Source organism: Rhinoraja longicauda, chromosome 34, assembly GCF_053455715.1.
Source record: "Rhinoraja longicauda isolate Sanriku21f chromosome 34, sRhiLon1.1, whole genome shotgun sequence".
NCBI lineage: Eukaryota > Metazoa > Chordata > Chondrichthyes > Rajiformes > Arhynchobatidae > Rhinoraja > Rhinoraja longicauda.
The window spans coordinates 9,307,733-9,378,597 of record NC_135986.1 but is presented as its reverse complement, the minus strand read 5'-3'; the positions used below and the strand labels follow the sequence as shown (position 1 = coordinate 9,378,597).

The window sequence follows — 70,865 nt, the reverse complement described above, 5'->3', positions numbered from 1 at the left end:
CCTGTTTCCGCGCTGTATCTCTAAACTAAAGCACTGTGAAGGTCCAACGGGTCTCAGAGAACAGCAATGGAAAGAGGTGCGGGCATGAGGTGAGGGGGGGTAAGGAGAGGAAGGGTAGAACATAGGACAGGACAATGAACTCAAGGAACTGCAGATGCTGGCTTACAAAACACAACACACAAAGCCTGTGAGTTACTACAACACGTTGTGTCTTTTAAAATAAGTAATAGAAGCAGAATTGGGCCATTCGGCCCATCGAGTCTACTCCGCCATTCAATCATGGCTGGTCTATCTCTCTCCCTCCCAACCCCATTCTCCTGCCTTCTCCCCATAACCCCTGACACCCGCACTAATCAAGAATGTATCTCAGCCTCAAAAATCGGCCTCCACAGCAGTCTGTGGCAATGAATCCCACAGATTCACCACCCTCTGACTAAAGACGTTCCTTCTCGTGTACTTCCTAAAAGGCACGTCCTTTAATTCTGAGGCTGTGCCCTCTGGTCCTAGACTCTCCCTCTAGTGGAACCATCCTCTCCATATCCACTCTACCTATGTCTGAACATGATAAACTTTCACGGTGGCGCAGCGGTAGATTCAGTGCCTCACTGCGCCAGAGACCCGGGTTCGATCCCGACTACGGGCGCTGTCTGTGTGGAGTTTGTATGTTCTCCTCGTGACCTGCGTGGGTTTTCTCCGGGTGCTCCGGTTTCCTCCCACACTCCAGAGATGTGCGGGTTTGTGGGTTAAATAGGTTCGGTAAAATTGTCCCTAGTGTGTGTAGGATAGTGTTAGTGTGTGGGGATCGCTGGTCGGCATGGTCTTGGTGGGGTATTGGGCCTGTTTCTGCACTGTATCTCTAAATGCTAAAGCCTCTGCTTCCTATTGCTTGCATTCTCGGTAGCTGAATTTGGGCAGCGGCGATGGGGAGTGGAAATGGTCACCTCCTTGTGTTTCTGTTGTGCTTGCAGGTGAAGACTCACCTTCAGGCCCAGTCTAAGTCAACGATAGCAGTGGGATATCAGTACCGGCATCAGGTAGGTGGGGGCACAGGTCTGGTTCAAGTGTGCATGCTCATGTACACACAAACACACAGACACACACACGCAGACACACACACATACACACACACACACGCAGACACACACACATACACACACACAAACACACACACGCAGACACACAGATTTACACATACATACACAGGCACACACACACAGATTCACAGACAGACACACACAAACAACTCCTGCCTCTAACATGTCCAACCCCTTAATAATCTTATACGTTTTGATAAGATCCCCTCTCATTCTTCTAAATTCCAGCGTATACAAACCTAGTCGCTCCAGTCTTTCAACATACGACAGTCCCGCCATTCCGGGAATTAACCTAGTAAACCTACGCTGCACGCCCTCAATAGCAAGAATATTAGCAGATGGGACTAGTGTAGCTGGGACATGTTGGCAGGTGGGACCAGTGTAGCTAGGACATGTTGGCCGGTTGGACTAGTGTAGCTGGGACATGTTGGCAGGTGGGACTAGTGTAGCTGGGACATGTTGGCAGGTGGGACCAGTGTAGCTGGGACATGTTGGCAGGTGGGACTAGTGTAGCTGGGACATGTTGGCCAGTGGGACTAGTGTAGCTGGGACATGTTGGCAGGTGGGACAGGTGTAGATGGGACATGTTGGCAGGTGGGACCAGTGTAGCTGGGACATGTTGGCCGGTTGGACTAGTGTAGCTGGGACATGTTGGCAGGTGGGACTAGTGTAGCTGGGACATGTTGGCAGGTGGGACTAGTGTAGCTGGGACATGTTGGCAGGTGGGATTAGTGTAGCTGGGACATGTCGGCAGGTGAGACAGGTGTAGCTGGGACATGTTGGCCAGTGGGACTAGTGTAGCTGGGACATGTTGGCAGGTGGGACTAGTGTAGCTGGGACATGTTGGCCAGTTGGACTAGTGTAGCTGGGACATGTTGGCAGGTGGGACTAGTGTAGCTGGGACATGTTGGCAGGTGGGACGAGTGTAGCTGGGACATGTTGGCAGGTGGGACTAGTGTAGCTGGGACATGTTGGCAGGTGGGACAGGTGTAGATGGGACATGTTGGCTGGTGTGGGCAAGTTGGGCCGACGGGCCTGTTTCCATGCTGTATCACTCTATGGCCCTCTACTCTGTATTTGTGTTTATTTGGAATAAAAGCTCTTTGTATTTTTAAAAAGTGCAGGGGCAGGACGTGTTGGACACAGTCTGAGTGAAACTCCCTCTACACCGTCCCATCACACACACTCTCTGGGTAGATGAACATCACACACACACAGCAGATTTCAGTTCCCGACTCAGTCTCAGATGATGAAGGTTCTCTGCTGCCAACTTCCTCCTTGTAAGCACATTCCGATACTGAACAAACTAGGCTCTGAGTCAGAGGTCACGGGTTAGGGTCGCCAACTTCCTCACTCCCAAATAAGGGTGGCCGCCATTGGTGGAGCGGGAGCACGCGGCCGCTGGCTGGGTGAGGTCGCGTGGGGCGCGGGGCGGTGACGTCACCCTTTGTCCCTTATTTGGGAGCGAGGAAGTTGGCAACCTTAATAATACGGGACAAGGGCAGGAAACATGTTCCCAATGTTGGGGGAGTCCAGAACCAGGGGCCACAGTTTAAGAATAAGGGTTAGGCCATTTAGAACTGAGATGAGGAAAAACTTTTTCAGTCAGAGAGTTGTAAATCTGTGGAATTCTCTGCCTCAGAAGGCAGTGGAGGCCAAGTCTCTGAATGCATTCAAGAGAGAGCTAGATAGAGCTCTTAAGGATAGCGGAGTCAGGGGGTATGGGGAGAAGGCAGGAACGGGGTACTGATTGAGAATGATCAGCCATGATCACATTGAATGGTGGTGCTAGCTCGAAGGGCCGAATGGCCTACTCCTGCATCTATTGTCCATTGTCTGACATGTCCCAGCTACACTAGTCCAACCTGCCAACATGTCCCAGCTACACTAGTCCCATCTTTCAACATGTCCCAGCTACACTAGTCCCATCTTTCAACATGTCCCAGCTACACTAGTCCCATCTGTCAACATGTCCCATCTACACTAGTCCACCCTGCCTACGTTTGGCCCATATCCCTCCAAACCCGTCCTATCCATGTATCTGTCTAACTGTTTCTTAAACGTTGGGATAGTCCCAGCCTCAACTACCTCCTCTGGCAGCTCGTTCCATACACCCACCGCCCTCTGTGTGGAAAAGTTACCCCTCAGATTCCTATTAAATCGTTTCCCCTTCGCTGTAAACCCGTGTCCTCTGGTCCTCAATTCCCCTACTCTGGGCGGGAGACACTGTGCGTCTACCCGATCTAGTCCTCTCATGATTTTTATCACAGAGTAGTAGTAACAAAATCAAGATTGCCATTGGCAGTTTTGCAAACAACAATCAAACAGTTATCAGATTAAAATGCCGTCAACTTTATCTGCAATACACTCGACTCCTCGCGGCAACTGGCGTTCACGGAAGGCGTCCAGAGTCCCCGTGGACTCCACGTTCTCCACTTAGTAGTGGCACTGTGGCGCAGCGGTAGAGTTGCTGCCTTACAGCGAATGCATCGCGCGAGACTCAGGTTCGATCCTGACTATGGGCGCCGTCTGTACGGAGTTTGTACGTTCTCCCCGTGATCTGCGTGGGTTTTCTCCGAGATCTTCGGTTTCCTCCCACACTCCAAAGGCGTACAGGTTTGTAGGTTAATTGGCTGGGCAAATGTAAAACTTGTCCCTAGTGTGTGTAGGATAGTGTTAGTGTACGGGGATCGCTGGGCGGCGCGGACTCGGTGGGCCGAAGGGCCTGTTTCCGCGCTGTATCTCTAAATCTAAAAAATCTAAATCTTACTGCTCGGAAAACAATCGTATCTCCGGCAAGGTAAGAGATTGAAAAAAAGTTTCCCCCTCTTCCCTCCCCCCCACATAAAACAAACCAGAGAACATTAACACAAACTTTTAAAACACACTAAAAATAACAAAATGTCCATTGACTTGGCCTCCAAGTATGGTAATGAATTCCACAGATTCACCGGCCTCTGGCTTAAGAAATTCCTTCTCTTATCCTTTGCAAAAGTACTGTACGCCCTTTAATTCTGAGGCTGTGCCCTCTGGTCCTAGACTCTCCCACTAGTGGAAACATCCTCTCCACATCCACTGGTCATTGCCACATTGTCTGAGTGGTGGCTTTATCACGAGTATTCCTTGCCCAACTCCCCACACGCCTTACGAAACCAAGAGGAATCGTTTTGTAAAAGAGAAAGCTAACAAAAGAGGAACTCTCTCCGTGTTCCTGGGGAAGTAATTGGGGCAGTAGTTTAAATAAAGACAAACTCCCTGGGAACCCATGTAGATTTACATTTTAGATTTAGAGATACAGCGCGGAAACAGGCCCTTCGGCCCACCGGGTCCGCGCCGCCCAGCGATCCCCGCACACTAACACTATCCCACACACACTAGGGACAATTTTTTTAAACATTTACCCAGTCAATTAACCTACACACCTGTACGTCTTTGGAGTGTGGGAGGAAACCGAAGATCTCGGAGAAAACCCACGCAGGTCATGGGGAGAACGTACAAACTCCGTACAGACGGCGCCCGTAGTCAGGATCGAACCCGAGTCTCCGGCGCTGCATTCGCTGTAAGGCAGCAACTCTACCGCTGCGCCACCGTGCCGCCCTAAATACGTTACGATACGATTGGGCTTTATTTATCCCAGGAGGGATATTGTTCTGCCAACTGTCATAAAACACCAAATGCATGAAACATGAAATTGAAGGTAGACACAAAATGCTGGAGTAACTCAGCAGGTCAGGCAGCATCTCGGGAGAGAAGGAATGGGTGACGTTTCGGGTCGAGACCCTTCTTCAGACTGATGTCAGGGGAGGGGGAGGGGGGGACAAAGATAGAATGTAGTAGGAGACGGGAAGACAGTGGGAGAACTGGGAAGGGGGAGGGGAAAGGGAAGGACAGAGGAACTATCTGAAGTTGGAGAAGTCAATGTTCACACCGCTGGGGTGTAAGCTGCCCAAGCTAAATATGAGATGCTGTTCCTCCAATTTGTCGAGTGGAAAGGATTATAGACAATAGACAACAGGTGCAGGAGGAGGCCATTCGGCCCTTCGAGGCAGCACCGCCATTCAATGTGATCATGTGATTGGGGGATGTGCAAAGATTGGGGGGTGGGGGGGGGGGTCAGTCTCGGTCTACCCCACGACAGAAGGGGGAGGGGTTGTACGGTTTGATAGCCACAGGGAAGAAGGATCTCCTGTGGCGTTGTGTGCTGCATGTTGGTGGCACCAGTCTGTTGCTGAAGGTGCTCCTCAGGTTGGCCAGTGTGTCACGGGGGGGAGGGGGTGAGCTGTATTGTCCCAGCATGCTCCGCAGTTTGAGGAGCGCCCTCCCTTCCGAGACCCCCTCCCGCGAATCCAACTCCAACTCTCCCCCCCCCCAGGACGGGGCCGGCCTTCCCGACGAGTTTGTTGATCCTGTTGGCGTCCGCGGCCTTCGCCCTGCTGCCCCCGGCGCCCGGCAGCGAAGAAGATGGCCGCTGGTCACCACCGATGGGTGGAACATCTGCAGCATCTCACTGCAGATGTTGAAGGAGCGGAACCTTCAGATACTGAAACACACTACCCGGGACCCCCGCTGTAAATACGACACATCCTTAGAAGGATGAGAGGGGATCTTATCGAAACGTATAAGATTATTAAGGGGTTGGACACGTTAGAGGCAGGAAACATGTTCCCAATGTTGGGGGAGTCCAGAACCAGGGGCCACACAGTTTAAGAATAAGGGGTCGGCCATTTAGAACTGAGATGAGAAAAAAAAAATTCAGTCAGAGAGTTGTGAATCTGTGGAATTCTCTGCCTCAGAAGGCAGTGGAGGCCTATTCTCTGAAGGCATTCAAGAGAGAGCTAGATAGAGCTCTTAAGGATAGCGGAGTCAGGGGGTATGGGGAGAAGGCAGGAACGGGGTACTGATTGAGAATGATCAGCCATGATCACATTGAATGGCGGTGCGTACAGGCTCGAAGGGCCGAATGGCCTCCTCCTGCACCTATTGTCTGTTGTCTGTTGACACGATACGATACGGTAGAACGTTACTACCGCTAACAGTCATAACACACGACAAGTTCCACGAAAACCTGAAATTAAAATTAAATTAAACGTGAAAAGAAAAAGACAAAAGCAATTGTTGGCTGGCTGCCGTGTGCACAGCGCCTTCACCGGAACAAACAAACGAACAAACGAACGGATGAACGCAGGCTTATCCCTGGCCAGAGGATTCTAAACTAGAGTGCCCCTCCCCCCACACTGGGCCCCTCCACGCTGGGCCCCCATCGTCTTCCCCTCACGCACATCGACCGGTGGATCGCGAGGCCCTACCACCACCAAGGCCCCTGTAGCAGACACACACTCACCTGGAACCCCCTGTAAACATTGACACACCCCTTCGGACATCACAGTAAGGGGAGGGGGGGGGGGGGGAGAAAGCTGGGAAACAGAGGGGGCTGGAAAAAAGCCCAAGTGACAGGCCTCAGTTTTCAGGCTCCTGTACCTTCTCCCCGACGGCAGGAGTGGCCAGGGTGTTGTGGGACTCTGGTGGCCATTTTGAGGCAGCGACTCCTGTAGATCCCATCGGTGGTGGGGAGGTCAGAACCCGCGATGGACCGGGCAGTGTTCACCACTCTCTGTAATCTCCTTCGTTCCCGGCCGTTCGAGTTGCCGAACCAGGCCTTGATGCAACCAGTCAGTATGTTCTCTACCATTTTCGAATGCCTTTCCAGCAGAGGAGTTGAAAGAAATTGGAAAGGTTTAATTTGCCTTATTTGGTTTAGGTTTATTATTGCCACCTGTGCTGGGATAGAGTGAAAATCTTTGTTTTAGCATAGTTTAGTTTAGAGATACAGCGCGGAAACAGGCCCTTCGGCCCACCGAGTCTGCACCGACCAGCGATCCCTGCACATCAACACTACCACACAATGCTGCCTCACAGCGCCAGAGATCCTGACCACGGGTGTTGTTTAGAAAGGGAGTTTGCACCTTCTATCTGTGACCCGCATGGGTTTTGTCCGGGTGCTCTGGACTGGCAGCATCTCTGGAGAGAAGGAATGGGTGACGTTTCGGGCCGAGACCCTTCTTCAGACTGAAACGTGTGAAACGACCCGCAACTGTATCTTTAACCTCTAAACTAAACTAGGGGAACCCCTGCTTCCTCCCTCAGGGAATGCTGCACGCGTTGATGACCATTTATCGGCAGCATGGGGTCATGGGTCTGTGGCGCGGCTCGAGCTCGGCCTTGCCGAGGGTCATGGTGGGATCCGCCGTGCAACTCTCCACCTTCTCCGAAACCAAACAGCTCACCAGAGACATGCAGGTGAGAGGGGCCTGCGCGACGGGGTGGGTCATAAGTAGGGTTGCCAACTGTCCCGTATTAGCTGGGACAACCCCTGTATTGGGCTAAAGTAGTTTGTCACGTTTTAGGCCTGGGGGCCGCTGTAGGCCTGGGGGCCGCTGTAGGCCCGGACACGGTAGGCCCAGATGCTTTAGGCCTGGACGCCGTAGGCCCGGACGCCGTAGGCCCGGATGCTGTAGGCCCGGACGCTGTTGGCCCGGACGCTGTAGGCCCGGACGCTGTAGGCCCGGACGCTGTAGGCCCGGCGCTGTAGGCCCGGACGCTGTAGGCCCGGACTCTGTAGGCCCGGACGCTGTAGGCCCGAACACTGTATGCTCGGACACTGTAGGCCCAGACGCTGTAGGCCCGGGCGCCGCCTAACGGAGGTTGTGTAGCATCCCGGCCCGTGCGGCCACCATTGGTGGAACGGGAGCACGTGGCCGCTGGCTGGGTGAAGTCACGTGGGGTCGCGGAGCGGTGACGTCACCCTTTGTCCCTTATTTGGGAGTGAGGAAGTTGGCAACCCTACTAATACGGGACAAGGGCTGTCCCGTACGGGACAAACCGACTGTCCCGTATTAGCTGGGACAACCCCTGTATTGGGCTAAAGTAGTTTGTCACGTTTTAGGCCTGGGGGCCGCTGTAGGCCTGGGGGCCGCTGTAGGCCTGGGGGCCACTGTAGACCCGGACACTGTAGGCCAGGACACTGTAGGCCCAGACGCTGTATGCTCGGACGCTGTTGGCCCGGACGCCGTAGGCCCGGACGCCGTAGGCCCGGACGCCGTAGGCCCGGACGCCGTAGGCCCGGACGCTGTATGCTCGGACGCTGTTGGCCCGGACGCTGTAGGCCCGGACGCTGTAGGCCCGGCGCTGTAGGCCCGGACGCTGTAGGCCCGGACGCTGTAGGCCCGGACGCTGTAGGCCCGGACACTGTAGACCCGAACACTGTATGCTCGGACACTGTAGGCCCGGACGCTGTAGGCCCGGACGCTGTAGGCCCGGACGCTGTAGGCCCGGACACTGTAGACCCAGACGCTGTAGGCCCGGGCGCCGCCTAACGGAGGTTGTGTAGCATCCCGGCCCGTGCGGCCACCATTGGCGGAACGGGAGCACGTGGCCGCTGGCTGGGTGAAGTCACGTGGGGTCGCGGAGCGGTGACGTCACCCTTTGTCCCTTATTTGGGAGTGACGAAGTTGGCAACCCTACTAATACGGGACAAGGGCGGTCCCGTACGGGACATACCGATTTAGCCCAAAATACGGGATGTCCCGGCTAATACGGGCAATTGGCGACCCTACCCACCACTAATCACCCCACCCCCTCACCCCAGGTCATCCCGGCCGGCAGCCCGCTGGAGCCCCTAGTGGCAGGCATGGTCAGCAGCCTGTTCACCGTCTTGGCCATCGCCCCCTTTGATGTGGTCAGCACCCGCCTCTACAACCAACCAGTGGACCAGCGAGGAAAGGTAACTATGGTGGGGAATATCCAACATTATAAGCAACATGAGGTTTGTAGGTTAATTGGCTGGGCAAATGTCTGTACGGAGTTTGTACGTTCTCCCCGTGACCTGCGTGGGTTTCCTCCGAGATCTTCGGTTTCCTCCCACACTCCAAAGACGTACAGGTATGTAGGTTAATTGGCTCAGTAAATGTAAAAAAAAATTGTCCTTAGTGCGTGTGGGATATTGTTAATGTGCGGGGATCGCTGGGCGGCGCGGACCCGGTGGGCCGAAGGGCCTGTTTCCGCGCTGTATTTCTAAATCTAAAAAAATGAGTAGGTTATAACATGGTCAACTTTAGAGCTCACACACTGGGGAACCATGATAGAACACAGAACATAGTTAAAATAGCTACAACGGAAACATTCTGCTGAAAAGGCCACGGCCTCAGAATTAAAGGACGTTCCTTTAGGAAGGAGATAAGGAGGAATATCTTTAGTCAGAATCTGTGGGATTCTTTGCCACAGAAGGCTGTGGAGGCCAAGTCAGAGGATATTTTTACGGCAGAGGTAGGTAGATTCTTTAAGGATAAGGGGGAAGTCTTTTAGAACCGAGATGAGAAAGTGTTTTTTCACACAGAGAGTGGTGAATCTGTGGAATTCTCTGCCACAGAAGGTAGTTGAGGCCAGTTCATTGGCTATATTTAAGAGGGAGTTAGATGTGGCCCTTGTGGCTAAAGGGATCAGGGGGTATGGAGAGAAGGCAGGTACAGGATACTGAGTTGGATGATCAGCCATGATCATATTGAATGGCGGTGTGTACAGGCTCGAAGGGCCGAATGGCCTACTCCCGCACCTATTTTTTTTTTCTATGATTAGTGCGAGTGTCAGGGGTTATGGGGAGAAGGCAGGAGAATGGGGTTAGGAGGGAGAGATAGATCAGCCACGATTGAATGGTAAAGTAGACATGATGGGCCGAATGGCCTCACTCTGCTCCTATCACTTATGAACTGATGTAAAAAAGACACAACGTGCTGGAGTTGCTCAAACGATTTGTGTGTTGTGTTTTGTGAGCCAGCATCTGCAGTTGCTTGTGGGGGAATGGGGGTTAGGAGATCAGTAGGAAGAGATAGATCGGCCATCATTGAATGGTAGAGCAGGCTTGATGGGCCGCATTCAGCTCCTATCACTTATGACCTTATGAAAAGCAGGCTCCCTGTTGAGGGGGAGGGGGACGGGTGGGTTTACATAGAAACATAGAAAATAGGTGCAGGAGTAGGCCATTCGGCCCTTCGAGCCTGCACTGCCATTCAATGTGATCATGGCTGATCATCTAGCTCAGTAGCCTGTACCTGCCTTCTCTCCATACCCCCTGATCCCTTTAGCAAAAAGGGCCACATCTAACTCCCTCTTAAATATAACCAATGAACTGGCCTCAACTACCTTCTGTGGCAGAGAATTCCACAGACTCACCACTCTCTGTGTGAAGAAATGTTTTCTCATCTCGGTCCTAAAAGACTTCCCCCTTATCCTTAAGCTGTGACCCCTAGTTCTGGACTCCCCCAACATCGGGAACAATCTTCACATTTATACCAAGCCAATTAGTGCCAATTAGTGCACGTCTTTGGAGTGTGGGAGGAAACTGAAGATCTCGGAGAAAACCCATGCAGGTCACGGGGAGAACGTACAAACTCCGTACAGACAGCGCCCATAGTCGGGATGGAACCCGGGTCATTCGCTGTGAGGCAGCAACTCTACCGCTGCGCCACCACCAAATAAACTTATTTGTCTGGACATAGTTTGTACGTTCACCGTGACTGCGTGGGCTTTCTCCGGTTTCCTCTCACACTCCAAAGATGAACGGGCTTGTACGTTAATTGGTTTTGGTAAAGATTGTAAATCGCCCCAAGAGTGTCGGGTGGTGTTAATGTGCGGGGATCGCTGGTCGGTGCGGACTCGGTGGGCCGAAGGGCCTGTTTGTGCGCTGTTAGGAGCAAAGAGGTCCTTCTACAGTTGTACCGGGCCCTGGTGAGACCGCACCTGGAGTACTGTGTGCAGTTTTGGTCTCCAAATTTGAGGAAGGATATTCTTGCTATGGAGGGCGTGCAGCGTAGGTTCACTAGGTTAATTCCCGGAATGGCGGGACTGTCGTATGTTGAAAGGCTGGAGCGATTGGGCTTGTATACACTGGAATTTAGAAGGATGAGGGGGGATCTTATTGAAACATATAAGATAATTAGGGGATTGGACACATTAGAGGCAGGAAACATGTTCCCAATGTTGGGGGAGTCCAGAACAAGGGGCCACAGTTTAAAAATAAGGGGTAGGCCATTTAGAACGGAGATGAGGAAGAACTTTTTCAGTCAGAGAGTGGTGAAGGTGTGGAATTCTCTGCCTCAGAAGGCAGTGGAGGCCAGTTCGTTGGATGCTTTCAAGAGAGAGCTGGATAGAGCTCTTAAGGATAACGGAGTGAGGGGGTATGGGGAGAAGGCAGGAACGGGGTACTGATTGAGAGTGATCAGCCATGATCGCATTGAATGGCGGTGCTGGCTCGAAGGGCTGAATGGCCTCCTCCTGCACCTATTGTCTATTGTCTATTGTCTATTATCTCTCTCCAAACTCCGCTGATGTTTCTCCCTCGTTGTTCTTCTACCTCAGGGCCTGTTCTACCGGGGCAACCTGGACTGCTTCGCTAAGACGGTGAGGAAGGAAGGCCTGTCGGGCCTGTACAAGGGAACGGGAGCCTCCTATTTCAGGCTGGGCCCGCACACCGTCCTCAGCCTCTTTTTCTGGGACGAGCTGCGCAAGTTTTACTGGGAGTGAGGAAGGGGCACCCCTCTCCAATAGCCCGCCCCCCCCCCCCCCCCCCCTGCCCCAACCCCACCCCGCGGAAGGATAACGTACGAGGAGCGTTTGACGTCTCTGGGTTTAGAAGACACTCGCTTAGGTTTAGAAGGACAGAGAGAGGGGGTGGGGTGGGAGAGAGAGAGAGGACCCTCATTGAAACCTACCTGATAATGAAAGGCCTGGACAGAGTAGATGTGGAGAGGATGTTTCCACTAGTGGGGGAGAGTCTAGGACCAGAGGGCACAGCCTCAGAATTAAAGGTCGTACCTTTGGAAAGGAGATGAGGAGGAATTTCTTTAGCCAGTGGGTGGTGAATCTGTGGAATTCATTGCCACAGACGGCTGTGGAGGCCAAGTTAGTGGATATTTTTAAAGCGTAGATGGATAACCTCTTGATTAGTTTCTGGGGCTAATGGGGAGGCAGCAGGAGAGTGGGGTTGAGAGGGAAAGAGAGATCAGGCATGATCGAATGGTGCAGCAAACTCGTATGTCCATGATTTACTCCAGCATTTTGTGTCTACCTTCGATTTAAACCAGCATCTGCAGTTCTTTCCTGCTCAGATGTTCATGAAGTCCATGAGCAGAATTAGGCCCATCAAATCTACTCCGCCATTCAATCATGGCTGATCTATCCTTCCCCCTCAACCCCATAGTCTGAAGGGTCTCGACCTGAAATGTTGTCTGTCAATTTGCCCTCCACAGATTCTGCCTGACCCACTGAGTTCCTCCAGCACTTTGTTTCTGACTTATCTGACATAGAATCCATGCCCTTCACAGACACAAAATGCTGGAGTAACTCAGCGGGTCAGGCAGCATCTCTGGAGAAAAGGAATAGGCATCGTCTCAGGTTGAGATTCTTCATCAGACTGGGGGAACGGTCTCGCCCAGAAACGTCACCTATTCCTTCTCTCCAGAGATGCTGCCTGTCCCGCTGAGTTACTCCAGCACTTTGTGTCTATCTTCGGTGTAAACCAGCGTCTGCTGTTCCTTCCAGCACATTTTATCCACACCATCCACCCAAGTGTGTTCAATTAAGTGTCACGCTCCCCCCAACACCTTGTTCCAGTCCTTGCACACAGAGGAGGAGGTAGTTGAGGGCAGAGACTAATAACATGATTTAAAAGTAGGGTTGCCAACTGTCCCGTATTAGCCGGGACATCCCATACATTGTGCTAAATTTATTTGTCCCGGATTAGGCCCGGGGGGGGCGCTGTAGGCCTGGACAATGTAGGCCCAGACAATGTAGGTCCGGACACTGTAGGCCCGGACACTGTAGGCCCGGACACTGTAGGCCCGGGGGCCGCTGTAGGCCTGGACACTGTAGGCCCATACAATGTAGGCCCGGACGCTGTAGGACCGGACACTGTAGGCCCGGACACTGTAGGCCCGGACGCTGTAGACCCGGATGCTGTCGGCTCGGACAATGTAGGTTAACGGAGTGTGTTCGGGGAGCGGGGCCGAGTGTGTTTGCCTAACGGAGGCTGCATAGCAACCCGCTTCCCGGCCCGGGGGGGGCGCCATTGGTGGAGCGGGAGCACATGGCTGCTGGCTGGGTGCAAGCAGCGACGTCACCTTTTGTCCCTTCTTTGGGAGTGAGATAGTTGGCAACCGTACTTAAAAGACATTTGGACAGGTACATGGATAGGAAAGGTTTAAAGGGATATGGGGCAAATGCGGGCCTACAGCGCCCCCCCTGGGCCTAATACGGGACAAGGGCGGTCCCGTACGGGACAAATAAATTTAGCCCAATGTACGGGATGTCCCGGCTAATACGGGACAGTTAGCAACCCTACTAGTGTAGATGGGGCATCCAGCTATTGTGGACAAGTTGGGCCAAAGGGCCTGTTTCCCATTGACTCTGTGAAACATCTAGAGTAGAATAAGGTTGAGGTCACCCAGTGTGCGGGTCATTTAAACTGAATGTAACGGGCAGAAAACTGACCTCTTCTGCCAAAATTCTGATCATCCGGTTACTTCATCCTCTTGAATGTAGAGCCCAAGTGTTCATGAATGTATTTCAGAAATTTAATATATAAAATGAGGTTTAGCTTCAAAATAAACATTTATCTTTTTAAGAACTTGTGGTATGGATTTTTTTAAAAGAGTATTCATTTTTCCAGTTACATAGAACAAGGAACAGTACAGAATAGGAACAGGCCCTTCGGCCCACAACGTCCTTGCTGGACTTGATGCCAAGACCATCGTATATCCACCAGTGCAATAATCGTCATCCCTGCATATCCATGTGCCCATCCAAACGTCTCTCAAAGGCCACTATGGTATTTGCCTCTTCCACCACCCCTGGCAGCGCGTTCCAGGCACCCCCCACAAAGAAAACTTGCCCCGCACATATTTATTAGTTTAGTTTAGAGATACAGCGTGGAAACAGGCCCTTTCGGCCCACCGGGTCCGCGCCGACCAGCGATCCCCGCACATCCTATAGGATATACCCACCAGTGACAATTTTTACATTTCCCAAGCAATTAACCTACAAACCTGCACGTCTTTGGAGTGTGGGAGGAAACCGAAGATCATAACGAGAGGATTTGCCTTCTATATATACCAACTCCAAAGTCGTACAGGTATGTAGGTTAATTGACTGGGTAAATGTAAAAATTGTCCCTCGTGTGTGTAGGATAGCGTTAGTGTGAGGGGATCGCTGGGCGGCGCGGACTCGGTGGGCCGAAGGGCCTGTTTCCGCGCTGTATCTCTAAATCTAAATCTAATAAGCCTACAAACCTTTGGAGTGTGGGAGGAAACCGAAGATCTCGGAGAAAACCCACGCAGGTCACGGGGAGAACGTACAAACTCCGTACAGGCAGCACCCGTAGTCGGGATGGAACCCGGGTCTCCGGCGCTGCATTCGCTGTAAGGCGGCAACTCTACCGCTGTGCCACCGCGACCGCCCGCAGTGTATCTGCCCCATATCTTTGCCCCTCTCACCTTAAAGTTGTGCCATTTAGTCTTTGACATTTCCACCTTGGAAACAAGTTGTGCCTATCCATGCCTCTCATAGTTGTATATACTTCTATTCGGTTTCCTCACAACCTCTGGCGTTCTCGCGAAAACGTTCTAAGTTTGTCCAACCTCTTCTTACAACAAATACCATTTAATCCAGGCATTGTTCTGGTGAACCTCCTCTCCAAAGCCCCCACATCCTCCCTGTAATGGGGGGCGACCAGAACTGCACGCGATACTCCAAATGTGGCCTGACCAAAGCCTTGTCTGAAGAAGGGTCTCGCCCCGAAACGTCACCCAATCCTTCTCTCCAGAGATGCTGCCCGTCCCGCTGAGTTACTCCAGCATTTTGTGTCTAGCCGCATCATGAATTCCTGACTCATAGTTTAGTTTAGACACAGCCCCGAAACAGGCCCTTCGGCCCACCGAGTCGACACCGACCAGCGATCACCCCGTACACTAGCCCTATCCTACACACACCAGGGACAATTTACAATCTTTACCAAAGCCAATTAACCTACAAACCTGCACGCAGGTCACGGGGTGAACGTACAAACTCCATGCAGACACCACCCATAGTCAGGATCGAACCCGGGGCTCTGACGCTGTTGGGCAGCAATTCTACCGCTGCACCACCTACATACTCCAATCTATGGTGTTAAGCACACCAGACACCTTCTTTACCACTCTATCTACTTGTGTTGCCACTATGGACTTGGACCCAAGATCCCTCTGCACATCAGTGCTGCTAAGGGTCTTGCCATCATCTGTATACAGGTTAAAACTAGCTTGCAATCCCTTCCTACACAGGCGAGATTCTAGTTGGCTCTGAATGGCATACGTCACCCATCCATGTTCTCCAGAGATGGGTCAAGGGTTCTTTATTGGCATGGATGCACAGTACGGTGAGATTCTTTTGCACAACCCACAAATGCACAGTCGCCATATTTTTACGCTGTTTACAAGGGAAGAAAAACTCAGAACACAGAGTCCGGTCCATGCGCTGGTCGTACAGGAGCGGTTCCCGATCCAGGCGAGCCCCAGGCTGCTGCACGGCCTCCTCCGTCACCCGCGACAGGCATCCCTCTCTCTCCTCGCCCGCCCGACCCACTCTGTGTCCCGGAGAGGGGGGTGGCTGGGGGTGGGCCTCCTGCAGCCAGCCTTGAAGGCACAGGAGGCAACACCCCTCAAACAGTGGTCTGCTGGGCAGCGTGGCGGGTGGAATGGATCCTTCCCCCCCCCCGATACACGTCCCACCTCGCGCCACACGGTTTTTATCTTTTAGGAAAAGGGGACGAACAACGAGATCTGGGTGTCCTAGTGCATCAGTCACTGAAAGGAAGCATGCAGGTACAGCAGGCAGTGAAGAAAGCCAATGCAATGTTGGCCTTCATAACAAGAAGAGTTGAGTATAGGAGCAAAGAGGTCCTTCTGCAGTTGTACCGGGCCCTGGTGAGACCGCACCTGGAGTACTGTGTGCAGTTTTGGTCTCCAAATTTGAGGAAGAATATTCTTGCTATTGAGGTCGTGCAGCGTAGGTTTACTAGGTTAATTCCCGGAATGGCGGGACTGTCGTATGTTGAAAGACTGGAGTGGCTAGGCTTGTATACACTGGAATTTAGAAGGATGAGAGGGGATCTTATCGAAACATATAGGATTATTAAGGGGTTGGACACGTTAGAGGCAGGAAACATGTTCCCAATGTTGGGGGAGTACAGAACCAAGGGCCACAGTTTAAGAATAAGGGGTAGGCCATTTAGAACAGAGATGAGGAAAAACCTTTTCAGTCAGAGAGTTGTAAATCTGTGGAATTCACTGCGTCAGAAGGCAGTGGAGGCCAAGTCTCTGAATGCATTCAAGGATAGCGGAGTCAGGGGGTATGGGGAGAGGGCAGGAACGGGGTACTGATTGAGAATGATCAGCCATGATCACATTGAATGGCGGTGCTGGCTCGAAGGGCCGAATGGCCTACTCCTGCACCTATTGTCTATTAACCAAAAATAATAGAATCAATTGTTAAAATAATATTTACAGTACAAAATAAATCAAAAACTCGTCACCATAGTACAAGTAGGATTGCCGTCTGTCCCGTATTAGCCGAGACATCTCGCATTTTGGGCTAAGTTGGTTTGTCCCGTACGGGACCGCCCTTGTCCCGTAATAAGCCTGCTTATAAGGCTTAGTAATAAGCCGTCGTAAATAACGGAGTGTGTTCGGGGAACGGGGCTAAGTGTGTCTGTCTAACGGAGGTTGCATAACGGGCGGCCGCCATTGGTGGAGCGGGAGCACGTGGCCGCTGGCTGGGTGAGGTCACGTGGTGCGCGGGGCGAGTTAAAAAAAAGATTTAGAGATACAGCGCGGAAACAGGCCCTTCGGCCCACTGGGTCCGCGCCGCCCAGCGATCCCCGCACATTAACACTATCCTACACACACTAGGGACAGTTTTTACATTTGCTCAGCCAATTAACCTACAAACCTGCACGTCTTTGGAGCGTGGGAGGAAACCGAAGATCTCGGAGAAAACCCACGCGGGTCACGGGGAGAACGTACAAGCTCCGTACAGACGGCGCCCGTAGTCAGGATCGAACCTGAGTCTCCGGCGCTGCATTCGCTGCAAGGCAGCAACTCTACCGCTGCACCACCGTGCCGCCCTGTCCTATCACCTTGTCCCTTATTTGGGAGTGAGATAGTTGGCAACCCTAAGTATCACCGTCTATATTGAGGATACATTCCACCCCCCCCCCCCACCCCCGCTGTGCCCAGCGGTCACAGAAATCCCTCAGGGTGCCCGTGGACAGCGAGTAGTCCCTCTCTAACACCACCCGGGCGCGGACATAACCCTGAAAAAGGGGCAGAAATGTACCCTTGAAAAATGTTCCCATTGTTGGGGGAGTCCAGAACCAGCGGCCACACACACAGTCCAAGAATAAAGGGGGGGCCATTTAAAACTGAGGTGAGAAAAATATTTTTTTCACCCAGAGAGTTGTGAATTTGTGGAATTCTCTGCCACAGAGGGCAGTGGAGACCGATTCACCGGATGGATTTAAGAGATAGTTAAATGGAGCTCTAGGGGCTAGTGGAATCAAGGGATATGGGGAGAAGGCAGGCACGGGTTACTGATTGTGGACGATCAGCCATGATCACAATGAATGGCGGTGCTGGCTCGAAGGGCCGAACGGCCTCCTCCTGCACGTATTTTCTATGCTTTTAAGGCTTGCAATATATTTAATTTTCCTTGTTCAAGAGTATTTTGTGTACAATGGTGGTGGGTTTGTTTTGTTCAGTACATAGTGACCGGGATTGACCGGTAGCTCTGTGCTGGGGCATGACACCCAACTGGTTTTCTACGCAGTGGCGCGATGGGTAGAGATGCCGCCTCACAGAGTCGGAGACCCGGGTTCCAATCCCGACCTCGGGCGCTGTCTGCATATAACCATATAACTACAGCACGGAAACAGGCCCGTTCGGCCCTACCAGTCCACGCCGACCACTCCCTCTGACCTAGTCTCATCTACCTGCTCTCAGACCATAACCCTCTAATCCCCTCTTATCCATATACCTATCCAATTTACTCTTAAATAATAAAAGCGAGCCTGTCTCCACTACTTCCACCGGAAGCCCATTCCACACAGCCACCACCCTCTGAGTAAAGAAGTTACCCCTAAACTTTTGTCCCTCAATTCTAAAGTTATGTCCCCTTGTTGGAATCTTCCCCACTCTCAAGGGGAAAAGCCTACCCACGTCAACTCTGTCTGTCCCTCTTAAAATTTAAAAAACCTCTATCAAGTCCCCCCTCAACCTTCTACGCTCCAAAGAATAGACCCAATCTGTTCAACCTCACTCACTCTGTAGCTTAAGTGCTGAAACCCAGGCAACATTCTTGTAAATCTCCTCTGTACCCTCTCCATTTTGTCGACATCCTTCCTATAATTTGGCGACCAGAACTGCACACCATACTCCAGATTCGGCCTCACCAATGCCCTGTACAATTTTAACATTACATCCCAACTTCTATACTCGATGCTCTGATTTATAAAGGCAAGCATACCAAACGCCTTCTTCACCACCCTATCCACATGAGATTCCACCTTCAGGGAACAATGCAGTTATTCCCAGATCCCTCTGTTCCACTGCATTCCTCAATTCCCTACCATTTACCCTGTACGTCCTATTTTGATTTGTCCTACCAAAATGCAGCACCTCACACTTATCAGCATTAAACTCCATCTGCCATCTTTCAGCCCACCCTTCCAAAAGGCCCAAGTCTCTCTGTAGACTTTGAAACTCTACTTCATTATTAACTACTTGCATGTACGGAGTTTGTACGTTCTCCCCGTGACCCACGTGGCTTTTCTCCGGGTGCTCCAGTTTCCACCCACACTCCAAAGACGTGCGTGTTTGTAGGTTAATCGGCCCGCTAAAATCCCCCAGTGAGTTACTTTGCGTCCTTAATTTTTGTCCGCAGAGAGAATGGTGGTATTGGTGGAGTGGGAGCACGTGGACGCCGGCTGGGTGAGGTCACGTGGGGCGCGGGGCGGTGACCTCGCCCTGTCCCGTATTTGGGAGTGAGGAAGTTGGCAACCCTGGCTGTGTCTGTGCGTGTGGAGTCTGTACGTTCTCTCTGTGACCTGTGTGGGTTTTCTCCGGGTGCTCCGGTTTCCTCCCACGCTCGAAAGCGGCACATGTTGTACGTTAATTGGCTTCGGTAAAGATTATAAATTGTCCCTGGTGTGTAGGATAGCACCAGTGTGCGGGGATCGCTGGTCAATAGACAATAGGTGCAGGAGGAGGCCATTCGGCCCTTCGTGCCAGCACCACCATTCAATGTGATCATGGCTGATCATTCTCAATCAGTACCCTGTTCTCCCCATACCCCCTGACTCCGCTATCCTTAAGAGCTCTATCTCGGCGCAGACTCGGTGGGCCCTAGGGCCTGTTGCTGCGCTGTATCTCTGAGCTAAACCAAATATTCAGAGAGGTACGTGGTTGGACAGGTTTAGAGAGACATGACCAAACGCAGGCAGGTGGGACTAGTGTAGATGGGGCACTTTGGCTGGTGTGGGCAAGTTGGGCCGATGGGCCTGTTTCCACGCTGTAAGACACTACGAGTGGAGTTGTCAAACTTCACAAGGGAGGCAGATGGAGAGGTAATTGTTCATTTTATATTTGAGATTGGCTGATTTTACCGTTTGGAGAATGCGGAGGGTGTGTGGAGTTGAATTCAGGATCAGCTGCGATCACACCGAACAGCAGCGGCCTTGATGGGCCGAAGGTCCCCCTTCCAGTCTCTTACGTCCGTAGAATCAGGTCAGCTCAGGAAACGAACGAACGGGTTCCTGGATGGAGAGGGTGGATAGATCCCGCCAGGCCTCTCACGGAGATTCGGTGTAGACACAAAAATGCTGGAGTAACTCAGCGGGTCGGGCAGCATCTCCCGGAGAGCAGGAAAGGGTGACGTTTCGGGTCGGGACTCTTCTTCAGTCCGAGTCAGGGGAGAGGGAACCGGGAGATGTGGAAGAGCAAGGTGTGGAAATGACAGATCAAAGCAGACGTTTATCAAGGAAATGAAGAAAGGTTGATTGTTGGCTGAGGGGGGAGGCCAACAAAGAGTAACATTAATCAGGAGGACAGTGAAACTAGTCGGAGAACTAGGGTGGGGGAGGGACGGAGAGAGAGGGAAAGCCAGGGTTACTTGAAGTTGGAGAAATCAATATAAAATACTGCTGGAGTCTCGACCCGAAACGTCACCCATTCCTTCTCTCCAGAGATGCTGCCTGCCCCGCTGAGTTACCCCAGCATTTTGTGAGGCTAGATGCGGGAAGATTGTTCCCGATGTTGGGGAAGTCCAGAACCAGGGGTCACAGCTTAAGGATAAGGGGGAAATCTTTTAGGACCGAGATGAGAAAACATTTCTTCACACAGAGAGTGGCGAGTCTGTGGAATTCTCTGCCACAGAAGGTAGTTGAGGCCAGTTCATTGTCTATATTTAAGAGGGAGTTAGATGTGGCCCTTGTGGCTAAAGGGATCAGGGGGTATGGAGAGAAGGCAGGTACGGGATATTGAGTTGGATGATCAGCCATGATCACATTGAATGGCGGTGCGTACAGGCTCGAAGGGCCGAATGGCCTACTCCTGCACCTTGTGTCTATGTGTCTATGTGTCTATTAGTGGATGCACACAGGAGTGCAACTCCATGGCCACTGACTGTCAGTGGTACAATCCTGCAGTGCTGAGTTCTACAGGCACTGGGAAATAGTTCCACTTGTCACCCGTTCCTTCTCTCCGGAGACGCTGCCTGACCCGCTGAGTTACTCCAGCATTTTAGTGTCTCGTTATCTTCGGTGTAAACCAGCGCCTGCAGTTCCTCCCGACGCACGCACTTCGGTTTCGCCGTTCTGGCATCGGGAGCGGGAGAGGGTTCAGGAGAAGATGGCGGGGTCGAGGAGGCGGAGGGAGCGGGCGGTGGCGTGGAACTGCTCCGGGGTCCAGCACTGGCCCGCTCCTGTCGACAAGCCCCCCGACCGGGAGGGGTCCAATCCCACGCTGCTGCTGTGTGGGCTGGTGGAGAATGAATGATACTTTATTATATATCATATATACTTGTCTATATTATTGTCAATGATACTTTATTATATATCATATATACTTGTATATATCACCATCAATGATACTTTATTATATATCACATATACTTGTATATATTATTGTCAATGATACTTTATTATATATAGACAATAGACAATAGGTGCAGGAGGAGGCCATTCGGCCCTTCGAGCCTGTACGCACCGCCATTCAATGTGATCATCGCTGATCATTCTCAATCAGTACCCCGTTCCTGCCTTCTCTCCATACCCCCTGACTCCGCTATCCTTAAGAGCTCTATCTAGCTCTCTCTTGAATGCATTCAGAGAATTGGCCTCCGCTGCCTTCTGAGGCAGAGAATTCCACAGATTCACAACTCTCTGACTGAAAAAGTTTTTCCTCGTCTCAGTTCTAAATGGCCTACCCCTTATTCTTAAACTGTGGCCCCTTATCCTGGACTCCCCCAACATTGGGAACATATTTCCTGCCTCTAACGTGTCCAACCCCTTAATAATCTTATACGTTTCGATAAGATCTCCTCTCATCCTTCTAAATTCCAGTGTATACAAGCCTAGTCGCTTCAGTCTTTCAACATATGACAGTTTCGCCATTCCGGGAATTAACCTAGTAAACCTTCGCTGCACGCCCTCAATAGCAAGAATATCCTTCCTCAAATTTGGAGACCAAAACTGTACACTGTACTCCAGGTGCGGTCTCACTAGGGCCCTGTACAACTGCAGAAGGACCTCTTTGCTCCTATACTCAACTCCTCTTGTTATGAAGGCCAACATTCCATTAGCTATCTTCACTGCCTGCTGTACCTGCATGCTTCCTTTCAGTGACTGATGCACTAGGACACCCAGATCTCGTTGTATGTCCCCTGTTCCTAACTTGACACCATTCAGATAATACTCTGCCTTCCTATTCTTACCACCAAAGTGGATAACCTCACACTTATCCACATTAAACTGCATCTGCCAGGCATCCGCCCACTCACACAACCTGTCCAAGTCACCCTGCAACCTCATAGCATCTTCCTCACAGTTCACACTGCCACCCAGCTTTGTATCATCTGCAAATTTGCTAATGGTACTTTTAATCCCTTCATCCAAGTCATTAATGTATATTGTAAATAGCTGCGGTCCCATTTATCCCCACTCTTTGCTTTCTGTCTGTCAACCAATTTTCTATCCATGTCAGTACCCTACCTCCAATACCATGTGCTCTAATTTTGCCCACTAATCTCCTATGTGGAACCTTGTCGAAGGCTTTCTGAAAGTCAAGGTACACCACATCCACCGGCTCTCCCCTGTCAATTTTCCTAGTTACATCCTCAAAGAATTCCAGAAGATCAGTCAAGCATGATTTCCCCTTCGTAAATCCATGCTGACTCGGAACAATCCTGTTACTACTATCCAAATGCTCCGCAATTTCGTCTTTTATAATTGACTCCAGCATCTTCCCCACCACTGACTAACTGGTCTATAATTTCCCGTTTTCTCTCTCCCTCCTTTCTTAAAAAGTGGGACAACATTAGCTACCCTCCAATCCACAGGAACTGATCCTGAATCTAAAGAACATTGGAAAATGATCACCAATGCGTCCACAATTTCTAGTGCCACCTCCTTAAGTACTCTGGGATGCAGACCATCAGGCCCTGGGGATTTATCAGCCTTCAGTCCCATCAGTCTAACCAACACCATTTCCTGCCTAATGTGGATTTCCTTCAGTTCCTCCGTCACCCTAGGATCTCTGGCCACTAGAACATCTGGGAGATTGCTTGTATCTTCCTTAGTGAAGACAGATCCAAAGTACCGGTTCAACTCGTCTTCCATTTCCTTGTTCCCCATAATAAATTCCCCCGCTTCTGTCTTCAAGTGACCCACATTCGCCGTGACTAGTTTTTTCCTCTTTATATATCATATATACTTGTATATATTATCATCAATCAATGAATGATACTTTATTACATATCATATATACTTGTATATATTATCATCAATCAATGAATGATGCTTTATTATATATCATATATACTTGTATTTATTCTCGTCAATTAATGAATGATGCTTAATTATATACTGGACTAAGTGGACCCTCTCCTCCTCCCCCCTCCCCCCTCCCCTCCCCTCCCCCCTCGGCCCAACCACTCCAAAGATGTACAGGTATGTAGGTTAATTGGCTGGGTAAATGTAAAAATTGTCCCTAGTGGGTGTAGGATAGTGTTAATGTACGGGGATCACTGGGCGGCACGGACTTGGAGGGCCGAAAAGGCCTGTTTCCGGCTGTAGATATATGATGATGAACCAGTATATTATATATACTTGTATATATTATAAGAAAATAACTGCAGGTGCTGGTACAAATCGAAGGTATTTATTCACAAAATGCTGGAGTAACTCAGCAGGTCAGGCAGCATCAAACCTGACCTGCTGAGATACTCTTGTATATATTATAGTCAATGAATGACACTTTATTATTTTTTTATATAGATGCTCCTCGACTTACGATATTCCGGCTTCACGGTGGTGCAAATGCGATACACATTCAGTAGAAACCGCACTTCCAATTTTGATTTTTTTTTCTCCCCGCGCGAACGATAAGCGTTTTCGACTTACGACATTTCCGATTTACGCTGGGCTTATCGGAACGCAAGTCGAGGGGCATCTGTGTATTATTGAAGTGAGTACTTTATTGCCACAGGTGACAAGTCACAGTGGAATTCTTTGCTGGCATTTACAAGGTATACAAATAGTCGCCACGTAAAGGGCGTTGACAAAGTTACAAAATGCCCCCAGCCCGGTCCCCCCTTTGACCCCCCCCCCCTCCTCATGGCAACACTCCCAGACCGGCCTCCCCTTTTATTCCTTCCCCCTGTTTCAGTAAATGAATGAATGATACTTTATTATACTGAATATATTAATTTTGTATATACTATAGCAAATGAATGAATGACACTTTATTATATGTACTTGTATATATTATTGTAGATGAATGAATGATGAGGGGGGGTAGAGGATGAGGGGGACAAAGAGGGAGGGGGAGAGAGGGAAGGGGAAGAGGGGAGGGGGAAGAGGGGAGGGGGAGAGAGGGAGGGGGAAGAGGGAAGGGGGAAAGAGTGAAGGGGGAAGAGGGAGGGGGGGAAGAGAGAGAGGAGAGAGGGCGGCACGGTAGCGCAGCGGTAGAGTTGCTGCTTTACAGCGAATGCAGCGCCAGAGACTCAGGTTCGATCCTGACTACGGGTGCTGCACTGTAAGGAGTTTGTACGTTCTCCCCGTGACCTGCGTGGGTTTACTCCGAGATCTTCGGTTTCCTCCCACACTCCAAAGACGTACAGGTATGTAGGTTTAATTGGCTGGGTAAATGTAAAAATTGTCCCTAGTGGGTGTAGGATAGTGTTAATGTACGGGGATCGCTGGCGGCACGGACTTGGAGGGCCGAAAAGGCCTGTTTCCGGCTGTATGTATATGATATGATATGATAGGGAGGGGGAAAGAAGAGGAGGGGGAAGAGGGAGGGGGAGAAAAGGAGGGGGAAGAGAGGGAGGGGGGAGAGAGGAAGGGGAGAGAGAGGGAGGGGAAGAGGGAAGGGGGAGAAAGAGGGAGGGGGGAGAAAGAGGGAGGAAGAGAGGGCAGGCAAGAGGGAGAGAGGAGAGGGCGGATGCGAGTGGGTGGGGAGGGGAGAGAGTGCACGGAACAATGATGAACACTGGCTTTACAGCGGGACAAGACGTTAGCAAGACCACACCTGGAGTACAGTGTGCAGTTCCGATCGCCACGCAGTCGGATGGACGAGATGAAACTGGACAAGAATCAAGAACCAGGGGGCAGAGTTTTATGGTGAGAGTGGGACATAAGTTTAAGCTGAAGGGGAAAAGATTACTTTGGAAATCTGAGAGTCAACCTTTTCCACACAGAGCTTTCCACCCCTCTCTTTCCCCCTCCCTCTCTTTTCCCCCTCCCCCTCCTCCCCCTTTCCCCCCTCCCTCTCTTTCCCCCCTCCCCCTCTTTCCGCCCTCCCCCTTTCCCTCCTCCCCCTCTTCCCCCTCCCCCTCTTTCCCCCTCCCCCTCTTTCCCCCCTCCCCCTCTTCCGCCCTCTTCCCCTCCTCCCCCTCTTTCCCCCCCTCCCCTCCCCTCTTTCCCTCCTCCCCCTCTTTCCCTCCTCCCCCTCTTTCCCTCCTCCCCCTCTTTCCCCCTCCCTCTCTTCCCTCCTCCCCCTCTTCCCCCCCTCCCTCTCTGTGGTGGGTGTATGGAACGAGCTGCCAGAGGAGGTACAGTAGTTGTGGCAGGTATTATAAAAACACTTCAAAGATATTTGTGCAGGCATGTGGACTGGAGAGGTTTGGAGGGACGTGGGCCAAATGCGGGCGGGTGGACGAGTGTAGGTGGGGTCATGGCGAGCTGGGCCTGTTTCCCTGCTGTTTGTCGCACTGTGACTCCATCCTCGGTCTCTTCCTGTCGACAAACGTACCTGATCATTGTCGGGTTGTTAAAGGTGACCAGTATGTCCGTGCTGTATTGAGGGACTCTGAAGAGGGCCAGGTGTATATTCACTGTGTTTTTTAGCCTGCACGAGAGAAAGCAAATGACAGTCATAGAGTGATACCTCGCGGAACCAGGCCCTTCGGCCCGACCTGCCCACACTGGCCAACGTACGCGTCTCACCTGCCCATATCCCTCAAAATAAAGGGGAGGCCATTTAAAAAGCAAAAAGCAAACAGAGATAAAATGTAATCAGGAACCGACAGACGAGTCAGAGAACTGGGAAGGGGGAGGGGATGGAGAGAGAGGGAAAGCAAGGTATGTCCACTTTGAAGACGTTCTCCTCCTCTCTTCGACGAGAGTTTAGCGACATGCTCTCTCGCTGTTCCCCCTCTGTGATTTCTCCTGCCGTCCTCCTCTAGCAGCCCAGCGGTATGAACATTGACTTCTCCACAACTTTAGATAGTTCCTCTGTCCCTCTCTTCCCCTCCCCCTTCCCAGATCTCCCTCTATCTTCCTGTCTCCACCTATATCCTTCCTTTGTCCCGCCCCCCCTGACATCAGTCTGAAGAAGGGTCTCGACCCGAAACGTCACCCATTCCTTCTCTCCCGAGACGCTGCCCGACCCGCTGGGTTACTCCAGCATTTTGCGAATAAATACCCTTCTTCACAGACTGGTCCTTTGCTGTCTTCCTGAAGCGTTGCCATTTATTACTGACCTGCTCATTGAACTTGGCCACTTGCTGCCTCCCGGAGAGGAACCAGGCGCTGCTGAACTCCCGCAGTGCCATCTGATCCCTGGCGACGGCCTCCACGCACAACACCTCCGTTCCTGCCTCTCCCAGGGCCCCATTAATGGAGGTGACGTCCTCAAAATGGTACCTGTCGATGAAAAGAGGCCCTGAGTCCAAGACTCACCTACTTGTGACTCTGTCAATAGGTGCAGGAGGAGGCCATTCGGCCCTTCGAGCCAGCGCCGCCATTCAATGTGATCATGGCTGATCATTCTCAATCAGTACCCCGTTCCTGCCTTCTCCCCGTACCCCCTGACTCCGCTATCCTTAAGAGCTCTATCTAGCTCTCTCTTGAATGCATTCAGAGAATTGGCCTCCGCTGCCTTCTGAGGCAGAGAATTCCACAGATTCACAACTCTCTGACTGAAAAAGTTTTTCCTCATCTCCGTTCTAAATGGCCAACCCCTTATTCTTAAACTGTGTGGCCCCTGGTTCTGGACTCCCTCAACATTGGGAACATGTTTCCAACCCCTTAATAATCTTATACGTTTCGATAAGATCTCCTCTCATCCTTCTAAATTCCAGAGAGTCATAGAGTGATACAGCGTGGAAACAAGCCCTTCGGCCCAACTTGCCCACACCGGCCAACAATGTCCCAGCTACACTAGTCCCACCTGCCCGCGTTTGGTCCATATCCAACATCAGTGGTGGGGAAGATGCTGGAGACAATTATAAAAGACGAAATTGCTGAGCATTTGGATAGTAGTAACAGGATCATTCTGAGTCAGCATGGATTTACGAAGGGGAAATCATGCTTGACAAATCTACTGGAAAATTTTGAGGAGGTAACTAGGAAAATTGACAGGGGAGAGTCGGTGGATGTGGTGTACCTCGACTTTCAGAAAGCCTTCGACAAGGTCCCACATAGGAGATTAGTGGGCAAAATTAGAGCACATGGTATTGGGGGTAGGGTACTGACATGGATAGAAAATTGGTTGACAGACAGAAAGCAAAGAGTGGGGATAAATGGGTCCCTTTCGGAATGGCAGGCAGTGACCAGTGGGGTACCGCAAGGTTCGGTGCTGAGACCCCAGCTATTTACGATATACGTTAATGACTTGGATGAAGGGATTAAAAGTACCATTAGCAAATTTGCAGATGATACTAAGCTGGGGGGTAGTGTGAATTGTGAGGAAGATGCAATCAGGCTGCAGGGTGACTTGGACAGGTTGTGTGAGTGGGCGGATACATGGCAGATGCAGTTTAATGTAGATAAGTGTGAGGTTATTCACTTTGGAAGTAAGAATAGAAAGGCAGATTATTATCTGAATGGTGTCAAGTTAGGAAGAGGGGATGTTCAACGAGATCTGGGTGTCCTAGTGCATCAGTCACTGAAAGGAAGCATGCAGGTACAGCAGGCAGTGAAGAAAGCCAATGGAATGTTGGCCTTCATAACAAGAGGAGTTGAGTATAGGAGCAAAGAGGTCCTTCTACAGTTGTACCGGGCCCTGGTGAGACCGCACCTGGAGTACTGTGTGCAGTTTTGGTCTCCAAATTTGAGGAAGGATATTCTTGCTATTGAGGGCGTGCAGCGTAGGTTCACTAGGTTAATTCCCGGAATGGCGGGACTGTCGTATGTTGAAAGGCTGGAGCAATTAGGCTTGTATACACTGGAATTTAGAAGGATGAGGGGGGATCTTATTGAAACATATAAGATAATTAGGGGATTGGACACATTAGAGGCAGGAAACATGTTCCCAATGTTGGGGGAGTCCAGAACAAGGGGCCACAGTTTAAGAATAAGGGGTAGGCCATTTAGAACGGAGATGAGGAAGAACTTTTTCAGTCAGAGAGTGGTGAAGGTGTGGAATTCTCTGCCTCAGAAGGCAGTGGAGGCCAGTTCGTTGGATGCTTTCAAGAGAGAGCTGGATAGAGCTCTTAAGGATAGCGGAGTGAGGGGGTATGGGGAGAAGGCAGGAACGGGGTACTGATTGAGAGTGATCAGCCATGATCGCATTGAATGGCGGTGCTGGCTCGAAGGGCTGATTTGCCTACTCCTGCACCTATTGTCTATTGTCTATTGTTTCTTTAACATTGGGATAGTCCCTGCCTTCTGTGGAAGAGAATCCCACAAATTCACAGCGCAGCGGTAGAGTTGCTGCCTTACAACGCTTACAGCGTCGGAGACGCGGGTTCGATCCTGACTACGGGCGCTGTCTGTACGGCACCTTGTACTCTGCTTGGGTAGCTCACAACCCAACGGTGTGAACGCTGAATTCTCCAATTTTAGGTAACTCACCTACAAACGGCCCCTTTCCCCCTCCCCATTTTCTCCAAAGACACCCCGCTTTCTTTCACCCCCCCACTTCCCTCCTCTGTACCCAGGCTGACCCCTCCCATCGGTTTCTCCCCTCTCCCCCACCACCCGCATCGCTTCCTCACAGTGCCAGAGACGCAGGTTCGATCCTGATCACGGGCGTCGTCTATGTGTGTGTGTGTATGTGTGTGAGTGTGTGTGTGTGTGTGTGTGTGTGTGTGTGGAGTTTGCACGTTCTCCCCGTGGGTTTTCTCCGAGTGCTCCGGTTTCCTCCCACACTCCAAAGACGACAAAGCGAATTTAGATTTAGATTTACATTTTTAGATTTAGAGATACAGCGCGGAAACAGGCCCTTCGGCCCACCGGGTCCGCGCCGCCCAGCGATCCCCGCACACTAACACTATCCCACACACACTAGGGAGAATTTTTACATTTGCCCAGCCAATTAACCTACAAACCTGCACGCCTTTGGAGTGTGGGAGGAAACCGAAGTTCTCGGAGAAAACCCACGCAGGTCACGGGGAGAACATACAAACTCCGTACAGACGGCGCCCGTAGTCAGGATCGAACCTGAGTCTCCGGCGCTGCATTCGCTGTAAGGCAGGAACTCTACCGCTGCGCCACCGTGCGCAGAAAACTCTGCTTTAAGTGTCGAATAGGTCAGGAGGACACATTATTGGCAACAATGCTGAATACAAGATTCAACTGTCAGCTCCTCACGCCAGTTTACCCACTAACCAAAAATCAGATTCATTTCTGGTTTCTGGAGGGAGAGACAGATTGCATTTTGCAATAATCTTTGGCAAAGAATCTCATCGAGCATCACCCCTACGTCGAGAGAATCAATCTTCAAGTGCAGAGCATATTGTACATTTGCAGGTTAATTGGCTTCTGTGTGTAGGATAGTGCTAGTGTGCAGGGATTTCTGGTCGGCTCGGGCTCGGACTCGGTAGGCCGACGGGCCTGTTTTTGCACTGCACGGTGGCGCAGCGGTAGAGTTGCTGCCTTACAGCGAATGCAGCGCCGGAGACTCAGGTTCCATCCCGACTACGGGCGCCGTCTGTACGGAGTTTGTACGTTCTCCCCGTGACCTGCGTGGGTTTTCTCCGAGATCTTCGGTTTCCTCCCACACTCCAAAGCCGTACAGGTTTGTAGGTTAATTGGCTGGGTAAATGTAAAAAATTGTCCCTAGTGTGTGTGGGATAGTGTTAGTGTGCGGGGATCGCTGGGCGGTGCGGACTCGGTGGGCCGAAGGGCCTGTTTTTGCGCTGCATCTCTTCAGACGCTCGGACCGAGTTCGATCCTGACCACGGGGGTTGTTTATGTGTGGAGTTTGCGCGTTCTCCCCGTGTGTGAGTGTGCGTGGGTTTCGTCCGGGTGCTCTTTAGAGGTCACGGTACCTGGCTGCTTCCTCGTCGGGCACCTGCCACTGGTACTCCAGCAGATCCACGATGATGCTCTGGTCCGTACCACTGTGTACAAACACCTCCTGGTTGTCTGGAATCTCCCGGATATCACTGCAGGGCGACAGGGGACATAGAAACCATGACCCTGTCAGTGTGGAGACAAAACAAACTGCGGGCGATGGAATCTTGAGCAAAACACAAAGTACAAAATGCCAGAAGTACAAAAGTCAAAAGATTGACTTATCATGCCAATCGTTTTGTCCAGCCACACTAATTGAATTTGCAGTATTAGGGCCACAACATGCTGGAGTAACTCAGCGGGTCAGGCAGCATCTCAGGAGAGAAGGAATGGGGTGACCTGAAACGTTGTCACCCGTTCATTCTCTCCAGAGATGCTGCCTGACCCGCTGAGTTACTCCAGCATTTTGTGTCCACCTTCGATTTTAGCCAGCATCTGCAGTTTTTTTTCCTATGCAGTATTAGGCCGTGCTGTTTATTAGAGCCATTTGCAGCCATATTTTAGCAATTATAAATGATCTATTTTAGCAATTATGGGAATATATTTTAGCAATCATAGCATTAAATCGAAATTGCAGCAATATTTCTTGGAGGTCTGTATCTGTTCACAGGTGCATAAGTGGTAGGAGCAGAACTAAGCCATTCGGCCCATCAAGTCTACTCTGCCATTCAATCATGGCTGATCTATCTTTCCCTCTCAACCCCATTCCCCTGATGCCTGTACTAATCAAGAATCTTCTGCAGTTGTACAGGGCCCTAGTGAGACCGCACCTGGAGTACTGTGTGCAGTTTTGGTCTCCAAATTTGAGGAAGGATATTCTTGCTATTGAGGGCGTGCAGCGTAGGTTTACTGGGTTAATTCCCGGAATGGCGGGACTGTCATATGTTGAAAGACTGGAGCGACTAGGCTTGTATACACTGGAATTTAGACGGATGAGAGGGGATCTTATCGAAACGTATAAGATTATTAAGGGGTTTGACACGTTAGAGGCAGGAAACATGTTCCCAATGTTGGGGGAGTCCAGAACCAGGGGCCACAGTTTAAGAATAAGGGGTCAGCCATTTAGAACGGAGACGAGGAAAAACCTTTTTCAGTCAGAGAGTTGTGAATCTGTGGAATTCTCTGCCTCAGAAGGCAGTGGAGGCCAGTTCTCTGAATGCATTCACGAGAGAGCTAGATAGATCTCTTAAGGATAGCGGAGTCAGGGGGTATGGGGAGAAGGCAGGAACGGGGTACTGATTGAGAATGATCAGCCATGATCACATTGAATGGCGGTGCGTACAGGCTCGAAGCGCCGAATGGCCTCCTCCTGCACCTATTGTCTATACATAAACTGTATCCTGTATCTGTACACCATGGACAGCTCGATTGTAATCGTGTACAGTCTTTCCGCTGACTGGATAGCACGCAACAAAAAAGGCTTTCACTGTACCTCGGTACACGTGACAATAAACTAAACTAAAACAGTAGAAACTTGAAATTGCAGATGCTGGTTAATATACAAAAAAACATAAAGAGGTGGAGTAACTCAACAGATCTCTGGAGAACATGGATAGGTGAATTTTTGAGTTGAGACTTTGTGTCTGAAGAAGGGGCTCAATCTGAAACATCACCTATCCATGTTCTCTTATGCTGCTTGAAGTTGAGTTTGGAGATACAGTATGGATACAGGCCCTTCGGCCCACCGGGTCCGTGCCGACCAGCGATCCCTGCACATTAACACTATCCTACACACACTAGGGACAATTAACCTACATACCTGCACGTCTTTGGAGTGTGGGAGGAAACCGAAGATCTCTGAGAAAACCCATGCGGTCACGGGGAGAACGTACAAACTCCGTACAGACAGCGCCCGTGGTCGGGATTGAACCCGGGTCCCCGGCGCTGTGATTCGGCAACTCGACCGCTGCACCACCGTGCCACCTGAATATGTCCTCAGCAGTTTCCCGGCAGTCACGCAAAGCAAAATCAAATTGGCTGAGGTTGTGGTCCTTGGTGACCTGAAACGTCAGCTATCCACAATCTCCAGGGATGCTGCCTGACCCGCTGAGTTACTCCAGCACGTTGTGTCTTTTAGTGGGTGGACCAGTGTTTTACCTGCCCCTCCCCCAACAGGCTGGCGTTCCACTTACCTGACATCGATGGAATGCGGGGGGAGAGTGACGGAGAAGGCACCCCCAAACAGTGCGCGAGTGTGGGTCCCAACGGCCGCCATCTTCTGGAACACGGAACATAGAACGGCACAGTGTAGGAAGGAACTACAGATGCTGACTTAAACAGAAGATAAGACACAAAAAGCTGGAGCAACTCAACGGGACAGGCAGCATCACTGGAGAGGAGGAATGAGTGACGTTTCGGGTCTCGACCCAAATCGTTGCACCATTCCTTCTCTCCAGAGATGCTGCCTGAGATGCTGCCTGTCCCGCTGAGTTACTCCAGCACTTTGTGTCAATAGAGCAGTGCAGCACAGGAACAGGTCCTCTGGCCCACAATGGCTGCACACTGTGGCGCAGCTGGTAGAGCTCCTACCTCGCAGTGCCAATGATCCGGGTTCGATCCTGACCTCGGCTGCTGTACCGAGCTACTTGCAACAAACGCTTTTCACTGTACCTCGGTACACGTGACAATAAACTAAACTGAACAGCACTGGCACCGCCCCTCACTGGGGAACAGCACCGGCACCGCCCCTCACTGGGGAACAACACTGGCACGGCCCATCTCTGGGGAACAGCACTGGCACCGCCCCTCACTGGGGAACAGCACTGGCACCGCCTCTCACTGGGGAACAGCACTGGCACTGCCACTCACTGGGGAATGGCACTGGCACTGCCACTCACTGGGGAACAGCACTGGCACCGCCCCTCACTGGGGATCATGCACCACTAGCACAGTCTCCACAGGCACTGCCCCTCACTGGGGAACAGTACTGGCATTGCCCCTCACTCGGGAACGTGCATCACTGGCACTGTTCACTGGGGTAGCTACCACTGGCACTGCCCCTCATTGGGCAAAAGCACTGGCGTTGCATTTTACTGGCACTGCTCCTCACCAGGACAGTTTCCATTAGCATTGCCCCACACTGGGGAACATGCACCACTGGTACTGCCCCACACCCTGCCCCTCCCAGCGGCCGAGTTGACCAGAGTGGATGTGGAGAGGATGTTTCCACTAGTGGGAGAGTCTAGGACCAGAGGGCACAGCCTCAGAATTAAAGGACGTCCCTTTAGGAAGGAGATGAGGAGGAATTTCTTTAGTGGGAGGGTGGTGAATCTGCGGGATTCTTTGCCACAGACGGCTGTGGAGGCCACAAGTCAGTGGATATTGTTAAGGCAGAGATAGATAGATTCTTGGTTAGTGCGGGTGTCAGGGGCTACGGGGAGAAGGCAGGAGAATGGGGTTGGGAGGGAGAGATAGATCAGCCATGATTGAATGGCGGAGTGGACTTGATGGGCCAAATGGCCTAATTCTGCTCCTATCACTTCATTCTTCCCTCGCACAATTAAAGCATGGAATAGTCTTCACCCTACTATAGTTACTCAACCCAGACGCAACTAAATTTAAGGCAGTTCTTCTTGCTTAAGTCCATACTCCGTCACTTCCAGTTTAAATTTCATTTGCCATATCTTGGAGGACCGAGAACCACAGCGTCTCTCACCTGCGGGTGTGGGCCACACCGCGGCCATGGTACTGGCCTCAAGCGGCGGGGAACGAGGGAGGGAAGGGAGGGGAGGGAGGGGGGAGGAGAGGGAGGGAAGGAAGGGGACGTGGGAAGGGGAGGAAGGGGAGGGAGGGAGGAAGGAAGGAAGGAGAGGAGAGAAGGGAGGAAATAAGGAAAGGAGGGAGGGAGGGGAGGGAGGGGACGAGTGAAGGAAGGAAGGAGGGAGGAGGAAGGAAGGAAGGAGGGAGGGAAGGAGGGGAGGGAGGGGACGAGGGAAGGGACGAGGGAAGGAAGGGGAGGGAAGGAAGGAGGGAGGGAGTGGAAGGAAGGGGAGGGAGGGAGGGAAGGAAGGAGGGAGGGAGGGAGGGAAGGAGGGATGGAAGAAGGAAGGAAGGAAAGAAGGAGGGAGGGAAGGAAGGAAGGGGGAGGGGGAGGGAAGGAAGGAGGGAAGGAAGGAAGGAGGGAAGGAGGGAAGGAAGGAGGGAGGGAAGGGGGAAGGAAGGAGGGAAGGAGGGAGGGAGGGAAGGAAGGAGGGAGGGAGGGAAGGGGGAAGGAAGGAGGGAGGGGGGAGGGAGGGAAGGAGGGAAGGGGGGAGGGGAGGAAGGAAGAGAAGAGGGAGGGAGAGAAGAAAGGAAGGGAAGGGAGGGAGGGAGAAGGGGGGAGAGAGAGGGGGAGGGAGCGCTCCGTTACCTGACACGGGTTTTCGCGCCCTGTCGTCGCCGGCAATGGCCGTTCCCCTCCGGAAATGGCCGAGTGTCGCCGGAAAAGGCCGAGTGTTGCCGGAAATGACCGAGTTGCCGGAAATGGCCGAGTGTTGCCGCAAATGGCCGATTTGCCAATGCCGGAAATACACGAAGCTCGGACGGGCGATTTATATTTGCAGACATAGCCGGCGCTGCGCCCGCGGTGCACGCCGGTAGATGTAGTCCACCAGCAGAGTGTCCATGGCGGCCGCGGTGCACGCCGGTAGTCGTAGTCCGGTAGCAGGGTGTCCATGGCTGCCGCGGTGCACGCCGGTAGATGTAGGGTGTTTCCCCCGGCAATGCCGGTCGTTGAGGTCCATCACCAAACCAGGGGATCCGTTGAGGTCGCGGTGCACGCCGGTAGTTGTAGGCGATTGCTGGTGCACGCCGGTAGTTGTTGGCGACTTCTGGCGCGTGTCGGTGGTTGTAGCCCGTTACGTCGTGTCCATGGCGGACGCGGTGCACGCTGGTAGCTGTAGTCCATCGGCGCAGTCTCCATGGCCATGGTCGTTGCGGCCGGGAGCTGGATGAGGTTATGGCGGCGGCGGCGCTTGCATTACACGCCGGCAGTTGCAGTCGTTAGCCGCAGTTTCCAAGACGGAGACCGGCAGGTATAGGCAGGGACGCAGTGTCAATGGCGATGGCTGGGTGCATGCCGGTAGTTGTAGTCCAACGCCAGAGCGTTCATGGCGGCGAAGGAGGTGACGTAGTGAAGGCCTGTGGTTGCAGTCTCCATGCCGACAGGGTAGGGGGCGCAGTGCGGTCCTGTAGTTGTAGTGTCCTTGAAGGAACCACTTATGAGATGTTTGCGCATTAATCAACCAGAACCAGAAGTAGGTTTATCACATTCGGATCTACACAGGAGTGTTCATGGCGATAAGGTGGAGACACTGGGTGTTGTTGGCGATACCGCAGGGGCACGACGGTCGTTGTAGTCGGGTGGCGGTGTCCATGTATATATGGCGCCGTGCATGCCGGTAGTTGTAGGCAGTGTCACAGGGCATGCCGGTAGTTGTAGTCGGATTTCGCGGTGTCTAGGCGCCATGTTTTATATATATATATATGGCGCCGTATATGCCGGTATTGCTTCGCACACCAAGAGTTGTAGTGAAAGATGGCGGTGCCCATGGAGACGGTATATATGGCGGTGTCTATAGCGACGGTACATATGGCGCCGTGCATGCCGGTAGGTGTAGGGTATATTGCAGGGCACGCCGGGAGTTGTAGTCGGGGGTCGCGGTGTCTATGGCGACGGTACATTTGGAGCCGTGCATGCCGGTAGTTGTAGGCGATGTTGCAGGGCACGCCGGGAGTTGTAGTCGGAAGTCGCAGTGTCTATGGCGACGATATATGGCGGTGTCTATGGCACCGTGCATGCCGGTAGTTGTAGGCAATGTTGCAGGGCCACCGGGAGTTGTAGTCGGCATCGCGGTGTCTTGGCGACGGTATATATGATGGTGTCTGTGGCGACGTTGCATATGGCGCCATGCATGCCGGTAGTTGTAGGCTCTATTACAGGGCACGCCGGGAGTTGTAGTCTGCAGTCGCTGTGTCTATGGTGACGGTACATATGGCGCAGTGCATGCCGGTAGTTGTAGGCGTACTTGCAGGGCACGCCGGGAGTTGCAGTCAGAATTCGCGGTGTCTATGGCACCGGTACATATGGCGCCGTGCATGCCGGTAGTTGTAGGCGATGTTGCAGGGCACGCCGGGAGTTGTAGTCGGAATCGCGGGGTCAATGGCACCGTGCATGCCGGTAGTTGTAGGCGATATTGCAGGGCACGCCGGGAGTTGTAGTCGCGGTATCTATGGCGGCGGTATCTATGGCGACGGTACATATGGCGCCATGCAAGCCGGTAGTTGTAGGCGATATTGACGGGCACGGCAAGTTGTAGTTGGAAGTCGCGGTATCCATGGCGACGGTACATATGGCGCTGTGCATGCCGGTAGTTGTAGGCGTATTGCAGGACACGCGGGAGTTGTAGTCGGAAGTCGTGGTGTCCATGGAGACGGTATATATGGCGGTGTCTATGGCGACGGTACATATGGCGCCGTGCATGCCGGTAGTTGTAAGCTATATCGCAGGGCCCGCCGGGAGTTGTAGTCAAATATGGCGGTGTCCATGGAGACGGCGGGCGCGGGGTTGGCCGGCGGTTGCGGGCTCCATGGCGTCGGAGGAGGAGGACGGCGGACCGCGGGCTGCGGACGGAGAGGCGGTGCCGTCCATGACCATAACAACCGAGGAGGACGGCGGCGGAGCGCGGGCTGCGGCCGGAGAAGCGGCGCCGTCCATGGCGTTGGAGGAGGAGGATGATGGCGGACCGCGGGCTGAGGCCGGAGGGGAGTCCGCTGCGTCCTTCACCATAACGACCGGGGAGGACGACGGCGGGTCGCGGATTGGGGTCGGAGTGGAGTCCGCGGCGTCCATGGCGACGGAAGAGGACGGCGGCCCGTGGGTCGCGGCCGGAGACGAGTCCGCGGCGTCCATAGGGATAACGACCGAAGATGAGGGCGGATCGCGGGCTTGGGTCGGAGACGAGTCCGCGGTGTCCATGACCATAACCACCGAGGATGAGGGCGGCGGCGGGCCGCAGGCTGGGGCCGGAGAGACAGCGACGTCCATGACCATGACGACCGGGGAGGAGGAGGAGGAGGAGGAGGGCGGCGGCGGGCCGCAGGCTGGGGCCGGAGAGACAGCGACGTCCATGACCATGACGACCGGGGAGGAGGAGGAGGAGAAGGAGGGCGGCGGGCAGCGGGCCCCGTCCATAATGGCGGATGGCGGGACGGCGGATACGGGCTCTGCTCTGCACTCGCGCTACTACACGCCCAGCGAGGTGGCGGCTCACAACACCATGACCGACCTGTGGGTGTCATACCTGGGCAGGGTGCGCGACCTCAGCCCGCTCGTCCAGGAGCACCAAGGTGGGGAGGAGGGAGGGAGGGAGCGTCTCGGTGGGAGGGAGGGAGGAGGCTGGGGTGTAGGGTGCCCCTCGGTGTGAGGGAGGGAGGAGGCTGGGGTGTAGGGTGCCCCTGGGTGTGAGGGAGGGAGCACTGGGGGAGGAGGGAGGGGTGGAGAGTGCCCCTCGGTGTGGGAGGGAGGGAGGGAGCGCCGCGGGAGGAGTGTAGGGTGCCCCTGGGTGTGAGGGAGGGAGGGAGGGAGGGAACGCCGCGGGAGGAGGGGGGGGGGGTGGAGGGTGCCCCTCAGTATGAGGGAGGGAGGGAGCGCCGTGGGAGGAGGGGGGGGCTGTGGTGTAGATTCTTCTTGCGTTTGAGGCAGCAGAGGTGATGTGACGCTCTCCAGGCGCTGTAGCCAGTGCAATGTGCTGTTGTCGAGGGCCGTGAGGTCTACCTCTCCACCAGGGAGACTTTAGATTTTTTTTAGATTTAGGGATACAGCGCAGAAACAGGCCCTTCGGCCCACCGAGTCCTCGCCGCCCAGCGATCCCCGCACACTAACACTATCCTACACCCACTAGGGACAATTTTTACATTTGCCCAGCCAGTTAACCTACAACCTGTATGTCTTTGGAGTGTGGGAGGAAACCGAAGATCTCGGAGAAACCCCACGCAGGTCACGGGGAGAACGTACAAACTCCATACAGTACAGCACCCGTAGTCAGGATCGAACCTGAGTTTCTGGCGCTGCATTCGCTGTAAGGCAGCAACTCTACCGCTGCACCACCATGACCGCCATACGGAGGACAGTGCAGTCGAGAATGCCACACTGCGCCGTTTGCTGGTCTGCTCCACACATACACACGCAGGCTGCTGACGGACGCAACCCCCAACGATGCATGTTGGCGTTGAACCGGCCGACCCCTGTGCGGAGCCAGTTCAGGGCAACCCGCTCTTTGCGGTCACGTCCGAGCCGGGTGGGGCCGTGGTGTTCGGTGCGACAGTGAATTGAGGAGGTGGCGGCGTCTGTTCCCAGCTGGTTGTCCATGCTCCTAGTGTGTTGAAACCGGCCGACCCCTGTGCAGAGCCGGTTCAGGGCGACCCGCTCTTTGGAGTATTGCGTACAGTTTTGGTCTCCTAATCTGAGGAAAGACATTCTTGCCATAGAGGGAGTACAGAGAAGGTTCACCAGATTGATTCCTGGGATGGCAGGACTTTCATATGAAGAAAGACTGGATAGACTCGGCTTCTACTCGCTGGAATTTAGAAGATTGAGGGGGGATCTTATAGAAACCTACAAAATTCTTAAGGGGTTGGACAGGCTAGATGCAGAACAAGGGGTCACAGTTTAAGGATAAGGGGGAAGTCTTTTAGGACCGAGATGAGAAAGTGTTTTTTCACACAGAGAGTGGTGAGTCTGTGGAATTCTCTGCCACAGAAGGTAGTTGAGGCCAGTTCATTGGCTATATTTAAGAGGGAGTTAGATGTGGCCCTTGTGGCTAAAGGGATCAGGGGGTATGGAGAGAAGGCAGGTACAGGATACTGAGTTGGATGATCAGCCATGATCATATTGAATGGCTCGAAGGGCCGAATGGCATACTCCGGCACCTATTTTCTATGTTTGCCGAACACGTCCGAGCCGGGTGGGGCTGTGGTGTTCAGTGCAACAGTGAATTGAGGCCGTGATGTCTGTTCCCAGCTGGCTCTCCATACTCCTAGTGTTGAAACCGGAACCACAGAGGGTCGCTGCATGACGGGAGAAAGGGGTGACGAGACGACAGGCGTGTAGTATAAGAAAATAACTGCAGATGCTGGTACAAATCGAAGGTATTTATTCACAAAATGCTGGAGTAACTCAGCAGGTCAGGCAGCATCTCAGGAGAGAAGGAATGGGTCGAGACCCTTCTTCAGACTGATTCAGGCGTGTAGATCGGTCGCTATTGCTGACCTGATCCATACCTGGTTTTCCCTGTTGCCGATCTGATCTCTGGCTGCTCCATGCCGGGTTTTCCACCAGGCTATCCAGTGGTCTTGAGTGGTTGTGCGGCAGGTGACGTCCCGGCCTCTGACCCGCGATGTTGCCACGCAACGCCACCTGGAGGGCATGCCGTGTACTGCAGACAAGCACTCACTGGGGTTGGGGCTCCCTTGTGTACTGCAGACCAGCACTCACTGGGGCAGGGGCTCCCATGTGTACTGCAGACAAGCACTCACTGGGGCAGGGGCTCCCATGTGTACTGCAGACCAGTGCTCACTCGGGCGGGGATCCCATGGAGGGCATGCCGTGTACTGCAGACAAGCACTCACTGGGGCAGGGGCTCCCATGTGTACTGCAGACAAGCACTCACTGGGGCAGGGGCTCCCATATGTACTGCAGACAATATCATATCATATCATATATATACAGCGCGGAAACAGGCCTTTTCGGCCCACCAAGTCCGCGCCGCCCAGCGATCCCCGTACATTAACACTATCCTACACCCACTAGGGACAATTTTTTACATTTACCCAGCCAATTAACTTACAAACTCACTAGGGCAGGGGTTCCCTTGGAGGACGTGTACTGCAGACAAGCACTCACTGGGGCAGGGGCTCCCATGTGTACTGCAGACCAGCACGCACTGGGGCAGGGGCTCCCATGGAGGACGTGTACTGCAGACAAGCACTCACTAGGCCAGGGGCTCCCATGGAGGATGTGTACTGCAGACAAGCACTCACTAGGGCAGGGGCTCCCATGTGTACTGCAGACCAGTGCTCACTAGGGCGGGGATCCCATGGAGGGCATGCCGTGTACTGCAGACAAGCACTCACTGGGTTAGGGGCTCCCATGTGTACTGCAGACAAGCGCTCACTGGGGTAGGGGCTCCCATGTGTACTGCAGACAAGCGCTCACTAGGGCAGGGGCTCCCATGTGCACTGCAGACAAGCACTCACTGGGATAGGGGCCAAAGATAGACAAAGTGCTGGAGTAACCACATGGTCTGAAGAAGGGTCTCGACCCGAAACGTCACCCATTCCTTCTCTCCTGAGATGCTGCCTGACCTGCTGAGGTACTCCAGCATTTTGTGAATAAATACCTTCGATTTGTACCAGCATTTGCAGTTATTTTCTTACACTAATAGTCTATGTAGTTCAGAGCTTAATGGATGTTGCAGTATTTAACAGCCCGATGGCTGCAGGGAAGAAGCTGTTCCTGAACCTGGACGTTACAGTTTTAAGGCTCTTGTACCTTCTTCCTGATGGCAGGGGTGAAATGAGAGCGTGGCCAGGGTGGTGTGGGTCTCTGATGATGCTGGCTGTCTTTTTGATGCAGTGACTCCAGTAAATCCCTTTGATGGTGGGGAGGTCAGAACCCGTGATGGACCGGGCAGTGCTCACAACTTTTTGCAGTCTTCTTGGCTCTTTGGATTCAAGTTGCCGTACCAGGACGTGATGCAACCAGTCAATACGCTCTCTACTGTACGTACACCTGTAGAAGTTCAATCTGGCATACCGAATCTCTGAAATCTTCTCAGGAGGTAGAGCCATTGATGGGCAGGAGGTAGAGCCATTGATGGGCTTTCTTTATAATTGCATCAGCGTGCTGGGTCCAGGAGAGATCTTCAGACATATGCACGCCAGGGAATTTGAAGCCTTTGACTCTCCACCATCGTCCAGTCCATATAGACAGGTTTGTGGGTCCTCATCCTTCCTCTTCCAAAGTCCACAACCAGTTCCTTGGTCTTACTGACACTCAGAGCCAGGATGTTATGCTGCCACCATTTGGTCAGTCGATCGATCTAACTCCGATACTCTACCCCATTGCGGACATTGGACTTTGTCTATGGTCCTTCCATAAGCTAGGAACTCGATTCTAGTGCTCGATTCACCTCTAAACCTTTGCAGACATTGGACTTTGTCGATGGTCCTTCCATAAGCTAGGGTACTGCTCGATTCACCTCTAAACCTTTGCAGACATTGGACTTTGTCTCTGGAACTGGTAGGCTACAATGCTGAGAACTACACTCTCCACTCTGTTTCTTTTCCTTCGTTCTACCCATTGTACATGAGTTTGGTTTGATTGCTCTCATGCATTGTATTATCTGATCTGTTTGGAAGCCACGCTAACCAGAGATTTCACTGAACCTCGGAACGCGTGACAATAATAACGGGGCTGCACAATGGCGCAGCGGTAGAACTGCTGCCTCACAGCGCCAGAGACCCGGGTCCCATCCTGACTACAAGTGCTGTCCGTAAGGAGTTTGCACGTTCTCCCCGTGACCTGCCTGGGTTTTCTCCGGCTGCTCCGGTTTCCCCCCAGGACATAGAAACATAGAAAATAGGTGCAGGAGGAGGCCATTTGGCCCTTCGAGCCAGCACCGCCATTCATTGTGATCATGGCTGATCGTCCACAATCAGTAACCTGTGCCTGCCTTCTCCCCATATCCCTTGATTCCACTAGCCCCTAGAGCTCTATTTAACTCTCTTTTAAATTCATCCGGTAAATTGGACCTACAGGTTTGTAGGTTAATTGGCTTGGTATAATTGTAAATTGTCCCCAGTGTGTGTAGGATGGTGTTAGTGTGCGGGGATCGCTGGGCGGCACGGTCTCAGTGGGCTGAATGGCCCGTTTCCGCGCTGTATCTCAAAATTAATCTAAAACTGAACTGATAAACCTAAAACTAATATCCTTCTGCTGCCAGTGGCCTTGAGTTGGGACAATACAATACAATACAATATATCTTTATTGTCATTGTACAGGGGTACAACGAGATTGGGAATCCCATACGATTCAATAAATTAATTAGCTAGTCAGTATTAATTTAAACAACCCAATGAAATAAATTGGAACAGTTTTAAAACAGAATAAAGTGCAAGTAGGTCTGTGCCTGTTCACTGTGCGATGTGACCATCCGGCTCAGCAGGACCGGTTCATAGCAGCTATGGCCCTGGGGATGAAGCTGTTCCTGAGTCTGGAGGTGCAGGCGTAGAAGGCCTTGTATCGTCTGCCCGATGGTAGAAGTTCGAACAGACTGTTGCAGGGGTGTGAGGAGTCTTTGTGGATGCTGGAGGCTTTTTTGAGGCATCGTGTGTTGTCGATGCCCTCCAAGGATGGTAGCTGTGTTCCGATGGTCCTCTTGCTCTATGGACTACCCGCTGAAGAGCTTTCCTCTCTGCCTCCGTGCAGCTGAGATACCACACAGGGAGGGTTAGCTTGCTTCTCTCCAAGGAGCCTCTGTGGAAGGTGCAGTTGTGTGAGGTTTGCAAGGCCCAACCATTCTCCTGCTGCCACTGACAGCTCTGTGCTCTTTCCTTCAGGCGATGTGCTGCTCAAACCCATCCTAGAAGCAGCCGGACAGGACATCAGCCACTGGTTTGACGAGGAACGAGAAGATGTAAGTAGCCTGTCATGAAATACAAGGCCACGCACCAAGTGCTAGTACCGGCAGATGCGGCATGGTGGCACAGCGCAGTAGAGTTGCTGCCTCACAGCGCCAGAGACCCGGGTTCGATCATGACCTCGGGCGCTGTCTGTACGGAGTCTGCACGTTCTCCCCGTGACCTGCGTGGGTTTTCTTCGGGTGCTCTGGTTTCCTCCCACACTCCAAAGGCGTGCGGGCTTGTCGGTTAATTGGCTTTGGTTGTAGATTGTCCTTGGAGTGCCACCAGGGGGCGCCGCATGATGGCTGTCTCGCCCACAGTCTGCCTGTCCTTTTCAAACTCTTTTTGTTATTTTTGGTAAGTTTTAAAAGTTTGTGTAAATGTCCTCTGGTTTGTTTTATGTGGGGGGCAGGAGAGGGGGTCGGGGGAAACGTTTTTTCAATCCCTTACCTTGCCGGAGATGCGATTGTTTTCCGGATGGTATCTCTGGTCGCCCTGCGGCCTAACATCGCGGAGCTGGAGGTCTTGCCTGGGACTGACCTTGAGTCCCCGCGGGGGCGTGGACTTATCATCTGAGCCTGCGATCCCTTGCCTGGGATCGACGCTCCAATGCAGCCTGCAGACTTTAACATCAGGAACTCGGGTTGAGACCGGTCGGGAGCTCCAAAAGCTGCACGAGGTTCGACTGGTCCCGACCTGGGGTAGATCGCCGGCGCGGGGGAAGCTGAGATTCCCCCCCCCCCCGATGAAGGAGCTTGATCGCCCCGACGAGGAAGGCTCGCCGCCGGCCACGGACGTCAAGATCATCCCGTCATCGGAAGGTTAGAGGCCCCCGACCGCTGGAGGACAAAGAAGGGAGAGATTGAACTTTTTTTTCGCCTTCCATCACAGTGAGGAATGTGGAGGAGTCACTGTGGTGGATGTTCATGTTAAAATGTATTTTGTGTGTCCTGTTGCTTTTTATTGTTATGACTGTACGGCAAATGGTAGTTCCTCGTATGTTGCAAAACATACTTGGGTAATAAAGTTTTATTGTGATTGTGATTGTGCAGGATAAAATTATTATTGGGTGATCGCTGGTTGGCGCGGACTCGGTTGGCCAAAGGGGTTGTTTCCGCACTGCATCTCTAAACTAAAGTAAAAGCATGATGGTCAACATGGGTGTGGTGGGTCGAAGGGCCTGCCTCTGCGCACTATGATTCCATGGCTGCATAGTTTGACAATGGACAATAGGTGCAGGAGGAGGCCATTCGGCCCTTCGAGCCAGCACCGCCATGGCTGATCATTCTCAATCAGTGCCCCGTTCCTGCCTTCTCCCCATACCCCCTGACTCCGCTATCCTTAAGAGCTCTATCTAGCTCTCTCTTGAATGCCTTTAGAGAATTGGCCTCCACTCTCCACTGCCTTCTGAGGCAGAGAATTCCACAGATTCACAACTCTCTGACTGAAAAAGTTTTTCCTCATCTCCGTTCTAAATGGCCTACCCCTTATTCTTAAACTGTGGCCCCTGGTTCTGGACTCCCCCAACATTGGGAACATGTTTCCTGCCTCTAACGTGTCCAACCCCTTAATAATCTTATATGTTTCGATAAGATCCCCTCTCATCCTTCTAAATTCCAGTGTATACAAGCCTAGCCTGTCCAGTCTTCCAACATACAACAGTCCCGCCATTCCGGGAATTAATCTAGTAGACCTACGCTGCACGCCCTCAATAGCAAGAATATCCTTCCTCAAATTTGGAGACCAAAACTGCACACATTTCTCCAGGTGCGGTCTCACTGGGGCCCTGTACAAGGACCTCTTTGCTCCTACAACTGCAGAAGGACCTCTTTGCAGAATAATCAAGGACCAGTCTCACCCCTGCCACTCCCTCTTCTCCCCTCTCCCATCGGGGCAAGAGGTACAGAAGTGTGAAAACGCACACCTCCAGATTCAGGGACAGTTTCTTCCCAGCTGTTATCAGGCAACTGAACCGTCCTACCACAACCAGAGAGCAGTGCTGAACTACTATCTACCGCATTGGTGACCCTCAGACTATCCTTGGTTGGACTTTGCTGGCTTTACCTTGCACTAAACGTTATTCCCTTATCCTGTACCTGTACACTGTGGACGGCTCGATTGTAATCGTGTGTTGTCTTTCCGCTGACTGGGTAGCACGCAGCAAAAAGCTTTTCAATGTACCTCGGTACACGTGACAATAAACTGAACTGAACGTGAGGGTGGGACCTTCTGTACACTGATAGAATCAGGGGTGGAGGGGGGCGAAAATTGAGAGAGAGAGAAGTGGGAGGTGGGGGGGTGGGGGTGGACATCAGTCTGAAAAAGGGTACCGACCAGAAGTACCATCTGTGTGTTTGCCAACGTGGAACAGGGGGACTGAAGCAGGATGGGAAGACCAGGCTTGGGGGGGGTAGGGGTGAACAACTCCTGGCAAGTGGATAGGTGGATACAGGTGAGGGTGTGTGACGGGGATGTTGATTAGCGGATGGGTGGAGCAAGTGTCAGAGGCTGGAGGCTCAGTGCGCACAGGGAGATAGACTATCGACTGCCACATGTTCCACACCTACTGACTCCCACAACTATCGAGACGACACTTCTTCCCACCCTGCTTCCTGTAAAGACTATCCCCTACTCCCAATTCCTCCGTCTGCGCCCATACCAAGACATCAAGTCAAGTTTATTTGTCACATACACATACACGATGTGCAGTGAAATGAAAGTGGCAATGCCTGCAGATTGTGCTAAAACTACAAAACAGAATAGAATTTTTTTTTAGAGAGACACAACACAAAAAAAATAATTAATACAGTGAATGAGTCCCTGGTGATATGAGAGTTAACAGTCCTGATGGCCTGTGGGAAGAAACTCCGTCTCATCCTCTCTGTTTTCACAGCGTGACAGCGGAGGCGCTTGCCTGACCGTAGCAGCTGGAACAGTCCGTTGCTGGGGTGGTAGGGGTCCCCCATAATGTTGCTGCCTCTGGATCTGCACCTCCTGGTGTATAGGTCCTGCAGGGGGACGAGTGTAGTTCCCATGGTGCGTTCAGCCGAACACACTACTCTCCGCAGGGCCTTCCTGTCCTGGGCAGAGCTGTTCCCAAACCAGATTGAGATGTTGCCGGACAGGATGCTCTCTACAGCCCCAGAGTAGAAGCACTGAAAGATCCTCAGAGAGACACTGAATTTCCTCAGCTGTCTGAGGTGGTAAAGGCGCTGCCTTGCCTTACTCACCAGTGCGGCAATGTGTGTTGTCCATGTCAGATCCTCTGTGATGTGGACTCCCTATTTAAAGCTGCTCACCCTATCCACAATAGACCCATTTATCTCCAGTGGCATGTACGTCCTCAGATGTTGAGCCCTTCTAAAGTCCACAATCAGCTCCTTAGTTTTTGTGACATTCAAGAGGAGGCCGTTGTCCCGACACCAGAGTGCCAGATCAGCCACCTCCTCCCGGTAGGCCTTCTCATCGATATCGGAGATCAGGCTCACCACCACAGTGTCATCAGCAAACTTGATGATGGAGTTGGATCCAGGATGTCCTCATTCTTTAGGGAACGGGGGTTCCCCTCTCCCATCACAGATGTGGCCCTTCACACATGTCTCCTCGGTGCTCTGCCCTTGCTCCCCCTCCCATTTAACAATGTCCTTCATCGCCTTACTGATGATGAAGAACAGAATCATTGGGCAAACTTTACTTTTCAAAATTAAACTTCATTCAGAATAAAAAATACACGATCAGCCAAAACATGATGACCTGATGAGCCAAAACATGATGACCACCTGCCTAATATGCTGTTGGTCCTCCGTGTGCAGCCCCATACGCAGCAGGGTGCGATGCACTGTGTATTGTGACACATTCCTCCCGTGACCACCATTAACATTTTCTGTGACGTGCCACAGTCGACCTTCAGACCAGACGGGATAGCCTTCGTTGCCCTAGCGCATCGATGAGCCTTGGGCGCCCAACACCCTGCCTGTCACCGGTTTGTGGTTTGTCCCTCCTCGGACCACTGTCGGTTGGTACTCACCACTGCTGACCGGGTGCACCCCACAAGCCTTGCCGTTTCAGAGATGCTCTGACCCAGTCGTCTGGCCATAACAATTTGGCCCGTGTCAGGTCTTTACTCCTGCCCATTTCTCCTGCATCCAACACGTCAACTTCAAGAACTGACTGTTCACTTGCTGCCTAATATATCCCACCCCTTGACAGGTGCCATGGTAACAAGATAACCAATGTTAATCACTTCACCTGTCAATGGCCAGTAGCTGATCAGTGTGGACGCAAGACAAAATCTGTTGATATAAAAACTTCCACACAATCTCAACACTTACACATTCAGTGGGGATTGGCTCAGTACGATACGATATGATAGAACTTTATTTATCACATGAGGAGAATTGATCTGCCAACAGTCATACAAAATACATGAAACATGAAGGCTTGGGAGATGTGCAAAGATTGAGGAGGGGAGTCAGTCTCGGTCTCAGTCTACCCCACGACAGAAGGGGGAGGTGTTGTACTGTTTGATAGCCGCAGGGAAGAAGGATCTCCTGTGGCGTTGTGTGCTGCATGTTGGTGGGACCAGTCTGTTGCTGAAGGTGCTTCTCAGGTTGACCAGTGTGTCACGGGGAGGGGGTGAGCTGTATTGTCCCAGGATGCTCCGCAGTTTGAGGCGCGCCCTCCCCTCCGAGACCCCCCCTCCCATGAAAAGTAGTGTGTGCACTGATCTTCACACAAAACAACTATGCCACTCTGAATGACTCAAAATGCTGGAGTAACTCGTGGGTCAGGCAGCATCTCTGGAGAAGATGGATACAGTAGGTGATGTTTTAGGTCGGGATGACTACTATCAGTCTGAAGAAGGGTCCCGACCCGAAACATCACCGATCCATGTTCTCCAGAGATGCTGCCCGAACCACTGAGTTACTCCAGCATTTTGCGTCTACCTTCGATTTCAACCAGCATCTGCAGTTCTTTCGTACACAACCTACAAACCTGCACGTCTTTGGAGTGTGGGAGGAAACCGGAGCACCCGGAGAAAACTCGCCGGGTCACAGGGAAAACCTACAAACTCCGTACAGACAAACAAACCCGGTTCTCTGGCACTATTCAGCAGTAACTCTACCTCTGCGCTACTGTTCTGCCCAACACAAGTTGGTTTTCAACTCTGTTACTTGGACAGGTTGGTTTTCTCTTTTGGAAAGGAGGATGTTTTGTTTAGTTTAGTTTAGCTTAGAGATACAGCGCGGAAACAGGCCCTTCGGCCCACCGAGTCTGCGCCAACCAGCAAAACAGCTAGCACTGTTTTAACAGGGACAGTTTCGTACAGTTTTGGTCTCCTAATCTGAGGAAAGACATTCTTGCCATAGAGGGAGTACAGAGAAGGTTCACCAGATTGATTCCTGGGATGGCAGGACTTTCATATGAAGAAAGACTGGGTAGACTCGGCTTGTACTCGCTGGAATTTAGAAGACTGAGGGGGGATCTTATAGAAACTTACAAAATTCTTAAGGGGTTGGACAGGCTAGATGCGGGAAGATTGTTCCCGATGTTGGAGAGGTCCAGAACAAGGGGTCACAGTTTAAGGATAAGGGGGAAGTCTTTTAGGACCGAGATGAGAACTTTTTTTTTCACACAGAGAGTGGTGAATCTGTGGAATTCTCTGCCACAGAAGGTAGTTGAGGCCAGTTTATTGGCTATATTTAAGAGGGAGTTAGATGTGGCCCTTGTGGCTAAAGGGATCAGGGGGTATGGAGAGAAGGCAGGTACGGGATACTGAGTTGGATGATCAGCCATGATCATATTGAATGGCGGTGCAGGCTTGAAGGGACGAATGGCCTACTCCTGCACCTATTTGCTATGTTTACAATCTTTCCAAGAAGACAATTAACCTACAAACCCGCACGTCTGTAGAATGTGGGAGGAAACCGGATCACCCGGAGAAAACCCACGCAGGTCACGGGGAGAACGTACAAATTCGGTACAGACAGCGCCAATTGTCAGAATCGAACCTGGGTCTCTGGCGCTGCGAGGCAGCAACTCTACCCACTGCGCCACCCTAACTGACCCCAAATGTGTTGGAATGCCCTTCTTGAGTGTCTGCTGCTTAGGAACCACCGACATTTTGGGCACCTTTTTTGATATCCATTGTCATCTTTTCGCCCAGTAATTGTCAGGGGGACCACGTTTATTGGTTCATTATTGTCACGTGAACTGAAGTTTTATTTTAGAGTTAGATTTAGAGATAAAGCGCGGAAACAGGCCCTTCGGCCCATCGAGTCCGCGCCGCCCAGCGATCCCCGCACATTAACACTATCCTACACACACTAGGGACAATATTTTTTTAACATTTACCCAGTCAATTAACCTACATACCTGTACGTCTTTGGAGTGTGGGAGGAAACCGAAGATCTCGGAGAAAACCCACGCAGGTCACGGGGAGAACGTACAAACACCGTACAGATGGCGCCCGTAGTCAGGATCGAACCTGAGTCTCCGGCGCTGCATTCGCTGTAAGGCGGCAACTCTACCGCTGCGCCACCGTGCCGCCCTAACAGTGACAAACCTTGTTTTGCGTATTATCCAGACAAATCATACAACACATTGAATTGAATTGAATACTTTATTGCCACACTGGACCAAGTTGGGCCCAAACTCTCCTGCATTGGTGCAGCACCCTCTCAGAATAAAAGGACGTTCCTTTAGAAAGGAGATGGGATGGAATTTCATTAGTCAGAGGGCGGTGAATCTGTGGAATTCATTGTCACAGACGGCTGTGGAGGCCAAGTCAATGGATATTATTAAGGCGGAGATTGCACAGGTTCTTGATTAATACGGGTGTCAGGGGTTATAGGGTAAAGGCAGGAGAATGGGGTTGAGAGGGAAAGATAGATCAGTCATGATTGAATGATGTAGAAGATTTCATGGGCCGAATGGCCTAATACTGCTCCTACAACCTTTGAACATGAACATTTGGGCAGATACGTTGATAGGAAAGGTTTGGAGAGATGTGGGCCAGACGTGGGCAAATGGCACTGGAGTAGATGGGGCACCCTGGTTGGCATAGACGAGCTAGGCCGAAAGGCCTGTTTCCTTGCTGTGTGAATCTATGACTATGATTAGAGGCCGATCATTAAAACTGAGGTATGTGATATCATCTCTGGAATCTTCTACCCTGAGGGTTGTGAGAGTGGATCGTTGGGTCAGTTAAAACAGGGATAGGTAATTTTTTGAAAGATTAGGAAACAGAGGGAACTTTGCAGGAGGAGTTGAAACCTGGGGCAGACTAGCCCAATTTCGGCACATTGGCCTTCATCAGTCATGGGTATTGAATGTAGAAGATAGACACAAAATGCTGGAGTAACTCAGCGGGACAGGCAGCATCTCTGGAGAGAAGGAATGCGTGACGTTTCGGGTCGAGACCCTTCTTCAGACTGATCTCTAGTGTAGAATACATAGAGGAAGATGATTGAACTTTATTACCTTCCATCACAGTGAGGAATGTGGAATCCGCTGTGGTGGATGTTTATGTTAGATTTTACTGTATGTGGCTGTGTGTCTTGTTGCTTTTCACTTAGTATGGCTGTGTGGTGACTCAAATTTCGCTGTGCCTTAATTGGTACATGTGACAATTAAATTGAATCTTGAAGTTGGGATGTTAGGTTACTATGTAGGAAAGCGCTTCAGATGCTGATTCATGTGGAAGGTAGACACAAAATGCTGCAGTAACTCAAGGGGACAGGCAGCATCTCTGGAGAGAAGGAATGGGTGACGTTTCGGGTCGGGTCTGAAGAAGGATCACCCCTTCCTTCTCTCCGGAGATGCTACCTGTCCCGCTGAGTTACTCCAGCGTTTTGGTCACCCTGCTGCAGGAAGGATGTTGTTAAGCTGAAATGAGTGCAAAGAAGATTTACGAGGATGTTGCCAGGACTCGAGGGCCTGAGCTACAGGAAGAGATTGGGCAATAGACAATAGACAATAGGTGCAGGAGTAGGCCATTTGGCCCTTCGAGCCAGCACCGCCATTCAATGTGATCATGGCTGATCATTCACAATCAGTACCCCGTTCCTGCCTTCTCCCCATACCCCCTGACTCCACTATCCTTAAGAGCTCTATCTAGCTCTCTCTTGAATGCATTCAGAGAATTGGCCTCCACTGCTTTCTGAGGCAGAGAATTCCACAGATTCACAACTCTCTGAGTGAAAGCGTTTTTCCTCCTCTCCGTTCTAAATGGCCTACCCCTTATTCTTAAACCGTGTGGCCCCTGGTTCTGGACTCCCCCAACATTGGGAACATGTCCAATCCCTTAATAATCTTATATGTTTCAATAAGTGTAAATAGTGTACGTGTTGTACGATCGTTGGTCAGCATGCACTCTCTGGGCCGAGGGGCAGGCCAGGATTTTATTCCTTGGAGCGCAGGAGGATGAGTGGTGATCTTATAGAGGTGTACAAAATCATGATGGAGAATAGATAGGGTGAATGCACAGAGCCTTTTACCCAGAGAATAGGAATCAAGAATCAGAGGACATAGGTTTAAGATGAGAGAGGAAAGATTTAATAGGAACCCGGGGTAACATTTTCACACAGAGAGTGGTGAGTATATGGAGCAATCTGCCAGAGGTGGTAGTTGAGGCAGGTTCTATAACAACATTTAAAAGACATTAGGACAAGTACATGGATAGGAAAGATTTCGAGATACGGGCCAAATGCAAGCAGGTGGGACCAGTGTAGTGGGACTAGTGGGGCAACTTGGTCAGTGTGGACAAGTCGGGCCGAAGGGCAAGGTTCCGTGCTGTATGCGGTGATATGCAGGGTGGCGCGGCGGTAGAGTTGCTGCCTTAGAACGCCTGAAACACGGGTTCGACCCTGATTACTGATCAGAGCTTGCACGTTTTCCTTGGGACCGCGTGGGTTTTCTCCGGGTGCTCCGGTTTCGTCCCACATCCACAAGATGTTCAGGTTTGTAGGCTAATTGGCTGCTGCAAATTGTCCCTAGTGTGTAGGATAGAACCAGTGTGAGCGGGTGATCGCCGGGTAGGCGCAGACTCGTGGGCCAAAGGGCCTGTATCTACGCTGTATCTCTAAAGTAAAGGGCGGCACGGTGGCGCAGCGGTAGAGTTGCCGCCTTACAGCGAATGCAGCGCCGGAGACTCAGGTTCGATCCTGACTACGGGCGCCGTCTGTACGGAGTTTGTACGTTCTCCCCGTGACCTGCATGGGTTTTCTCCGAGATCTTCGGTTTCCTCCCACACTCCAAAGACGTACAGGTATGTAGGTTAATTGGCTGGGCAAATGTAAAAAAAAAAAAAATTGTGCGTGTAGGATAGTGTTAATGTGCGGGGATCGCTGGGCGGCGCGTACCCGGTGGGCCGAAGGGCCTGTTTCCGCGCTGTATCTCTAAATCTAAAAAAAAAATCTATAATCTAAACTAAACTAGACTCAATGAAGGAGGGTAGACACAAAATACAGATGGTGGTTTACACCGAAGATAGACGCAAAGTGCTGGAGTAACTCAGCGGTAAGGCAGCATCTTTGGAGAGAAGGAATAGGTGAGGTTTCGGGTTGAGACCCCGAAGAAGAGTCTTGACCCGAAATGTCACCCATCCTTGCCCTCCAAGTCAAGTCAAATTTATTTGTCACATACACATACACGATATGCAGTGAAATGAAAGTGGCAATGCCTGCGGGTTGTGCACAAAAAGAATTACAGTTACAGCATATAAATAAAGTTAATAAGTCACTATTAGTGTCGACAAAAATTTAGTCTCTGGGGTTATAAAAGTTGACAGACCTGATGGCCTGTGGGAAGAAGCTCCGTCTCATCCTCTCCGTTTTCACAGCGTGACAGCGGAGGCGTTTGCCTGATCGTAGCATCTGGAACAGTCCGTTACTGGGGTGGCAGGGGTCCCTCATGATCTTGCTTGCTCTGGATCTGCACCTCCTGATGTATAGGTCCTGCAGGGGGACGAGTGTAGTTCCCATGGTGCGTTCTGCCGAACGCACTACTCTCTGCAGGGCCATCCTGTCCTGGGCAGAGCTGTTCCCAAACCAGACTGTAATGTTGCCGGACAGGATGCTCTCTACAGCTCCAGAGTAGAAGCAATGAAGGATCCTCAGAGACACTCTGAATTTCCTCAGTTGTCTAAGGTGGTAAAGGCGCTGCTTAGCCTTACCCAACAGTGCGGCAATGTGCGTTGCCCATGTCAGATCCTCTGCGATGCGGACTCCCAAGTATTTAAAACTGTTCACCCTATCCACAATAGACCCATTTATCTCCAGTGGCGTGTACGTCCTTGGATGTTTAGCCCTTCTGAAGTCCACAATCAGCTCCTTTGTTTTAGTGACATTCAAGAGGAGGCTATTGTCCTGACACCAGAGTGCCAGATCAGCCACCTCCTCCCGGTAGGCCTTCTCATCGTTGTTGGAGGTCCGGCCCACCACCACAGTGTCATCAGCAAACTTGATGATGGAGTTTGAGCTGAACCTGGCCCCACAGTCATGTGTGTACAGGGAGTACAGTAGGGGGCTAAGGACGCAGCCTTGGGGGGATCCTATGTTCAGGGTGAGGGAGCTAGATGTGTGTTCCCCTATCCTGACCACTTGGGGCCTGGCAGTGAGAAAGTCCAGGACCCAGGCACACAGAGGGGTGCTAAGCCCCAGTTCCCGCAGCTTCTCAACCAGTCTGCTGGGGACTATTGTGTTGAATGCCATCTGGGCCTCCAGCTTTCCTCGTGTTCACACGCGTCAGAGCCCACCTCACCTCATGCTCGGACACCGAGAATGTGTGCACATCCCCGGCAGTGGATCCCCCTCCAGCCTCGCTAGCCAGCGCCCCCTCGGTGCTGTTTTTAGACGGCGAGCTGGTGGTGTTACCCGTCTCAAACCGTGCATAAAAAGAGTTCAGGTCATCAGCTAAGGAGGAGCCGGCACTTCCGGTTGAGGGGGTGCTGGACCTGTAGCTAGTTATAGTCCGCAGCCCCTGCCAAAGGCGCCAGGTGTCCTGCTGCTCCATCTGTGACTCCATCTTGTCCCGGTACCTCCTTTTTGCATCCTTCACTGCCCTTCGCAGTCGGTAGGACTCTCCCTTGTAGTCGTCCATGTTGCCGGATGCCAGGCCAGAGTTGTAAACAGCGGTGCGAGCATTCAAGGCCACGCGAATAGACCTGTCCACCCAGGGTTTTTGGTTAGGGAAGATACTGACCCTTACCGTGGGGATGATGGTATCGGCTATTGTGACAATGAAGTCCGTAACCGCTTCTGCAAACTCATTTACGTCTCTGGAACTTTCTTGGAACATGTTCCAGTCGACTTCGCTCAGTGCATCTTGCAGCATGGCCTCTGAATGGTCAGCCCACCGCTTTACGTCCCTCGTCACTGTCGCTTCCCGTACTATCCGTTGTTTGTACTCCGGCAGCAGGAAAATGGCAGCGTGGTCAGATTTTCCAAAAGGAGGGAGAGAAACGGCCTTGTAGCCTTTCCTGAACGGCGTGGAGCAGTGGTCCAAAGTTCTTTCCCCCCTGGTGACACACGTGATGTGTTGGTAAAAGTTGGGCATGACCTTTTTGAGATTTCCCCTATTGAAGTCTCCAGCCACCAGCACAGCCGCATCAGGGTTCTTGTTTTGGTGTTGACACAACACATCGTGTAGGGTCGACAGTGCCACTGACCTGCGCTCCCACTGCTGCTGCCGCGGTGAGCTCCTTTGATGATCTCTATCGGTATATCGGTGAGTAGTTTTCTGTTTAATAGTGCTCCGGTAGCGCTCGAGTTTAATTTTACGAGCGTTTCCCGGTCGTACATTGGTTAATGCTAAGTGCTAGCACACACTAGAGCACTTAGGGATAATTTTAAAGTAAACATACCAGTTTAAAACGCACAGTTCCCGCAGAGCTACCACGACGGCGACTGGACTGGACCGTGCCATCTTCAGGTTGTTTATCTGAAGATCCAGAGATGCTGCCTGGCCCACTGAGTTCCTCCAGCACTTTACGTCTATCTTCGGTGTAAACCAGCATCTGCGGTTCCTTCCTGCACTCTATGAAGGAGGGACTGCTTGGGGAGACTGAAGTATAGTTCAGTTTTAGTGCATTGTCACGCGTACCGAGGTACAGGGAAAGGCTTTTGTTGCGCGCCAACCAGTCAGCGGAAAGACTGTACACGATTACAATCGAGCCGTCCACAGTGTACAGACGCACGATAAGGAGATAATGTTTTGTGCAAGGTGAAGCCAGCGAAGTTCGATCGGCCGTCGAGAAACTGAAGCAGCGGGAACCATCAAGATGAAAGATCAGATAACAGAGATTTGCTTAAACTACCCAAGGACATTAATCAGAGATTTTTGCAATTTTATCAGACATTATATTCATCAAAAATAACAGATAGCTCTGCGCAGATGCAAAACTTTTTGCAGGAATGTAACCTCCCTGGTTTGAATGAGAGTGACAGAAACTTATTGGGCGCAGAAATAACTATGAAAGACGTTGAAGAGACCATTAAATCCATGAAAAATGGGACGACCCCTGGCCCTGATGGCTTAAATAATGAATTTTATTAAAAAAATTAGTGATTTGATCTCTTCACGTTTGCAAACTGTATATAGTTACGCCTTTAAACAACAGAGATTACCACAAACTCTGACTGAATCAACAATAATACTTATTCCTAAAAAAGATAAGGATTCTGAAGACCCTGGTTCGTTCAGAGCGATAGCTCTTTTAAATACTGATCAGAAGATATTAGCGAAAATCTTAGCTCATAGATTGAGTCTAGTTATAGATAAATTGATACACCCCGACCAATCAGGCTTTATAGCTAAACGATATTCATTTTTCAATTTGAGACGCTTGTTCAATATAATATATTCAAATAGAATATTAAACGAAGATTTAGCAATCATTTCGCTAGATGCTGAAAAAGCATTTGATCAAGTAGAATGGCCCTATCTTTTCTCAGTGATGGAAAAATTTCAATTAGGTGAAAAATTTTGTTCATGGGTGAAACTTTTATATACATCCCCAACAGCTAGAATATTAACTAATCAAATGCTGTCATCCAAATTTCATTTATTTAGGGGTTGTAGACAAGGATTCCCACTATCTCCGCTTCTATTTGCCCTTGTTATAGAACCACTTGCTGAGAGTATTAGATCAAATCCAGACATTCACGGTTATAACACTAAACATACAACCAATAAAATTTCTTTATATGCGGATGATGTATTAATATACATTACAAATCCTGAAATTAGCATTCCGAATTTATTAAATCTCATAACTCAATTTGGTTCATTTTCAGGTTATAGAATTAACTGGTATAAAAGTGAAATTATGCCAATAATGGAGCAAAATCCGGCCATACTTCAACAATTTCCTTTTAAAATTGCCTATGAAAAGTTTAAATATCTTGGAATTTACATGACTAGGAAATATACTTCTTTATTTAAGTTAAAATTTCCTCCTTTACTTACTAAATTACACAGAAATATCCAATTTTGGAAAACACTCCCTATATCATTAGTTGGTCGTAGTAATGCTATAAAGATGATCTTTCTTCCACAGCTACTATACTTATTTCAAGCAATTCCGATCTATCTTCCAAAAAAGTTTTTTTTTTAAATCGATTCAATTATTACTAATTTTATTTGGGACTACAAGACTCATAGAATAAATAAAAGACATCTATGTAAGTCTAAAACTAATGGAGGAATTGCCTTACCTAACTTCTTATTTTATTATTGGGCGGTTAATATTAAAAATATAACCTGCTGGTTGGATGACACTGATCAACAACCGGATTGGTTAAAGATGGAGAAAGAGGATTGTTTACCATTTGATATTGGTGCGATCCTCTTAGCTCCAATAAATTTAAATGAAAAAACATATGGAGGTAATCCCATTATACATAGTGTTATCCGTACCTGGAAACAATTAAAACTTACTTTAAAACTGAGTAAATTATCCTCTTTCCTCCCTATTGCGAATAACCCTTCTTTTAAACCGTCTCACTTAGATAGAGGATTTGCTCAATGGAAAAGTTATGGAATTAAAATGGTGGGAGATCTTTATCATAAGGGAACTTTTCTTTCTTTTCAGGATTTACAGCAGAAGTACGGATTACATGTTAATAATTATTTTAGATATTTACAACTTAGAGATTATGTAAAATTACACATGCAAGAATATAAATTTAGAGGTCCAGAAACTCTTGATGTATGCCTGAATCGACATTATAATTCAAATAAATTAATATCCTTTATTTATAATACTCTCCTAGATACTGACATTCCGTCATCAGAATCATATAGACGAGCATGGGAGGACGAATTGAACCAACTCATAATGCAAGATATATGGGATGAAAGTTTACAACATATACACCAATGTTCATTAAATACTAGACATTCCTTAATACAATTTAAAATAATACATAGACTACATTATTCGAAGACGAAATTAAATAGGATTTTTCCTAGTATCTCTCCGATTTGTGATAAATGTCAATTTCAAGAAGCTAATTGAACTCATACTTTCGTAACTTGCATAAAAATGCAAAATTTCTGGTTGGATATTTTAAAAATAGTTTCTAAAGTTATTGACAAGCAATTGGATGTGGATCCAAAATTAATAATATTAGGATTATCAGAACATATTACAAACTTTACAACAAGTCAGGTACATTTTCTTGATTACAGTTTAATAACTGCGAAAAAATTAATACTTAAATTTTGGAAAAAACCAATAACCCCCACAACTAAAATATGGACTACGGAAATGACAGAGACCTTGCATTTGGAAAAAATAAGATTTGCCTTAATTGACAAACCTGATTTATTTTTTAAAATATGGTCTCCATTTAATGAATTTTTAGAAAAGTAAACGGGCTTGACACAGGACTAAAATAAAAAATTTAAATTAAAAGTTGAAACTTGAGTTTAGGGTTGGATGTACAACTGTGGTTATTGTCTCCCGGATCTACCCCCTTTAATTTTCATTCTTCTTTATTTTTGTTTCTCTCTTTAAAAATTTAAAAATTGAAGCTATGTAAGAACATTGTAACAAATTTGTCTTTTATTTCCATCTGTACATATGCTTTTCAAAAAAATATATTAAAAAAAAAGAAAAAAAAAGATGAAAGATGGACACAAAATGGAGCAATAGACAATAGACAATAGGTGCAGGAGGAGGCCATTCGGCCCTTCGAGCCAGCACCGCCATTCAATGTGATCATGGCTGATCATTCTCAATCAGTACCCCGTTCCTGCCTTCTCCCCATACCCCCTGACTCCGCTATCCTTAAGAGCTCTATCCAGCTCTCTCTTGAATGCATTCAGAGAATTGGCCTCCACTGCCTTCTGAGGCAGAGAATTCCACAGATTCACAACTCTCTGACTGAAAAAGGTTTTCCTCATCTCAGTTCTAAATGGCCTACCCCTTATTCTTAAACTGTGTGGCCCCTGGTTCTGGACTCCCCCAACATTGGAAACATGTTTCCTGCCTCTAACGTGTCCAACCCCTTAATAATCTTATACGTTTCGATAAGATCCCCTCTCATCCTTCTAAATTCCAGTGTATACAAGCCTAGTCGCTCCAGTCTTTCAACATATGACAGTCCCGCCATTCCAGGAATTAACCTAGTAAACCTACGCTGCATGCCCTCAATAGCAAGTAACTCAGCGGGACAGGCAGCATCTCTGGAGAGAAGGAATGGGTGACATGAATATTTACGGCCGCTCTCCCTTCTTCCTTGCCCCACCTCCGCTGCAGGTCCGCATTGAGATCGACCAGGTCACCAACTGTATAAAGTACCACACGCCCCGCGGCCGCTTCGTCCACGTCCCCCCGCCCGCGCCGCACAGCGACTGGTTCAACGACTTCGGCACGCCGTGGTGGGTGGACCCGAAGTACGACGTCGGCTACCTCAGCGAGAAAACCAGGAACATCCGCATCATCAACACCCTGACGTCTCAGGAACAGGTGCTCGAGGTACACGGCGCCATCACGCGGACCGCAGGGAGGATGAACCGGAATGCTCAAAGACACATAGAAACATAGAAAACATAGAAAATAGGTGCAGGAGTAGGCCATTCGGCCCTTCGAGCCTGCACCGCCATTCAATATGATCATGGCTGATCATCCAACTCAGTATCCTGTACCTGCCTTCTCTCCATACCCCCTGATCCCTTTAGCCACAAGGGCCACATCTAACTCCCTCTTAAATATAGCCAATGAACTGGCCTCAACTACCTTCTGTGGCAGAGAATTCCACAGATTCACCACTCTGTGTGAAAAAAAAGTTCTCATCTCGGTCCTAAAAGACTTCCCCCTTATCCTTAAACTGTGACCCCTTGTTCTGGACTTCCCCAACATCGGGAACAATCTTCCTGCATCTAGCCTGTCCAACCCCTTAAGAATTTTGTAGGTTTCTATAAGATCCCCCCTCAATCTTCTAAATTCCAGCAAGTACAAGCCGAGTCTATCCAGTCTTTATTAGCAAATTTGCAGATGATACTAAGCTGGGGGGTAGTGTGAATTGTGAGGAAGATGCAATAAGGCTGCAGGGTGACTTGGACAGGTTGTGTGAGTGGACGGATACATGGCAGATGCAGTTTAATGTAGATAAGTGTGAGGTTATTCACTTTGGAAGTAAGAATAGAAAGGCAGATTATTATCTGAATGGTGTCAAGTTAGGAAGAGGGGATGTTCAACGAGATCTGGGTGTCCTAGTGCATCAGTCACTGAAAGGAAGCATGCAGGTACAGCAGGCAGTGAAGAAAGCCAATGGAATGTTGGCCTTCATAACAAGAGGAGTTAAGTATAGGAGCAAAGAGGTCCTTCTACAGTTGTACCGGGCCCTGGTGAGACCGCACCTGGAGTACTGTGTGCAGTTTTGGTCTCCAAATTTGAGGAAGGATATTCTTGCTATTGAGGGCGTGCAGCGTAGGTTCACTAGGTTAATTCCCGGAATGGCGGGACTGTCGTATGTTGAAAGGCTGGAGCAATTAGGCTTGTATACACTGGAATTTAGAAGGATGAGGGGGGATCTTATTGAAACATATAAGATAATTAGGGGATTGGACACATTAGAGGCAGGAAACATGTTCCCAATGTTGGGGGAGTCCAGAACAAGGGGCCACAGTTTAAGAATAAGGGGTAGGCCATTTAGAACGGAGACGAGGAAGAACGTTTTCAGTCAGAGAGTGGTGAAGGTGTGGAATTCTCTGCTTCAGAAGGCAGTGGAGGCCAGTTCGTTGGATGCTTTCAAGAGAGAGCTGGATAGAGCTCTTAAGGATAGCGGAGTGAGGGGGTATGGGGAGAAGGCAGGAACGGGGTACTGATTGAGAGTGATCAGCCATGATCGCATTGAATGGCGGTGCTGGCTCGAAGGGCTGAATGGCCTACTCCTGCACCTATTGTCTATTGTCTATTGTCTTTCTTCATATGAAAGTCCTGCCATCCCAGGAATCAATCTGGTGAACCTTCTCTGTACTCCCTCTATGGCAAGAGTACAAAGTGCTGGAGTAACTCAGCGGGTCAGGCAGCATCTCTGGAAATAGACACAAATTGCTGTAGTAACTCAGCGGGTCAGGCAGCATCTGAAAATAGACACAAGGTGCTGGAGTCACTCAGCTGGTCAGGCAGCATCTCTGGAAATAGACACAAGTCACTGCAGTAACTCAGCGGGTCAGGCAGCAGCTCTGGAGGGGGACACAAGGTGCTGGAGTAACTCAGCGGGACAGGCAGGATCTCTAGAGAGAAGGAATGGGTGACATAGAAAACAAAGAAATAGGTGCAGGAGGAGGCCATTCAGCCCTTCGAGCCAGCACTGCCATTCATTGTGATCATGGCTGATCATCCACAATCAGTAACCTGTGCCTTCCTTCTCCCCATATCCCTTGATTCCACTAGCCCCCAGAGCTCTATCTAACTCTCTCTTAAATCCATCCAGTGAATCGGCCTCCACTGCCCTCTGTGGCAGAGAATTCCACAAATTCACAACTCTCTCGGTGAAAAAGTTTCTTCTAACCTCAGTTTTAAAATGGCCTCAGCGAGGGAAGTCTTGTTGGTGGATTTTATGGAGAAGACAGATGCGGGCAGTGCGGGTCTGAAAAAGGGTTCTGACCCGAAACGTCTCCTATCCACGCTCTACAGAGATGCTGCCTGACCCGCTGAGTGACTCCAGCGCTTTGTGTCTATTTTCAGAGATGCTGCCTGACCCGCTGAGTGACTCCAGCACTTTGTGTCAGGGAAACATAGAAAGATAGGTGCACGAGTAGGCCATTCGGCCCTTCGAGCCAGCACCGCCATTCAATATCATCATATCATATCATATATATACAGCGCGGAAACAGGCCTTTTCGGCCCACCAAGTCCGCGCCGCCCAGCGATCCCCGCACATTAACACTATCCTACACACACTAGGGACAATTTTTACATTTCCCCAGCCAATTAACCTACATACCTGTACGTCTTTGGAGTGTGGAAGATCTCGGAGAAAACCCACGCAGGTCACGGGGAGAACGTACAAACTCCTTACAGTGCAGCACCCGTAGTCAGGATCGAACCTGAGTCTCCGGCGCTGCATTCGCTGTAAAGCAGCAACTCTACCGCTGCGCTACCGTGCCGTCATATGATCATGGCTGATCATCTAAAATCAGTACCCCGTTCCTGCTTTCTCTCCATATCCCTTGATTCCGATAGCCCTTTGAACTAAATCTAACTCTCTCTTGAAAACATCTAGTAAATTGGCTTTGACTGCCTTCTGTGGCAGAGAATTCCACAAATTCCCGACTCTCTGGGTGTCCCTGTCCAAAGAGGCTGCCTGACCCGCTGAGTTACTCCAGCACCTTGTGTCTATTTTCAGATGCTGCCTCACCCGCTAAGTGACTCCAGCACCTTGTATCTATTTCCAGAGAAGCTGCCTGACCCGCTGAGTGACTCCAGCACTTTGTGTCTATTTCCAGAGATGCTGCCTGACCCGCTGAGTTACTCCAGCACCTTGTGTCTATTTCCAGAGATGCTGCTTGACCCGCTGAGTTACTCCAGCACCTTGTGTCTATTTCCAGAGATGCTGCCTGACCCGCTGAGTTACTCCAGCACCTTGTGTCTATTTCCAGAGATGCTGCCTGACCCGCTGAGTTACTCCAGCACTTTGTGTCTATCTTCAGAGATGCTGCCTGACCCACTGAGTTACTCCAGCGCCTTGTGTCTATTTCCAGAGATGCTGCCTGACCCGCTGAGTGACTCCAGCACCTTGTGTCCCTCTCCATTTTGTGTCTGTCTCCCCCTTTGATCCCGACCACGGGCACTGTCTATGCGGAGTTTGCACGTTCTCTCTGTGACCTGAGTGGGTTTTCTCCGAGCTCTTCAGTTTCATCCCATACTCCATAGACGTACAGGTATGCAGGTTAATTGGCTTGCTATAGAATGTAAATTGTCCCTGGTGGGTGTAGAATAGTGTTAGTGTGCGGGGATCACTGGTCGGCGCGGGCTCAGTGGGCCGAAGCGCTTGTTTCCACGCTGTATCTCTAAACTAAACTAAACGAAACCCCAAAGACGTGCGGGTTTGTGGGTTAATTATTGTTTTCTGTGTCCCTCCCCGTCCTCGCTTGGCCAGGTGTGCAGCGAGGAGACGCTGAACGAGATCCTGGAGCGCTACATCACGTACAACGCCCACGCCGCCAGCTACACGTGGAAGTATGACGGCGTCAATCTGGACATGGAGAATACGCTGGAGGAGAACGGCATCGAGGACGAGGACGAGACCATGGACCAGCTGAGGATGGAACCCGACTACTACCGCCAGTCCATCCTGCTCTACTTCAACGATGACCTGACCGAGTTGTAGGCCTGACCGAGGCAGGGACCCGTCCCCACTCCCCTTCCCCCTCCGGCCTCTCCCCCCTGGGTCCCCACTCCTCTCCTGCCTCTTCCCCCCCCCCCCTCCTGCCTCCCCCCCGCCTACACATTTCCCTCCGGCCTCTCCCCCCTCCCCCTCCTGCCTCTCTTTTCTACGTTCCCCCCCCAGTTAAACAGATGCGATGATCCCCTCCTGTAATAAAGTAGACAGCTTTATTGGAGTACTGTGTGCAGTTTTGGTCTCCAAATTTGAGGAAGGACATTCTTGCTATTGAGGGCGTGCAGCGTAGGTTTACTAGGTTAATTCCCGGAATGGCGGGACTGACATATGTTGAAAGACTGGAGCGACTAGGCTTGTATACACTGGAATTTAGAAGGATGAGAGGAGATCTTATCAAAACGTATAAGATTATTAAGGGGTTGGACACGTTAGAGGCAGGAAACATGTTCCCAATGTTGGGGGAGTCCAGAAACAGGGGCCACACAGTTTAAGAATAAGGGGTCGGCCATTTAGAATTGAGATGAGGAAAAACTTTTTCAGTCAGAGAGTTGTGAATCTGTGGAATTCTCTGCCTCAGAAGGCAGTGGAGGCCAATTCTCTGAATGCATTCAAGAGAGAGCTAGATAGAGCTCTTAAGGATAGCGGAGTCAGGGGGTATGGGGAGAAGGCAGGAACGGGGTACTGATTGAGAATGATCAGCCATGACCACATTGAATGGCGGTGCGTACAGGCTCGAAGGGCCGAATGGCCTCCTCCTGCACCTATTGCCTATTGTCTATTTCTCTAGACACCACGTGTTGTGCATCTATCTCCCGCGTTCTGGCCGGCAGCCATGGACCGTGTGTGACAGGTAGCAAGGAGGAGGGGGGATGGGAGTGGTCGCTGGAGTGAGGAGGGGGAGGGGAGGAGTTGGGGGAGGGAGAGAGGGCGGAGGGGGGGCGGTTTGCGTGTAGCGTTAAAACTGGCGCAGGCAAAAACGAAGACACAAAGTGCTGGAATAACTCAGCGGGTCAGGCAGCATCTCTGGAGAACATTTTGGGGCTGCACGGTGGCGCAGCGGTAGCGTTGCCGCCTTACAGCGCTCACAGCGCCAGAGACCTGGGTTCGATCCCCACAACGGGTGCTGTCTGTGCGGGGTTTGTACGTTTACACTGTGATCTGCGTGGGTTTCCTCTGAGATCTTCAGTTTCCTCCCACACTCCAAAGATGTGCAGTTTTGTAGGTTAATTGGCTTAGTACAAGTGTAAAAAATTGTCCCTCGTGTGTGTAGGATAGTTTTAGATTTTCTTTTTTAGATTTAGAGATACAGCGCGGAAACAGACCCTTCGGCCCACCGAGTCGCGCCGCCCAGCGATCCCTGCGCATTAACACTATCCTACACACACTAGGGACAATTTTTACATTTACCCAATCAATTAACCTACAAACCTGCACGTCTTTGGACTGTGGGAGGAAACCAAAGTTTTCGGAGAAAACCCACGCAGGTCACGGGGAGAACGTACAAACTCCGTACAGAATGCGCCCGTAGTCAGGATCGAACCTGAGTCTCCGGCGCTGCATTAGCTGTAAGGCAGCAACTCTACCGCTGCACCACCGTTAGTGTGCGGTGATTGCTGGTCGGTGCGGATTCGTTGGGCCGAAGGGCCTGTTTCCACGATGTATCTTGAAACTAAACTAAACATTGTCAACACCAGAAACATGGTGACTCTTTGTGTTCTGCCCAGGTGAGGTCTGCTGTGTGATTTAAACAGGTTGTATGCAAAAAAAACAGCATTTTACTGTACCTAGGTATATGTGGCAATAAAGTACACTTCCTCCCACACTCCAAAGACGCACAGGTTTGTAGATTAATTGGCATGGTATAGTGTAAATTGTCGCTAGTGTGTGCAGGATAGTGTTAACACTCGTTCGCTGGTCGGCGCGAACTTGGTAGGCCAAAGGGCCTGTTTCTGCGCTGTATCCCTAAACTAAACATCATTTAATTCCCACTCCCAGTAGCAAACAAAAGATCAGCCTTGAAAAACAAGGAAATGCAGAAGCTGCTTTACAACCAAAGACACAAAGTGCCGGAGTAACTCAGAGGGTCAGACAGCATCTCTGGAGAACATGGATAAGTGATGCTTGATGCTTTGGGTCGGGATCTTATCGAAATGTATAAGATTATTAAGTGGTTGGACACGTTAGAGGCAGGAAACATGTTCCCAATGTTGGGGGAGTCCAGAACAAGGGGCCAAAGACGTACAGGTATGTAGGTTAATTGGCTGGGCAAATGTAAAAATTGCACCTAGTGGCTGTAGGATAATGTTAGTGTGCGGGGATCGCTGGGCGGCACGGACCTGGTGGGCCGAAGGGCCTGTTTCTGCGCTGTATCTCTAAATCTAAAAAAAAATCTAAAATCTGAAGGTGGTTGAGGCAGGTGCTACTCCTAAATTTAAAAGGCATTTGGACAGGTACATGGTTACCAAATGTCTCGAGGGATATGGGGAAAAAACACAATAAGCTGGAGGGCAACCCAGTGGCATAGCTGGGAGAGCTGCTGTTTCACAGCGCCAGAGACCTGGGTTCGATTCTAACACCGGATGCTGTCTGAGTGGAATTTGTACGTTCCCCCTGTGACCGTGTGGGTTTCTTCCCGGTACTCCGGTTTCCTCCCACATCCCAAAGACGTGCGGGTTTGTAGGCTAATTGGCTTCTGTAAATGACTCCCCGAGTGTGTAAGGATTGGTGGCATCTGTAAATTGCCCCCTCCTAGTGCGTAAGTAGTGGGTGAGAAAGTGGGATAACGTAGAACTAATGTGGGCAGGCGATCGATGGTCGGCTTGGTCCCGGTGGGCCGAAGGGCCTGTTTTGCCATGCAATATCTCTAAACTAAACTCACAGGACGGACGATGACAGTGATGTAACATTTGAAACATAGATGATGGACATGAAAGAAGAAGAACGGGTCAAACAGCATCTCTGGAGAACGTGGGAGGTGATGTTTCGGGTCAGGACACTTCTTCGGAGGGATATAGACACGTTGGGCCTGTATCCGTGCTGGATTGGTCTACGACTCTCTGACCATGTGCTAAACTGAAGATAGACACAAAAAGCTGGAGTAACTCAGCGGGTCAGACAGCATTTCTGGAGGGAAGGAATAGATGACGTTTTGGGTCGAGACTTCTGTGGATTGGAGAATAGCAAATGTTATCCCACTTTTTAAGAAAGGAGGGAGAGAGAAAACGGGTAATTATAGACCAGTTAGTCTGACATCAGTGGTGGGGAAAATGCTGGAGTCAATTATAAAAGACGAAATTGCTGAGCATTTGGATAGCAGTAACGGGATCGTTCCGAGTCAGCATGGATTTACGAAGGGGAAATCATGCTTGACAAATCTACTGGAATTTTTTGAGGATGTAACTAGGAAAATTGACAAGGGAGAGTCAGTGGATGTGGTGTACCTCGACTTTCAGAAAGCCTTCGACAAGGTCCCACATAGGAGATTAGTGGGCAAAATTAGGGCACATGGTATTGGGGGTAGGGTACTGACATGGATAGAAAATTGGTTAACAGACAGAAAGCAAAGAGTGGGGATAAATGGGTCCCTTTCGGAATGGCAGGCAGTGACCAGTGGGGTACCGCAAGGTTCGGTGCTGGGACCCCAGCTATTTACGATATACATTAATGACTTAGACGAAGGGATTAAAAGTACCATTAGCAAATTTGCAGATGATACTAAGTTGGGGGGTAGTGTGAATTGTGAGGAAGATGCAATAAGGCTGCAGGGTGACCTGGACAGGTTGTGTGAGTGGGCGGATACATGGCAGATGCAGTTTAATGTAGATAAGTGTGAGGTTATTCACTTTGGAAGTAAGAATAGAAAGGCAGATTATTATCTGAATGGTGTCAAGTTAGGAGGAGGGGGAGTTCAACGAGATCTGGGTGTCCTAGTGCATCAGTCAATGAAAGGAAGCATGCAGGTTCAGCAGGCAGTGAAGAAAGCCAATGGAATGTTGGCCTTCGTAACAAGAGGAGTTGAGTATAGGAGCAAAGAGGTCCTTCTACAGTTGTACCGGGCCCTGGTGAGACCGCACCTGGAGTACTGTGTGCAGTTTTGGTCTCCAAATTTGAGGAAGGATATTCTTGCTATGGAGGGCGTGCAGCGTAGGTTCACTAGATTAATTCCCGGAATGGCGGGACTGTCGTATGTTGAAAGGCTGGAGCGATTGGGCTTGTATACACTGGAATTTAGAAGGATGAGGGGGGATCTTATTGAAACATATAAGATAATTAGGGGATTGGACACATTAGAGGCAGATAACATGTTCCCAATGTTGGGGGAGTCCAGAACAAGGGGCCACAGTTTGAGAATAAGGGGTAGGCCATTTAGAACGGAGATGAGGAAGAACTTTTTCAGTCAGAGGGTGGTGAAGGTGTGGAATTCTCTGCCTCAGAAGGCAGTGGAGGCCAGTTCGTTGGATGCTTTCAAGAGAGAGCTGGATAGAGCTCTTAAGGATAGCGGAGTGAGGGGGTATGGGGAGAAGGCAGGAACGGGGTACTGATTGATAGTGATCAGCCATGATCGCATTGAATGGCGGTGCTGGCTCGAAGGGCTGAATGGCCTACTCCTGCACCTATTGTCTATTGTCTATTGTCTATTGAAACTGAATGCAGCCTCTGGAAGACTCCATAGGGAAGGTGCTTGGGCTAGGCCCTCCTTGGTGGGCCGAAGGGCCTATTTCTGCACCGTCTCTCAACTGTACGGCACGGTGGCACAGCGGTAGAGTTGCTGCCTTACAGCGAATGCAGCACCGGAGACTCAGGTTTGATCCTGACTACAGGCGCCGTCTGTACGGAGTTTGTACGTTCTCCACGTGACCTGCGTGGGTTTTCTCCGAGATCTTCGGTTTCCTCCCACACTCCACAAAGACGTACAGGTATGTAGGTTAATTGACTGGGTAAATGTAAAAATTGTCGCTAGTGTGTATAGGATAGTGTTAATGTGCGGGGATCGCTGAGCGGCGCGGACCCGGTGGGCCGAAGGGCCTGTTTCCGCGCTGTATCTCTAAATCTAAATCTAAATTAAACTGATTAGGTGACATCCATCTACTGTATCTGCTGTTCCAGATGTGGACTCCTGTATATTGGCGAGACCAAGTGCAGGCTCAGCGATCGTTTCCCTGAACACCTCCGCTCGGCCCTCCTAAACCAACCTGATCTCCCGGTTGCCAAAAACTTCAACTCCCCCTCCCATTCCCACACTGACCTTTCTGTCCTGGGCCTCCTCCATTGTCGGAGTGAGGCCCAGCACAAATTGGAGGAACAGCATCTCATATTTTGCTTGGACAGCTCACACCCCAGCGGTATGAACATTGACTTCTCTAACTTCAAGTAACCCTTGCTTTCCCTCTCTTTCCATCCCCTCCCCTTCCCAGTTCTCCCACCAGCCTTACTGTCTCCGACTACACTTTATCTCTGTACTGCTCACCCCCCTGACATCAGTCCGAAAAAGGGTCTCGACCTGAAACGTCTCCCATTCCTTCTCTTCAAAGATGCTGCCCGTCCCGCTGAGTTACTCCAGCATTTTGTGTCTGTCTTCGATTTAAACCAGCATCTGCAGTTCTTTCCTTCACAAAGGTGACATCCATGTTAACTCCAAGGCACCAATTGCTCAGGATTTATGTCGAAAATTTATATCTGATGGCATGTGCATGTGAATTCCACCGGTATAACGTGGCTTAAAAGTTCTGCATTTATGTACATTTGATGTTTTTATACCCATTGACACTTCTAAAACTTCCCACCTGATGATGGAAAAGTCCCGGACAAAATGTTAATGCTCCTTGGTGCTGTCATGGAGACCACGCTGGGTTTCTGCTCAGAAAGAGGGAAAAGAATCGCACTTGTATCCCTTCCCTCACGATAATCTCTGGCGGCGCAGCGGGTAAAGCTGCCGCCTCGCAGTGCCAGAGACCCTGGTTCGATCCTGACCTCGGGTGCTGTAGGGAGTTTGCACGTTCTCACCATGACTGCCTCACAGCATCTCATCTTTCGCTTGGGCAGCTTACAGCCCAGTGGTATGAATTTGATTTCTCCAACTTCAAGTAACCCCTGCCCTGCACTCCCTCTCTCTCTATCCCTCCCCCACCCAAGTCGCATATGCTTCTCGTTTTCACAATGGCCATCAACTAACAACACCTCCTCCAACCTCATCTATTGCATCCGCTGCTCTAGATGTCTACTTCTTTACATCGGCGAAACCAAATGCAGGCTCGCCGATCGTTTCACTCAACACCTTCACTCAGTCCGCCTTAACCAACCTAATCTCCCGGTGGCTCAGCACTTCAACTCCCCCTCCCACTTCCAGTCTGACCTTTCTGTCATGGGCCTCCTCCAGTGCCATAGTGAGGCCCACCGGAAATTGGAGGAACAGCACCTCATATTTCGCTTGGGCAGCTTGCAGCCCAGCGGTATGAACATTGACTTCTCCAACTTTAGATAGTTCCTCTGTCTCTCTCTTCCCCTCCCCCTTCCCAGTTCTCCCTCTATCTTCCTGTCTCCACCTATATCCTTCCTTTGTCCCGCCCCCCTGACATCAGTCTGAAGAAGGGTCTCAACCCGAAACGTCACCCATTCTTTCTCTCCTGAGATGCTGCCTGACTGGCTGAGTTACTCCAGCATTTTGTGAATAAATACCTTCGATTTGTACCAGCATCTGCAGTTATTTTCTTACACTAACAATGGCCTGTTTCCTTTATCATCATTACTTTTTTGCATATCTTTCATTAATTGTTCTATATCTCTCTTCATCATCGTCTCTATCTCTTATTTCCCTTTCCCCTGACTAGTCTGAAGAAGGGTCTCGACCCGAAACATCACCCATTCCTTCTCTGCAGAGATGCTGCCTGTCCCGCTAAGTTACTCCAGCTTTTTATTTCTATCTCCCTGTGACTGTGTGGGTTTCCACCGGGCGCTCCGGTTTCCTCCCACATCCCAAAGAATTTCGGGTTTGTAGGTTAATCGGCCGTCTGTAAATTACCCCCTAGTGTGTAGGGAGTGGATGAGACAGTGGGACAACGTAGAACTAGTGTGATTGATGGTCGATGTGGTATCACCCGGTGTGGCAGCACGGTGGCGCAGCGGTAGAGTTGCTGCCTTACAGCGGTTGCAGCACCAGAGACCTGGGTTCGATCCCGACTACGGGTGCTGTACGTACGGAGTTTGTACGTTCTCCCCGTGACCGCGTGGGATTTCTCCGAGATCTTCGGTTTCCTCCCACACTCTAAAGACGTTCAGGTTTATAGGTTAATTGGCTGGAGATTGCGTACTTGGTATAAGTGTAAATTGTCCCTAGTGTGTATAAGTTTGTGTTAATGTGCGGGGATCGTCAGTCGGTGCGGACTCGGTGGGCTGAAGGTCCTGTTTCCATGCTGTATCTCTAAATTAAATTAAAATAAACTAATTCTCAGGATGTTGCTGAGTGCTTTATAATCAATTTTAAAAAGTGGCCACAGTGAGAAACTCTAATCTAATCACAGCATGGACCTCTCAAACAGCAGCATGATAATGAGCTGTTAATTTGTGTTTAGCAACGGTGACTGAAGGCTAAACATGGGCCCAGACACCAGGGAGCGATCTTCACCGCCTCTTGAAGGACAGCTAAGTAATCCTTTAGACCTATCAGGGCAGGAGATAAAGGCCCGTGCTTTAACACACTCCGCACTGACACTCCAAATGCCAGTCTACGTTTTGTCCTCTTGCCTCTGAATGCAGACTCGAACTTAAGCTTGGAGGCACAAGGAACTGCAGATGCTGCCTGACCCTCTTGAGTTCCCCAGCACTCCCCTGTTTCGCTCTTGAATCTCTGCTTTCTGATCAGAGGTGACAAAATCCATCAAGAGGCTCGGTTGACACATTCAGGCCTAGAGCAACACAAATCCATGGCTTAATGCAGCTGAGGGTAAACAAAAACCTGCCAGCCTATTTGTTTTTTGCGGCTACTTCAGAAAGTTTCAAACAACATGGGCTTGGGGACATATCTTTTTTATTTCCCTTGACAAAAAATAACAAGCAAACAGGGTGCTTTTCACAGGAGTGGACGAGTTGCTGCAAACAGACGCTCTTTGCACAATGCAGTAAATCATGAGGATTCTTAAAGTAAAAAATAGGAATAACCAAATC

At 50.6% G+C, this 70,865-nt stretch overlaps 3 protein-coding genes across 4 annotated transcripts in view; 2 read left to right on the top strand and 1 right to left on the bottom strand.

Annotated features, from left to right (window-relative positions):
* The window catches only part of slc25a35 (solute carrier family 25 member 35), a 15,670-nt gene extending 2,811 nt beyond the window's left edge, over window positions 1-12,859 (top strand). The window contains exons 2-5 of the mRNA XM_078428153.1: window positions 969-1,034; window positions 7,239-7,391; window positions 8,740-8,874; window positions 11,505-12,859. Of these exons, the coding sequence (XP_078284279.1) occupies window positions 969-1,034; window positions 7,239-7,391; window positions 8,740-8,874; window positions 11,505-11,669 (519 nt within the window). The 3' untranslated portion in view covers window positions 11,670-12,859. The remainder of the gene's footprint in view (window positions 1-968; window positions 1,035-7,238; window positions 7,392-8,739; window positions 8,875-11,504) is intronic.
* Window positions 12,860-15,469: 2,610 nt separating this feature from the next.
* On the bottom strand, window positions 15,470-34,660 carry rangrf (RAN guanine nucleotide release factor). The gene is made up of 6 exons (XM_078428154.1): window positions 34,538-34,660; window positions 32,322-32,407; window positions 30,165-30,281; window positions 26,432-26,595; window positions 25,703-25,796; window positions 15,470-21,208 (listed from the first exon to the last, which is right to left on the bottom strand). Exons 2-6 carry the CDS (start codon window positions 32,402-32,404, stop codon window positions 21,070-21,072), a joined length of 597 nt encoding a protein of 198 aa, XP_078284280.1. The 5' UTR covers window positions 32,405-32,407; window positions 34,538-34,660; the 3' UTR covers window positions 15,470-21,069.
* A 2,047-nt stretch (window positions 34,661-36,707) lies between these two features.
* Window positions 36,708-62,925, top strand: cyb5d1 (cytochrome b5 domain containing 1). Of its 2 annotated transcripts, XM_078428151.1 has the most exons (4): window positions 36,708-37,515; window positions 42,787-42,863; window positions 58,613-58,831; window positions 62,463-62,925. In XM_078428151.1, exons 1-4 carry the CDS (start codon window positions 36,756-36,758, stop codon window positions 62,691-62,693), a joined length of 1,287 nt encoding a protein of 428 aa, XP_078284277.1. In that variant the 5' UTR covers window positions 36,708-36,755; the 3' UTR covers window positions 62,694-62,925. The 2 variants fall into 2 exon arrangements, with proteins under 2 accessions (XP_078284277.1, XP_078284278.1); XM_078428152.1 differs by lacking the exon at window positions 58,613-58,831.
* Window positions 62,926-70,865: the final 7,940 nt, after the last annotated feature.

Coding starts and splice junctions, on each gene's coding strand:
- rangrf (XM_078428154.1), bottom strand. CDS start 32,404: ATGGCGGCCGTTGGGACCCACACTCGCGCACTGTTTGGGGGTGCCTTC. Junction 25,797..26,431: donor GGCCAAGTTCAATGAGCAGG/TCAGTAATAAAT, acceptor TCTCGTGCAGGC/TAAAAAACACAGTGAATATA. Junction 21,209..25,702: donor AACAACCCGACAATGATCAG/GTACGTTTGTCG, acceptor ATTCTCCACCAG/CCCACACAGCAGCAGCGTGG.
- cyb5d1 (XM_078428151.1), top strand. CDS start 36,756: ATGGCGTCGGAGGAGGAGGACGGCGGACCGCGGGCTGCGGACGGAGAG. Junction 37,516..42,786: donor GCTCGTCCAGGAGCACCAAG/GTGGGGAGGAGG, acceptor TCTTTCCTTCAG/GCGATGTGCTGCTCAAACCC. Junction 58,832..62,462: donor CTCAGGAACAGGTGCTCGAG/GTACACGGCGCC, acceptor TCGCTTGGCCAG/GTGTGCAGCGAGGAGACGCT.